This window comes from Pseudophryne corroboree, chromosome 9 (assembly GCF_028390025.1).
Source record: "Pseudophryne corroboree isolate aPseCor3 chromosome 9, aPseCor3.hap2, whole genome shotgun sequence".
Taxonomy (NCBI): domain Eukaryota; kingdom Metazoa; phylum Chordata; class Amphibia; order Anura; family Myobatrachidae; genus Pseudophryne; species Pseudophryne corroboree.
The window spans coordinates 34,209,156-34,281,244 of NC_086452.1; the positions used below are offsets into that span (position 1 = coordinate 34,209,156).

General features: G+C 48.4%; 2 protein-coding genes across 4 annotated transcripts; one reads left to right on the plus strand and one right to left on the minus strand.

Annotated features, from left to right (window-relative positions):
- Window positions 1–981: 981 nt before the first annotated feature.
- Window positions 982–5,244, plus strand: INSL5 (insulin like 5). The gene is made up of 2 exons (XM_063939145.1): window positions 982–1,478; window positions 4,621–5,244. The coding sequence occupies exons 1-2, from the start codon at window positions 1,301–1,303 to the stop codon at window positions 4,857–4,859; spliced, it is 417 nt and encodes a 138-aa protein (XP_063795215.1). The 5' UTR covers window positions 982–1,300; the 3' UTR covers window positions 4,860–5,244.
- Window positions 5,245–5,803: 559 nt separating this feature from the next.
- On the minus strand, window positions 5,804–53,609 carry DYNLT5 (dynein light chain Tctex-type family member 5). 3 transcript variants are annotated; one of them, XM_063939148.1, is made up of 5 exons: window positions 53,472–53,609; window positions 41,367–41,521; window positions 37,236–37,327; window positions 8,864–8,988; window positions 5,804–7,587 (listed from the first exon to the last, which is right to left on the minus strand). In XM_063939148.1, the coding sequence occupies exons 2-5, from the start codon at window positions 41,486–41,488 to the stop codon at window positions 7,384–7,386; spliced, it is 543 nt and encodes a 180-aa protein (XP_063795218.1). In that variant the 5' UTR covers window positions 41,489–41,521; window positions 53,472–53,609; the 3' UTR covers window positions 5,804–7,383. The 3 variants fall into 3 exon arrangements, with proteins under 3 accessions (XP_063795218.1, XP_063795216.1, XP_063795217.1); XM_063939146.1 differs by having other exon boundaries at window positions 41,367–41,535; window positions 53,472–53,554; XM_063939147.1 differs by lacking the exon at window positions 53,472–53,609 and adding an exon at window positions 52,561–52,715 and having other exon boundaries at window positions 41,367–41,535.
- Between the last annotated feature and the right edge of the window lie 18,480 nt (window positions 53,610–72,089).

Genomic DNA, 72,089 nt, shown 5'->3' on the forward strand with positions numbered 1-72,089 from the left:
TAGCGTACATATTGTCATAACGATCTTATAGCAAATGTGTCACAAGGGGAGATGTATCAAGCCTTGGTGAGAGATAAAGTGGAGTAGTTGTCTAAAGCAACTAATGAGCTTCCAACTGTCATTCCAAAGATTGCGCTAGATACAAGTCAGAAGCTGATTGGTTGTATTGGGCAACTCTTCCACTTTCTTCCATCTCCATGGCTTGATACATTGCCCCCACAGAATTAAATCGTTAAGGATCCCACCCTTCATAAACATCACAAGTGCACAGCACAATGGGCCTAATTCAGACCTGATCGATGTTGTGCGAATTTGCACAGCGGCTGATTATCGAATGACTGCACGTGTGTACGGTTCATAATGCGCAGGCTCGACGCCGAACAGTGAAAAAATCTGGCTTTTTTTTTTTATCGCTAGGCGAACACAGGCTGATTGACAGGAAGAGGACATTTGTGGGTGGTAACTGGTCGTTTTCTGGGAGTGTCAGGGAAAACGCAGGTGTTCCCAAGCGTTTTCAGGGCGGGTGTGTGACGTCAGCTCCGGCCCCCAATCAGCCCGTTTGTATCGCACTGTAGGAGTAAGTCCTGGGCTGCGCACACACTGGAAAAGTAATTCGATGGTGAGTTGGGAACAGATTTGCAGATGTCCGCTGTCTGGCGAAGTTTTCGCACGGCGTACGCATGCATTCGCACACTTGCACGGGGCGGGGTTTCACTCTCAATGGGCGGCGGCTATCTGATTGCAGACCTCTGCAAAAACGCACGACAGCCATCAGGTCTGAATCGGGCCCCATATTAGGGATTCGATAGTAAATGTGATTCTGTGCTATTGATGTAGCGTCTTTACTGCCTGACAATACAGCGCTAGAGTTTTGCAAAGAGCCAATAAAACAGGAAAATAAGCTCCGCATCTGCCCAGGTGTACAGACGGTCATTTACTTTACAGGTTTTCCATATAAACAGTGCACATTATGTAAGAGGATGTAAAATGTTCCCATTTCAATGTTTGCACAATTCTGATGATGAGACCTGAAAGTCTCTCAGGCTGGTATAATCCGCTAAGTAGTGGCTTTAATGACCAGCACTACCTCACACATCCTAAATGACCTTCTACATGACGGAGAATTACTACATTCATTCCGCTCTGTTGAGGATTATAGACGTTTGCCGGCAAAGTCTTCTCTAGCCAATAGACTGCTGAGGACTCTACTATAAAGTGTCTGGGAGTCACCACTCACCACATCTTCTTCAGCTTCTCGTAGACTCAGGCAAAGCTGGAAACTCGCTCTTCTCGCTGCAATATGAGGGTCCTGCCTGTCTGCTGTGTTCTGCTCATGGTCCTGGTAGCAGCTGAACAAGTGGAAGGAGATGGACAGTTTGTGAAACTCTGCGGCAGGGAGTTCATCAGAGCTGTGATCTACACCTGCGGCGGGTCCAGGTGGAGGAGGCTTTTGTCTGAAAAACCCCAAGACATGACTGGTAAGTGTATATCAACAGTGGCATGGCTGGGGGTAAGGAAAGGGGGGGGGGGGGGGGGCAGGCACTGCATGTGCCTGGAGTCATAACAGGGTAGGAATATTGGGGGTCATTCCGACCCGATCGCTCGCTGCAGTTTGTCGCATCGCATGCGCCGCAGTGCGCCGGTGCATGGCAGCTGTTGTTGCCTAGCGATCGCCTCTGAGACAGAGGCGGTCGCTGGGCGGGAGGGGGCTGAACTGTGGCGTCAAGCCGCCATTTAGGGGGAGCGGTCCGGCCAACGCAGGCGTGGCCGGACCGTTGGGGGGGGCAATGGTCAACTCGGAATAACCCCCCATTGTTCAAAGGATGCTACATATCATCATCTGGATGCATGGGCTCTATCTCATATAGGGGCAGGTATACTAAGTCTTGGAGAGTGATAAAGTATCAAACAGTTCCTGACATTTTTCAAACACAGCCTGTAACAGGGCAGTCAGTATCTGATTGGTTGTTACTTTATCTCTCTATGTTATCACTTTCCAAGGCTCAGCACATATCTCCCTCAGAGATACAGGGGGCTATTTACTAATACCCCTTTTCCACCTCTAAGCATGGGTCGCAACTGGGAGCCTGACACGTGTGCTACCCGGCTGCGGCCCGTGCTCAGCCCCCTTTCCCACTGCACTCACCAACCCGGCATATTGCCGGGTTGGTGGCACTGCTGGCGACGCGGCAGGGGCGGCGCTGGGAGATCACATGATCTCTCAGCGCCGCTCTTCCATACACTGTGAACGGGAGCCGCCTCGCATTGACACGGCTTCCGTTTACACTGCACAGCTTACCGGGTTGAACTCGTTTTCAACCCGGTAAGCTACCCAGGTAGGATTCCCGGATCACTTGATCCGGGTTTTTTTTCTGAGGGAGCCGTTTCCACTATCAAAAAACACGGGTAACTGTGCGCCCCCGTGATAAAGCACCAGCCAAATCAGCTACTAACTGCCATGTTACAGGCTGTGTTTGAAAAATTACAGGAGCTGGTTGGTTGGTACTTTATCACTGTCCACTTTATCGCTCTACAAGGCTTAGTAAAAAGACCCGTGTATCTCTGGGGGAGATATGTACTGAGCCTTGGGAAGTTATAATAGTGATACGTGCTTAGTACATCTACCCCACAGTCTTTCTGCATCAGCGTAACAGGAGCTTTACATCACTACATTATGCTGCTGGGGACCCTGCTCCCCCCACTATATAACTCTCAGTCTGTGGCTTCCTGCTGCCTCCATTCTCCTCCTCACATCACGTCACTGCCCCTGTCACATGCAGCCCTGTCCTCACTGACACATCACTCATCTCCTGATATACTCTGTGCTGCTGGGGGACCCTGCTCCTTCCACTATATAACTCTCAGTCTGTGGCTTCCTGCTGCCTCCATTCTCCTCCTCACATCATGTCACTGCCCCTGTCACATGCAGCCCTGTCCTCACTGACACATCACTCATCTCCTGATATACTCTGTGCTGCTGGGGACTCTGCTCCTTCCACTATATAACTCTCAGTCTGTGGCTTCCTGCTGCCTCCATTCTCCTCCTCACATCATGTCACTGCCCCTGTCACATGCAGTCCTGTCCTCACTGACACATCACTCATCTCCTGATATACTCTGTGCTGCTGGGGACCCTGCTTCTCCCACTATACAACTCTCAGTCTGTGGCTTCCTGCTGCCTCCATTCCCCTCCTCACATCATGTCACTGCCCCTGTCACATGCAGCCCTGTCCTCACTGACACATCACTCATCTCCTGATATACTCTGTGCTGCTGGGGACCCTGCTCCTCCCACTATATAGCTCTCAGTCTGTGGCTTCCAGCTGCCTCCATTCCCCTCCTCACATCATGTCACTGCCCCTGTCACATGCAGCTTTGTCCTCACTGACACATCACTCATCTCCTGATATACTCTGTGCTGCTGGGGACCCTGCTCCTCCCACTATATAGCTCTCAGTCTGTGGCTTCCTGCTGCCTCCATTCCCCTCCTCACATCATGTCACTGCCCCTGTCACATGCAGCCTTCTCCTCACTGACACATCACTCATCTCCTGATATACTCTGTGCTGCTGATGGACCCTGCTTCAGTTATTAGTGAGGTGTGAGCTCCCACTCATACTGTATCTGTAAACTGCCTGTGAAATGAGGTGACCTGTATAGTCATACATGCTTTAGTAAAATATGAAGATATATATTTTCCAGGGCACTTTTACAGACTTTTCAAACACTTTTGCATTTCATTTTAAGCCAATATTTAGCTGAAAGCAAATTTGAAAATACAAAACATTCAACAACAAAAACAAATTCACCGGCCTTTTATGGTTACGTGACTGAGGCACTGAGGCACTAGTATATGAGTATATGTGACTGTGGTTTATACCTATATTTAACACATTTACTAGTAAGAGCTTTTGCAGCAATCTGCGGACCCTTCCTTGTTCTCTTACGGCAGCCACACGGTGGGACCATTTGCAAGACTCCGTTTGTATACTGTGATGTGTCTACGCAGTGAGTGGCACATGGGGGGTAATTCAGACCTGATCGCTAGGGTGTGGTCGGCGGCAGTACGTACACACTGAGTGATATGACGACCATATCGCTCAGTGACATCACGCCTCGGCCAGGCCGTGCAGGCAGCTCTTGGACGACAGTGCAAATTGAGCTGCATGCACGTCCGACAGCGAGGGTCGTTAACGAACCGAGGGGCCGCGCATTGCTCGTCGTCGGTGGCATACCCACTTGCCAAGAGAGTGAGCGACGGCGCTCAGGAAGGGTGAAAATAAATGAGCGTCATTGTTTACTTTCTCGGCAAGTGTGTATGCACCTTAATTCTGTATTCTACAGCGGCCAGACAGCGGATGTAAGCTTTGGTCAGTCCAGTACCGGTTAATAATAATAATAATGTTATTTATCAGCACTTTTCTGCCAATAGGACTACAAGGGGGAGATTCAAATGTTTGAAAAGTCAGTTGGGAGTCTGTATTTTCCTCTCTAATAGACAGACACTCGACAGACTTTTCACACATTTGAATCTCCACCCAAGTGTCTGAGACTGGTTACTACGTAAGAATGTTGCGTTTTCCAGGACAATGACTAAACAAACATTTGTATTTCCTACAGACAGGGAAAAGCTCTTTTCCGCGCACGCTGGAGACGAGGATCAGACTGGACTGGTGGAATATCAGGTGCAGAAAATCAACTCGCAGGACTACGAGGACTTGCAGCAGACGGGGTCCTTGGAAGAGTTTTGGGGTACAAAGAAAAACTCCGCTCAAGAGCGACGGGACCTGAATGAATTACTAACCACAGCCTGCTGCAAGTCCGGCTGCAAGAAAAAGGACCTGAGCTCACTGTGTTAGGTGCAGCTTGATACTGTAATGGTGCTTATAATCTGTATTCCCAGTCACATGACTATTCCCAATCATGTGACAGTACATCTGTAATTCCCGCTCATGTGACATTTAAATGCAATCCCGGTCACGTGACACTGCATCTGCAAGTACAGGTCATGTGACTTTACATTTGCAATTCCTGGTCACATGACATTACATTTGCAATTCCCCCTATGTGACATAACTATTTTAATCCCTGGCCGTATAACGTAACTGTTATAATGACATAACATTCCTACAGACATTCCTCTCATTATGATCATAAATCAAAGTTTATGAAATTGTTGCAGCCTGATTTGTACATTGTCCCTCCTCAGGTTATAGATAGGTGTGATGGCTAATAAAGATTATATTCGCTGGACACATTATATGACAGACTAATGTATTATTCAGCACAGATGCAATGTAATGACATTAAGGGCACAGGTAGGATTTAATGCAGGGAAACGGGAAGCTCTGGGACTATGGGGGTAATTCAGAGTTGATCGCAGCAGCAAATTTGTTAGCAGTTGGGCAAAACCATGTGCACTGCAGGTGGGGCAGATATAACATGTGCAGAGAGAGTTAGATTTGGGTGGGGTGTGTTCAAACGGAAATCTAAATTGTAGTGTAAAAATGAAGCAGCCAGTATTTACCCTGCACAGAAACAAAATAACCCAACCAAATCTAACTCTCTCTGCACATGTTATATCTTTCTCCCCCCCCCCCCCCCCCTGCAGTGCACATGGTTTTGCCCAACTGCTAACAAATTTGCTGCTGCGATCAACTCTGAATTAGGTCATAAATGCATTGCTCCAAGCGGTCATACATGATTGATCGGTATATAAGTATATAGTTGTGTGTTATGTAATATATATAATTGTAACGGATTCATATTGTGTCGTTTCCAAGCAGGCGTGAGATGCACTAAATTCTGCAGATGACACTTTATTGTGGTTAGGCTGATCTGTACACATAATAAATACATTTGCTGATAAGGCACAGTTCACAAAACTCGCTCTAGTCCATGACACATTGGGGGTGATTCAGAGTTGTTCGCTCGCTAGCAGATTTTAGCAGCATTGCACGCGCTAGGCCGCCACCCTCTGGGATTGTATTTTAGTTTAGCAGAATTGCGAACGAAAGATTAGCAGAATTGCGAATAGAAATTTCTTAGCAGTTTCTGAGTAGCTCGAGACTTACACATAGCGATCAGTTCAGTCAGTTTCGTTCCTGGTTTAACGTCACAAACACTCCCAGCGTTCGGCCAGCCACTCCCGCGTTTTTCCCTGACACGCCTGCGTTTTTCCGCACACTCCCAGAAAACGGCCAGTTTCCGCCCAGAAACACCCACTTCCTGTCAATCACACTCCGATCACTTCAACGATGAAAATTCTTCGTTCGGGCGTGAGTAAATCTACTAAGTTTTGTGTTAAAATACTAACCGCATGCGCACTGCGAACCATGCGTATGCGCATTTTTGCCTTAATCGCTCCGTTGCGAAAATCGTTAACGAGCGAACTCGGAATGACCCCCATTATCTGGTGTTTTAAATGAAACCAAAAATCCCAGCACAAGACCCGTCACTCTCCATACAATGTCATCCTGACAGCCAGAAAACCAGTGGGTGGAGATCCAGCGTCGCACACACTCCAGCAAAGATGAATTCTACCCAGGTGTTGCTTTTCCCCAATAACGCTTGTTCCCCAGCAGAACTCAACGGTCTCATCTCTGGGAATTCCAGGGGAGGGGAGGGGGGGGGATTTGGCTGTCTCCTCCACCAGTATTCATTGAGACCTTCCCTCCTACCCTACTAGGTTCTACTAGAGATTGTTCCATGAACTTTTTCTAGAACGGTGATTATCTATACGACATCATATTACTTTTGAAATAATGGTAGCCTATATTATTTAACGGTAATCACTTGGAAACAATTACAACCTCTCATCGCAGTTATTTCCAATGCAGTTATAACTATGGCTGGATATTTCTCTAGGTGACCTGGAAAACATGACCTGTTGGAGGTCCTTGAGGACCAAGTTTAGGAACCACTGCACTAAACCAATGCTACTCTACAAAGATTATTTCCAAATACATAATTTGTTACCCCTCCTCTAGAACAGGCCTGGCCAACCTGTGGCTCTCCAGCTGTTGTGAAACTACAAGTCCCAGCATACCCTCCCACCGATCAGATTGGTAAAGCATGCTGTGACTTGTAGTTTCACAACAGCTGGAGAGCCGCAGGTTGGCCAGGCCTGCTCTAGAACGTTATATAATAAATATCCTTGCACACAGAGGCAGCATTCAGAAGGTGGTACGTGCCCCGGGCACCATCTCCAGTACCTCTTGTGCTGGTGTCTAGTAGGTGAAGTTGAAACATGATCTAATTTAGAGACAGGCTTCTTGTGAGTCTCCAGCTGCTGTAGAACTACAAGTCTAAGGATGCCCAGCAGGGGATCCAGGGATAGAAATCCACAGCAGCTGGAGAGTCGCAGGTCACGTCCACAATAAGCTACTCGTAATAAACTGCATAGACATTAGCCAGGGCAAAGAGGGAGCTGTTCTTGAACGTGTAGGATGAGAAGGTGTCGTTGGCTGGGTCCCAGATACACCGGCTGCCGACGCGCATTCTCTGGTCATTCAGCTGCCCGATGTAGATGAGCACAATGATCTTATACCTCGGGATCATCAAGTCCTTTACCCTGGCTTTTATAACCTGTAAGATATACACAAATGCAATGACAGGCAGCTTAGTAGTGAAATTAAAATCTGGGATGGGACCTACTGTATGTAGGGAAAGGAGTCAATTTTGGGAGCCGTTACTCTGCCAGCAGGAGGACATGTATAGTATACACCTCGGGCCAAATGTAATAGAGTGAGTTTCAGAAAGTGAGAGATTTGGTAAGGTTTTGCAGATTTTTTTTAAAGTGGCAATCATTTACACAGCAAGATCCACCTGGTTTTGTAGTGTAAACGATTGCCGCTTTAAAAAACAACAACTGAAATTTTCTGAAACTCTCACTCTATTACATTTGGCCCTTAGATTTCTTTAGAATATTTAGCAGTTCTGGTCCACAGAGGCTGCCTCTTGCCTTCATGTCACCGCTAATTGCCTGGAGCAGGCTGCAGACCTCTCCTGCCGAGTGATTGGCGGATGCAAACTCCCCGCTCCCAACCAACCAATCATGCTGCAGGGAGGATGGAACCAAAGGAAACGTCCTCCCACCGCTCTGCTGCTTGCTCCGCTGTCTCTTTCTCAGCCGTGGCCGGCATATACTGCTTGCAGCAGTAAGTGGTTCACTGCAATGGCGCTGGAATTCCAGCAACGGCGCACCAAATCCCCCTGAGATCGCATATTTTTCTTCGCCGCCCACTAGGGGAGTATAGAAAAATAAACAATATCTGGGCTACTGTAAGTGTGGCACATGCATGCATCCTCCACAATCGAATCGGCCCCTTAGAGTCAGCTCCAGCAAAGGTCACGCAAAATGTATACCTTGTATGAAAACCGTGAAGGCCTGAATTCAGGGGACAGCGCAGGCAGGGACAGATACCACCTTGCTCACTCACGTCAGGGACAACTCTTCTCCAAAAGGGGACGTTCCCAAGATTCTCCTCCATACATATTAACATCAGTGACGTTTTAATGTATGAGGTGGGCCATGTGCAAGTTTTTGTGTGGGCCGTCTTTCACCATATCACCTAATATCTGCCAACACACTTATTCCCTGCATAACCAGTAGTTACACTTAAATTATTTACTTGGAATGGACCAATCAGAAGCCTGCTTTAAGCCATACACTTGCTTGTTACTCAAATGTGGAGTCAGACTTGCAGGGAAAGCATTTAAGCCTTCATTGAGTGAGGTGCGCAGTCATTATTGATGCAAATGGACAGGAAAAGCAGACAGCAAAATATTTAAAAAGTTGCAAAAACTATTTCTATGGGGTAAATGTGAGGAACGACATTTGGAAACCAATGTGGCGTGCTACCTCAGAGATCGTCTTCGTCATCTGCCTGCATAGCTCCGCCTCATACTTCTCTTCCTGAAGGTAACTTGTCAGAACGTCCTTTAAAATATTATTGACCGTGGCCACAGGGAAACGTCTGGATGGACCTACACCAGAAGATCATTCTCTGTTACTTATCATATACTACAGAATATAAACAGTGCAAAAATTAAAAAAGAGGTGCAAACTATTAAAAGTCAATCATCTATAGTTATAAATTATGGCGTAAGATGAACATGTTGTAAAATATCTACCAAAACTGACACATCTCTGCTCAAAAATTATATTACCAATTTAAACTAATTACCCTTGATATTGTATTGTATTTGAATAACTATTTATATTTAAAATTGGAATTCTGCCTGAAATCTCCAGTTAATAACTCCAAACTGTTGCTGCAATTTGACAGTATAGCTAACCACCCACAGCAACTGTGAAAGTTAGTTGTGGATTCAATATAAATATTGTTTCCATGGTTACAGACGGAAGATCAGGGATTTAGAACATACCGATCAAGTGGTAGCAACAGTTGTTTTTCCATTATCAAGAGGGGATTTCAGGCAAAAGTCCTATTTTAAGTAACAGAATTTATTCAAGCGAGCTGTAGTCATTAACGATTTGATTATTAACATCAGTTATGGGAGGCATTACAGTTTACATCCAAGCTTTTAAAAAAGCCTACCGCTGCTCCTCACCTCTATGGGGTAGAATTCAAGTGCTGTGCACGCCGGCGGCCACTAGATGGCCCCCCCACGGAATAATTCAAGTGTTTTTATCAATTCGGGCGCACGCAGCCACCAACTCTGACATTACTGTTATATTGTTCCGTCATTTTGACGGGCTGGTAACTAGTATAATAATAAGAATTTACTTACCGATAATTCTATTTCTCGTAGTCCGTAGTGGATGCTGGGAACTCCGTAAGGACCATGGGGAATAGCGGCTCCGCAGGAGACTGGGCACAAAAGTAAAAGCTTTAGGACTACCTGGTGTGCACTGGCTCCTCCCCCTATGACCCTCCTCCAAGCCTCAGTTAGGATACTGTGCCGGGACGAGCGTACACAATAAGGAAGGATTTTGAATCCCGGGTAAGACTCATACCAGCCACACCAATCACACCGTACAACCTGTGATCTGAACCCAGTTAACAGCATGATAACAGAGGAGCCTCTGAAAAGATGGCTCACAACAATAATAACCCGATTTTTGTAACAATAACTATGTACAAGTATTGCAGACAATCCGCACTTGGGATGGGCGCCCAGCATCCCCTACGGACTACGAGAAATAGAATTATCGGTAAGTAAATTCTTATTTTCTCTGACGTCCTAGTGGATGCTGGGAACTCCGTAAGGACCATGGGGATTATACCAAAGCTCCCAAACGGGCGGGAGAGTGCGGATGACTCTGCAGCACCGAATGAGAGAACTCCAGGTCCTCCTCAGCCAGGGTATCAAATTTGTAGAATTTAGCAAACGTGTTTGCCCCTGACCAAGTAGCTGCTCGGCAAAGTTGTAAAGCCGAGACCCCTCGGGCAGCCGCCCAAGATGAGCCCACCTTCCTTGTGGAATGGGCTTTTACAGATTTAGGCTGTGGCAGGCCTGCCACAGAATGTGCAAGCTGAATTGTACTACAAATCCAACGAGCAATAGTCTGCTTAGAAGCAAGAGCACCCAGTTTGTTGGGTGCATACAGGATAAACAGCGAGTCAGATTTTCTGACTCCAGCCGTCCTGGAAACATATATTTTCAGGGCCCTGACTACGTCCAACAACTTGGAGTCCTCCAAGTCACTAGTAGCCGCAGGTACCACAATAGGTTGGTTCAGATGAAACACTGAAACCACCTTAGGGAGAAAATGAGGACGAGTCCTCAATTCCGCCCTGTCTGATTGGAAGATCAGATAAGGGCTTTTACAGGATAAAGCCCGCCAATTCTGACACGTGCCTGGCCGAGGCCAGGGCCAACAACATGACCACTTTCCATGTGAGATATTTTAACTCCACAGATTCAAGTGGTTCAAACCAATGTGAAGAACAGGGGGTGTAATCCTTATTGGCGCTTCTAGTTGGTCGATTGCAGCCTTCTCAGTCCCAACGATGGACTTATCCCAAGCAGTCCAGAAAATAGAACAAAGAGAGTGGTGGTGGTGTGGGTTAGATGGCGCTATCGCTCAAGCAGTGGTGGTAAAAGTGAGAGTGCTAAATAAATACTTAACTTTGCCGATTCCAAATGGAAAGTCAAGGATGTTCTGTGTTCAATATTTGTTGAAAGACTCGCCGTGTTAGACGATAGGGGAAATAAAACAGAGGTAGGCAATGTGTAATATCGTCATAAATAAGGAAGGGTATAATTTTTCAATATAGTCTAGTAGACTTCCCTAATCGATGATCAGGGAACTGACGATTTTTTAGACTTAATTAATGAGAACACACCTGACTTACACAAAAGACAGGTATAGTGAAGCTCATAGGGGTATCTTTTCAAGGTGTGATGTCTACTAGTATGGAAGGGAGGCGTACCTAACACTCACGTGAAAGGTAGTGGGTATCCTCATATAGCGGTTTCTTTCGGAGTTTTCGTCCCGAAGGGGTTTTTACCTGGTGGTTGTGCTTACCCAAATATGAAAGAAATGAAAGGAATACACAATGTGCAGTAACGTCGTATTTCAAAGGGAAGGTGTTGTCTTAAACCACTAAGAGCAGTGTATCTAAAACTTAATAATAAGTATCCTTCTATGAGGGTGATAAAACCATAGGGTTCCTATGGACACACCTGACTTACATGAAGGCAGGTGTCTGGACGTTCATAAAGGTATCTTTCGTAAAATGCTGAATTTTCTATCATTTAAACGAGGATAACCGAAGTTTTTAACAAATGGAAGGCGTACCTAACACTCACGTGGGAAGTGGTTGGTGTCCTCATATAAAGGTTTCTTTTAAAAGACATCGATCCAGAAGTGGTAAAAATAAAAATGAATTTATTAAAAAAAAATATATATATCATAAAAAACACTTATTTATCCAAGCGTCAGAGTCCGGCTCTGATGAAAGTGAGAACCGTCTTGGAACGGTAAGTGGCCAACTTTTTGGGTTCCAAATTAAATATGACAAGGTCCTACCTTCCTTCAGAGTCCAAAGGGCAAATCCGCTGCAGTAGTATCCCCTCTAAGCCGGGACTGCATGCTAAAATTCCAAAAAAATAATAGAAATTCTCATTACAGTGTGAATTGCAAGTGTTCAAATATAGAGCTCAATTGATTGTTGAACACAATGTTGATATAAAGAAGCAATTAAAAGTAAAAATCAACTAGCACTAAGAAATCTGGGATATGTGGTCAATTAATTAATCTAAAACGACTCCGTAACCGGAAGTAGATAGGTTACATGGGAAATGTAGTCATTTGCGGTTAAGCACAAAGTTGACATAAAATTGAAGTTAAAAGCTAATCTATGCAGTCTTCCCTATTTGAAAGGATTCCCCTTTACTGAGGATAACTCGATAGTACAGTGTCAAAAAACTTATTGCTAAAATTGCAGAGACGTCCGTGACCGGAAGTCGCTTTCCCTGCTGGGTAACGTAGTTTTTCTACATGCAGGAAAAAGTGCTTTCGATAGCCGGAGCGGAAGTCCATGTACTTTACTCCCGGAAATGTCAGCCGCGGTGGAAGTGACGTGGTGGTTCTGGGAAATGTAGTTTTCAGGTGGATGTGTTGAATGCGGTGAAAGTGTAAGAGCCGCTCCATTGCTGGAATTATAATTCTAGATCACAGTCTCAGACACAGCAGGGAGAAATGATATACAGTCTCAAACTGAATTATTTTCCTTATGATTGATACTTGTAGCTAAAACGCTGCAGAGATTAAAGAATAAAATGCTGGTTCTTGAAATGTTCTATGAATAAAAAAGAATTATTGGTTACAACATCTAAAGAATAGATGTGACCCAAATGATATTAATCTTTGAGGGGCCGGTGTGGTATAGAAATATATACTGTGCTTTACAAGTGAAAATGAACATACTATGCTCGGCAAATAAAACATGCTGTTGTTTATATTTAAAAGTGAACCTCTACTGGACAGACATAGAAGAAAGACAAAAAGCCATGTTGTGCTCAACAGATGGGGCATGCTGTATATAAAGAAAACGATCTTATATTAGACAGGATGATGATTAGTTGAGAAGATGAAAGATGGATGTATCAGTATTTCTTCACAGTGGGTGTGATGTTTTCTTCAAAGGAACCACTTCAGTTCAAAGTCATGGTTCAACCCGCCTGGAGTTAGAGTATTTAGTAAGAAAATGGTCCTCATTTCTGACATCGCTAGGTTTTTCTCTGTGTTCTTGTCCTTCCATGTGGCTTTGATGTGTTTAATCCCGATGAATCTTGTTATATGTTGAGTGGAACATCCATGCTTGATTTTAAAATGATTAGAAAGGTGATGGGTTTCTATCCCTTTTTTTACATTTCTTAGATGCTCTCCTATTCTAATTTTTAGGGGTCTGGCCGTTCGTCCAATGTAACAGAGCCCGCAGGAACATTCGACTAGATAGATTACATTGGCAGTATGGCACGTTAAGAAGTCTTTGATCTTCAATGTTACATTATTTACCGTTACTTCGCAATATTTATTAGTGGAGTCTTTGATGTTTTTGCACCCAATGCATAAGCCACAGCGGTGGAATCCTTTGGTTCTAATAAGGTTGCGGGATGGCATGGGTAACGTACTTTTTACCAGTTGATTTTTTTAGATTTCTGGATTTCCTATAGATGAAATTGGTTTTTTTTGGAATGATGTCCATGAGAATGGGATCTCTTGTTAACAGATACCAATTTTTATTGATAATTTTTTCTATTTGTTTGTGTTGCCCATCATATTGGGAGATGAAAGCCCACTGGAGTCTATCCGTTTTGTTTTCTTCTTTCTTCTTTTCTGCTTTGATTGCGAGTAGAGATGTACGATCGATCGTTTCTATCTCACTGATAACTTGATCGAGTGCTTCTTCTTTATATCCTTTTTTAAGGAAGTTCTCCTTCATCTGTGAGGACTGTTGTTTGAAGACCTGTTGGTCACTGCAATTTCTCCGCACTCTTAGAAATTGGCTTTTGGGTACCCCTTTTAGCCATAGGAAATGATGTTGGCTATCGGTCGGGATATAAGTATTGACATCTGTAGGTTTTTGATAGGTCATAGTGTTCAAGATGTTATTCTTCTGGTAGATGGTCAAATCCAAGAAATTAATTTGTTCATTGCTGGTTACCAAGGTGAATTTTAAATTAAAGTCATTTTCATTTAGTGATTCAAAAAAAGTAAGAAGATCTTCTAGTGGGGATTTCCAAAAAAGGAGAACATCGTCTATGTAACGAAACCAATGTGTAAGGGGTCCGCCCCAAGCTATGCCACCATGAATTGTTCTATCTTCCCAGAAGCTCATAAAAAGATTAGCATAGCTTGGGGCAAATTTTGTCCCCATTGCAGTCCCATTTTTTTGTAGAAAGAACTCGCCATTGAAGAAAAAATAATTGTTTTTCAATATGAAATCAATTGCTTCCAAAGTGAAGGTTTTTCTCTCTTCTGTTAAGTCCGTCTTATTCAGAAACCAGGTGATGGCTTCCAGTCCTTGTTCGTGTCTGATGCAGGTGTATAGGGATGTCACGTCCGCAGAGGCCATATACATGCCTTCTTCCCACTTGATTTTTTGGAGTTTTGTTATGACATCACCTGTGTCTTTAAGGTAAGATGGAGTGGAAGTAACGAGGGGCTGTAGGATGGAATCAACAAGGGAGGAGAGGTTGGATGTTAGACTCCCAGTCCCAGCAATGATGGGCCTCCCTGGAGGATCAACTAGGCTCTTGTGGACTTTGGGGAGTATGTAAATAGTGGGGGTCACTGGATCCTCCATATTTACAAAGTCATATTCTGTTTGTGACATACCTTTACTTTGCCGATGTTTGTCCAATAGTTTCAAGAATTTTTCTCTGATTATGTTGGATGGATCACTTTTGAGTTTGGTGTATGTTTCGCTGTCTGCCAGCTGTCTATTAACTTCTCTAATATAATCCTCGCGGTTTAGTATAGCAATACCGCCACCTTTGTCACAAGGTTTAAAAATGATCTCTTCATCTTTACTGAGATCCTCGATGATCTTCCTTTCCCGTTTATTAAGATTGAACTTGATTTTTGGTTTTTTGAGATTTTTTACTTCTTCCAAGACCAGTTTGGAGAAAGTCTCAATGAAGTTCCCTTTAACGTGGGTGGGATAGAATTTTGACTTTTTCTTTCTTTTCCCGGAATTATCTTCCTTCGAAGTTGTAGGGATGCTTGATGGTTCTTCTGGGTCTCCTGTTGTGATTCTATTATCCGATTCTTTTAAGGCAAAACATTTTCTTAAGGTGATTTTTCTAATAAATTTCTGGATGTCAATAAATTTCTCAAAGTCATTCATGTATGAGGTGGGGGCATACTTGAGACCTTTATTTAAAATTCTCATTTCCTGATCGGTTAGCTTCTTTTTACTAAGGTTAAAGACCAAATTGTTCTCTAGTGGTTCTTGGTTGGAAGTGATCCTCTTCTTTTTGCTTTTCTTCTTGTTCTTCCCGCCTCTACAGCCTCTCATATTCTTAGGATTTTTCTTTCTTTTCTTTTTCGTCATTGCTATCGGTGTCGGTGTATCGGTTTCTAAAGTGTTGGGATCTGGGTGATTGGAAGCAGGTATGGATGGGTTGACAGCTGGATCAGCTAGATATGGTCCCTTCTGGAGGACCTTTCTCCTAAAAAAGGTTGCCTCCTTGGTGGTGTCTCCCTATTTTTTTGACAAGTAGATCTTTCTCTATCAGTCCTGTCTGATCGTGCCTTATCTCTTTGAGTGGATCTTCTTCTGTCTCTCCCGTCTAATCGTCTACCATCTCTGTAATTGTTGGTTCCTCGATTGTCATTTCCTGTGGTGTATTCTCTCCTTGATGTTGCCTGGTCCTTCCATCTGGATTGTAGTATAGGTGTTCTGACTTGTCCATGGTGGTTTCTCCAATTTGAATACCTCCGGTCTTCATAATAGGGAGAATAATGTCTACCTAGATCTTGATTTCCTTTCCAATTTCTAGGGTTCCTGTCCCATCTCCTTCTTTGATCGTGAAAGTTGTACTCTCTAGTGTTCCTCCAATCTTCTATGTTATACTGTCTCCTTTTACTGAAATGGGGATGGCGATCATATCGTCTATCGGTGGACCTTCTCAGTTGTCTGGATCTGGGGGGGCTAGGCATTCTTGATTCGTATCTTTGATCTTTGATGTTTCCCTCTCTTTTTCTCCTCTGTGTAGGATTCTTGTTTCCTCTAATAATTCCAAATTTGTAGTAGTCGTAGTCCCTCTGCAGCTTTCCCTGTTTCTTTTTTATTAAAAATTCTGTATTTTTGCTGATTTTTTCAGTGATGTCCTTTTCTAGGTCCGCAAATGTGGGTAATTTATTGTAGGGTTGTATTAATGTTTGTAATACCTCTATCCTTTCGTTGGTTTCTTTTAGTTTGACCTTCCTTTCCTTTAATATGATGGACATGAGTGATAGGGAACACTTCTCCAAGATTGTGTTCCATTCATTTTGAAATTCCTCCGACCCATCCTGGAACGTGGGTGGTTTAGTGATTCTTAAACCTTTCGGTATAATCTGTTCGGATAGATATTTTTCGAGGGTGGCAACTTCCCAACATAATCTGTTCTCTTTTAGGAGCCAGTCACATAGACGGTCCATCGCTGTCTCGAGATTGTCATCCGTCATTTCAATCTCGTCGTCTTTGAAGTTCATTTTTAGTGCTTCCTCTATTCTTGCTGATCTTCCCTCTCGGTGCTTGAACATGATGCTGCCTTAAGGATTTGCAAGGGATATAGAGCAAATTGAAGAACAGGGGGTGTAATCCTTATTGGCGCTTCTAGTTGGTCGATTGCAGCCTTCTCAGTCCCAACGATGGACTTATCCCAAGCAGTCCAGAAAATAGAACAAAGAGAGTGGTGGTGGTGTGGGTTAGATGGCGCTATCGCTCAAGCAGTGGTGGTAAAAGTGAGAGTGCTAAATAAATACTTAACTTTGCCGATTCCAAATGGAAAGTCAAGGATGTTCTGTGTTCAATATTTGTTGAAAGACTCGCCGTGTTAGACGATAGGGGAAATAAAACAGAGGTAGGCAATGTGTAATATCGTCATAAATAAGGAAGGGTATAATTTTTCAATATAGTCTAGTAGACTTCCCTAATCGATGATCAGGGAACTGACGATTTTTTAGACTTAATTAATGAGAACACACCTGACTTACACAAAAGACAGGTATAGTGAAGCTCATAGGGGTATCTTTTCAAGGTGTGATGTCTACTAGTATGGAAGGGAGGCGTACCTAACACTCACGTGAAAGGTAGTGGGTATCCTCATATAGCGGTTTCTTTCGGAGTTTTCGTCCCGAAGGGGTTTTTACCTGGTGGTTGTGCTTACCCAAATATGAAAGAAATGAAAGGAATACACAATGTGCAGTAACGTCGTATTTCAAAGGGAAGGTGTTGTCTTAAACCACTAAGAGCAGTGTATCTAAAACTTAATAATAAGTATCCTTCTATGAGGGTGATAAAACCATAGGGTTCCTATGGACACACCTGACTTACATGAAGGCAGGTGTCTGGACGTTCATAAAGGTATCTTTCGTAAAATGCTGAATTTTCTATCATTTAAACGAGGATAACCGAAGTTTTTAACAAATGGAAGGCGTACCTAACACTCACGTGGGAAGTGGTTGGTGTCTTCATATAAAGGTTTCTTTTAAAAGACCTCGATCCAGAAGTGGTAAAAATAAAAATGAATTTATTAAAAAAAAATATATATATCATAAAAAACACTTATTTATCCAAGCGTCAGAGTCCGGCTCTGATGAAAGTGAGAACCGTCTTGGAACGGTAAGTGGCCAACTTTTTGGGTTCCAAATTAAATATGACAAGGTCCTACCTTCCTTCAGAGTCCAAAGGGCAAATCCGCTGCAGTAGTTTCCCCTCTAAACCGACGCGTTTCGAGTCATAAGACTCTTTTTCAAGGCATGAGGGTCTAAACAAACAGGTTGCCCTATTTATGGCAAAAAGTGGTTACATCACTTCCGGTCACATGACCGGGACTGCATGCTAAAATTCCAAAAAAATAATAGAAATTCTCATTACAGTGTGAATTGCAAGTGTTCAAATATAGAGCTCAATTGATTGTTGAACACAATGTTGATATAAAGAAGCAATTAAAAGTAAAAATCAACTAGCACTAAGAATTCTGGGATATGTGGTCAATTAATTAATCTAAAACGACTCCGTAACCGGAAGTAGATAGGTTACATGTGACTTTAGGAACCCCAAAACTACATTGAGATCCCAAGGTGCCACTGGAGGCACAAAAGGAGGCTGTATATGCAGTACCCCTTTTACAAACGTCTGAACTTCAGGTAGTGAAGCTAGTTCTTTCTGGAAGAAAATTGACAGGGCCGAAATTTGAACCTTAATGGACCCCAATTTTAGGCCCATAGACACTCCTGTTCACAGGAAATGCAGGAATCGACAGTTGAAATTCCTCCATCGGGGCCTTACTGGCCTCGCACCACGCAACATATTTTCGCCAAATGCGGTAATAATGCTTTGCGGTTACATCCTTCCTGGCTTGATCAGGGTAGGGATGACTTCATTCGGAATGCCTTTTTCCTTCAGGATCCGGCGTTCAACCACCCTGCCGTCAAACGCAGCCGCGGTAAGTCTTGGAATAGACAGGGTCCTTGCTGGAGCAGGTCCCTTCTTAGAGGTAGAGGCCACGGGTCCTCCGTGAGCATCTCTTGAAGTTCCGGGTACCAAGTCCTTCTTGGCCAATCCGGAGCCACGAGTATAGTTCTTACTCCCCTCCGTCTTATAATTCTCAGTACTTTTGGTATGAGAGGAAGAGGAGGGAACACATACACTGACTGGTACACCCACGGTGTTACCAGAGCGTCCACAGCTATTGCCTGAGGGTCCCTTGACCTGGCGCAATACCTGTCCAATTTTTTGTTTAGGCGGGACGCCATCATGTCCACCTTTGGTTTTTCCCAATGGTTTACAATCATGTGGAAGACTTCTGGGTGAAGTCCCCACTCTCCCGTGCCTGCTGAGGAAGTCTGCTTCCCAGTTGTCCACTCCCGGAATGAACACTGCTGACAATGCTATCACATGATTTTCCGCCCAGCGAAAAATCCTTGCAGCTTCTGCCATTGCCCTCCTGCTTCTTGTGCCGCCCTGTCTGTTTACGTGGGCGACTGCCGTGATGTTGTCCGACTGGATCAGCACCGGCTGACCTTGAAGCAGAGGTCTTGCTTGGCTTAGGGCATTGTAAATGGCCCTTAACTCCAAAAATAAGATTTTACTTACCGATAAATCTATTTCTCGTAGTCCGTAGTGGATGCTGGGGACTCCGTCAGGACCATGGGGAATAGCGGCTCCGCAGGAGACAGGGCACAAAAGTAAAAGCTTTAGGATCAGGTGGTGTGCACTGGCTCCTCCCCCTATGACCCTCCTCCAAGCCTCAGTTAGGATACTGTGCCCGGACGAGCGTACACAATAAGGAAGGATTTTGAATCCCGGGTAAGACTCATACCAGCCACACCAATCACACTGTACAACCTGTGATCTGAACCCAGTTAACAGCATGATAACAGCGGAGCCTCTGAAAAGATGGCTCACAACAATAATAACCCGATTTTTGTAACAATAACTATGTACAAGTATTGCAGACAATCCGCACTTGGGATGGGCGCCCAGCATCCACTACGGACTACGAGAAATAGATTTATCGGTAAGTAAAATCTTATTTTCTCTGACGTCCTAGTGGATGCTGGGGACTCCGTCAGGACCATGGGGATTATACCAAAGCTCCCAAACGGGCGGGAGAGTGCGGATGACTCTGCAGCACCGAATGAGAGAACTCCAGGTCCTCTTTAGCCAGGGTATCAAATTTGTAGAATTTTACAAACGTGTTCTCCCCCGACCACGTAGCTGCTCGGCAGAGTTGTAATGCCGAGACCGCTCGGGCAGCCGCCCAGGATGAGCCCACTTTCCTTGTGGAATGGGCCTTGACAGATTTAGGCTGTGGCGGGCCTGCCACAGAATGTGCAAGTTGAAATGTGCTACAAATCCAACGAGCAATCGTCTGCTTAGAAGCAAGAGCACCCAGTTTGTTGGGTGCATACAGGATAACAGCGAGTCAGTTTTCCTGACTCCAGCCGTCCTGGAAACCTATATTTTCAGGGCCCTGACAACATCTAGCAACTTGGAGTCCTCCAAGTCCCTAGTAGCCGCAGGTACCACAATAAGCTGGTTCAGGTGAAACGCTGACACCACCTTAGGAAGAAACTGGGGACGAGTCCGCAGTTCTGCCCTGTCCGAATGGACAATCAGATATGGCTTTTGTGAGACAAAGCCGCCAATTCTGACACTCGCCCTGGCCGAGGCCAGGGCCAACAGCATGGTCACTTTCCATGTGAGATATTTCAAATCCACAGATTTGAGCGGTTTAAAATGTGATTTGAGGAATCCCAGAACTACGTTGAGATCCCACAGTGCCACTGGAGACACAAAAAGGGGGTTGTATATGCAATACTCCCTTGACAAACTTCTGGACTTCAGGAACTGAAGCCAATTCTTTCTGGAAGAAAATTTACAGGGCCGAAATTTGAACCTTAATGGACCCCAATTTGAGGCCCATAGACACTCCTGTTTACAGGAAATGCAGGAATCGACCGAGTTGAAATTTCTTCGTGGGGCCTTCCTGGCCTCACACCACGCAACATATTTTCGCCACATGTGGTGATAATGTTTTGCGGTCACCTCCTTCCTGGCTTTGACCAGGGTAGGAATGACCTCTTCCGGAATGCCTTTTTCCCTTAGGATCTGGCGTTCCACCGCCATGCCGTCAAACGCAGCCGCGGTAAGTCTTGGAACAGACCTGGTACTTGCTGAAGCAAGTCCCTTCTTAGCGGCAGAGGCCATGAGTCCTCTGTGAGCATTTCTTGAAGTTCCGGGTGCCACGTCCTTCTTGGCCAATCCGGAGCCATGAGTATAGTTCTTACTCCTCTACGTCTTATAATTCTCAGTACCTTGGTTATGAGAAGCAGAGGAGGGAACACATACACCGACTGGTACACCCACAGTGTTACCAGAACGTCCACAGATATTGCTTGAGGGTCTCTTGACCTGGCGCAATACCTGTCCAGTTTTTTGTTCAGGCGGGACGCCATCATGTCCACCTTTGGTCTTTCCCAACGGTTCACAATCATGTGGAATACTTCCCGATGAAGTCCCCACTCTCCCGGGTGGAGGTCGTGCCTGCTGAGGAAGTCTGCTTCCCAGTTGTCCACTCCCGGAATGAACACTGCTGACAGTGCTATCACATGATTTTTCGCCCAGCGAAGAATCCTTGCAGTTTCTGCCATTGCCCTCCTGCTTCTTGTGCCGCCCTGTCTGTTTACGTGGGCGACTGCCGTGATGTTGTCCCACTGGATCAATACCGGCTGACCTTGAAGCAGAGGTCTTGCTAAGCTTAGAACATTGTAAATTGCCCTTAGCTCCAGTATATTTATGTGGAGAGAAGTCTCCAGACTTGATCACACTCCCTGGAAATTTTTTCCCTGTGTGACTGCTCCCCAGCCTCTCAGGCTGGCATCCGTGGTCACCAGGACCCAGTCCTGAATGCAGAGTCTGCGGCCCTTTAGTAGATGAGCACTCTGCAGCCACCGCAGAAGAAACACCCTTGTCCTTGGAGACAGGGTTATCCGCTGATGCATCTGAAGATGCGATCCGGACCATTTTTCCAGCAGATCCCACTGAAAAGTTCTTGCGTGAAATCTACCGAATGGAATCGCTTCGTAAGAAGCCACCATTTTTCCCAGGACCCTTGTGCAATGATGCACTGACACTTTTCCTGGTTTTAGGAGGTTCCTGACTAGCTCGGATAACTCCCTGGCTTTCTTCTCCGGGAGGAACACCTTTTTCTGGACTGTGTCCAGAATCATCCCTAGGAACAGCAGACGTGTCGTCGGAAACAGCTGCGGTTTTGGAATATTTAGAATCCACCCGTGGTGTCGTAGAACTACTTGAGATAGTGCTACTCCGACCTCCAACTGTTCTCTGGACCTTGCCCCTATCAGGAGATCGTCCATTTTCTTTGAAGAAGAATCATCATTTCGGCCATTACCTTGGTAAGGACCCGGGGTGCCGTGGACAATCCAACCGGCAGCGTCTGAAACTGATAGTGACAGTTCTGTACCACGAACCTGAGGTACCCTTGGTGAGAAGGGCAAATTGGGACATGGAGGTAAGCATCCCTGATGTCCCGGGACACCATATAGTCCCCTTCTTCCTGGTTCGCTATCACTGCTCTGAGTGACTCCATCTTGATTTGAACCTTTGTATGTAAGTGTTCAACTATTTCAGATTTAGAATAGGTCTCACCGAGCCGTCTGGCTTCAGTACCACAATATAGTGTGGAATAATACCCCTTTCCTTGTTGTAGGAGGGGTACTTTGATTATCACCTGCTGGGAATACAGCTTGTGAATTGTTTCCACTACTGCCTCCCTGTCGGAGGGAGACGTTGGTAAAGCAGACTTCAGGAACCTGCGAGGGGGAGACGTCTCGAATTTCCAATCTGTACCCCTGGGATACTACTTGTAGGATCCAGGGGTCCACTTGCGAGTGAGCCCACTGCGTGCTGAAACTCTTGAGACGACCCCCCCCCACCGCACCTGAGTCCGCTTGTACGGCCCCAGCGTCATGCTGAGGACTTGGCAGAAGCGGTGGAGGGCTTCTGTTTCTGGGAATGGGCTGCCTGCTGCAGTCTTCTTCCCTTTCCTCTATCCCATGGCAGATATGACTGGCCTTTTGCCCGCTTGCCCTTATGGGGACGAAAGGACTGAGGCTGAAAAGACGTTGTCTTTTTCTCCTTTATACGGCAATACTTCCATGTGCCGTTTGGAATCTGCATCACCTGACCACTGTCGTGTCCATAAACAACTTCTGGCAGATATGGACATCGCACTTACTCTTGATGCCAGAGTGCAAATATCCCTCTGTACATCTCGCATATATAGAAATGCATCCTTTAAATGCTCTATAGTCAATAAAATACTGTCCCTGTCAAGGGTATCAATATTTTCAGTCAGGGAATCCGACCAAGCCACCCCAGCGCTGCACATCCAGGCTGAGGCGATCGCTGGTCACAGTATAACACCAGTATGTGTGTATATACTTTTTAGGATATTTTCCAGCCTCCTATCAGCTGGCTCCTTGAGGGCGGCCCTATCTGGAGACGGTACCGCCACTTGTTTTGATAAGCGTGTGAGCGCCTTATCCACCCTAAGGGGTGTTTCCCAACGCGCCCTAACTTCTGGCGGGAAAGGGTATACCGCCAATAATTTTCTATCGGGGGAAACCCACGCATCATCACACACTTCATTTAATTTATCTGATTCAGGAAAAACTACAGGTAGTTTTTTCACACTCCACATAATACCCTTTTTTGTGGTACTTGTAGTATCAGAAATATGTAACACCTCCTTCATTGCCCTTAACAAGTAACGTGTGGCCCTAAAGGAAAATACGTTTGTTTCTTCACCGTCGACACTGGAGTCAGTGTCCGTGTCTGTGTCGACCGACTGAGGTAAAAGGACGTTTTAACGCCCCTGACGGTGTTTGAGACGCCTGGACAGGTACTAATTGGTTTGCCGGCCGTCGCATGTCGTCAACCGACCTTGCAGCGTGTTGACATTATCACGTAATTCCTTAAATAAGCCATCCATTCCGGTGTCGACTCCCTAGAGAGTGACATCACCATTACAGGCAATTGCTCCGCCTCCTCACCAACATCGTCCTCATACATGTCGACACACACGTACCGACACACAGCACACACACAGGGAATGCTCTGATAGAGGACAGGACCCCACTAGCCCTTTGGGGAGACAGAGGGAGAGTTTGCCAGCACACACCAAAAACGCTATAATTATACAGGGACAACCTTTATATAAGTGTTTTTCCCTTATAGCATTTTAATATATATATAGTCATATCGCCAAATAAGTGCCCCCCCTCTCTGTTTTAACCCTGTTTCTGTAGTGCAGTGCAGGGGAGAGCCTGGGAGCCTTCCCACCAGCATTTCTGTGAGGGAAAATGGCGCTGTGTGCTGAGGAGAATAGGCCCCGCCCCCTTTTCGGCGGGCTTCTTCTCCCGTTTTTCTGAGACCTGGCAGGGGTTAAATACATCCATATAGCCCCCAGGGGCTATATGTGATGTATTTTTAGCCAGAATAAGGTACTATCATTGCTGCCCAGGGCGCCCCCCCCCCAGCGCCCTGCACCCTCAGTGACCGCTGCTATGAAGTGTGCTGACAACAATGGCGCACAGCTGCAGTGCTGTGCGCTACCTTATGAAGACTGAAAAGTCTTCTGCCGCCGGTTTCTGGACCTCTTCACTTTTCGGCATCTGCAAGGGGGTCGGCGGCGCGGCTCCGGGATGAACCCCAGGGTGAGACCTGTGTTCCGACTCCCTCTGGAGCTAATGGTGTCCAGTAGCCTAAGAAGCCAATCCATCCTGCACGCAGGTGAGTTCACTTCTCTCCCCTAAGTCCCTCAATGCAGTGAGCCTGTTGCCAGCAGGACTCACTGAAAATAAAAAACCTAACAAAACTTTTACTCTAAGCAGCTCTTTAGGAGAGCCACCTAGATTGCACCCTTCTCGGCCGGGCACAAAAATCTAACTGAGGCTTGGAGGAGGGTCATAGGGGGAGGAGCCAGTGCACACCACCTGATCCTAAAGCTTTTACTTTTGTGCCCTGTCTCCTGCGGAGCCGCTATTCCCCATGGTCCTGACGGAGTCCCCAGCATCCACTAGGACGTCAGAGAAATATTTATGTGAAGTGATGTCTCCAGGCTTGACCACAAGCCCTGGAAATTTCTTCCCTGTGTGACTGCTGCCCAGCCTCGCAGGCTGGCATCCGTGGTCACCAGGACCCAGTCCTGAATGCCGAATCTGCGGCCCTCTAGAAGATGAGCACTCTGCAACCACCACAGGAGAGACACTCTTGTCTTTGGTGACAGGGTTATCCGCTGATGCATCTGAAGATGCGATCCGGACCATTTGTCCAGCAGGTCCCACTGGAAAGTTCTTGCGTGGAATCTGCCGAATGGAATTGCTTCGTAGGAAGCCACCATTTTTCCCAGGACCCTTGTGCACTGATGCACTGACACTTGGCCTGGTTTTAGGAGGTTTCTGACTAGTTCGGATAACTCCCTGGCTTTCTCCTCCGGGAGAAAACACCTTTTTCTGGACTGTGTCCAGGATCATCCCTAGGAATAGAAGGCGTGTCGTCGGGATCAGCTGCGATTTTGGAATATTGAGAATCCAACCGTGCTGCCGCAGCACTATCTGAGATAGTGCTACCCCGACTTCCAACTGTTCCCTGGATCTTGGCCTTATCAGGAGATCGTCCAAGTAAGGGATAACTAAGACTCCCTTCTTTCGAAGGAGTATCATCATTTCGGCCATTACCTTGGTAAAGACCCGGGGTGCCGTGGACAATCCAAACGGCAGCGTCTGAAACTGATAGTGACAGTTCTGTACCACAAACCTGAGGTACCCTTGGAGAAGGGTAAATTGGGACATGTAGGTAAGCATCTTTGATGTCCAGAGAGACCATATAGTCCCCTTCTTCCAGGTTTGCAATCACTGCTCTGAGTGACTCCATCTTGAATTTGAACCTTTGTATGTAAGTGTTCAAGGATTTCAGATTTAAATTAGGTCTCACCGAGCCGTCCGGCTTCGGTACCACAAACAGCGTGGAATAATACCCCTTTCCCTGTTGTAGGAGGGGTACCTTGATTATCACCTGCTGGGAATACAGCTTGTGAATGGCTTCCCATACCGCCTCCCTGTCGGAGGGAGACGTCGGTAAAACAGACTTTAGGAAAACGGCGAAGGGGAGACGTCTCGAATTCCAATTTGTACCCCTGAGATACCACCTGAAGGATCCAGGGGTCCACCTGTGAGTGAGCCCACTGCACACTGAAATTTTTGAGACGGGCCCCCACCGTGCCTTCTGTTCCTGGGAACTGGCTGTTTGCTGCAGCCTTTTTCCTCTCCCTCTGCCACGGGGCAGAAATGAGGAGCCTTTTGCCCGCTTGCCCTTATGGGGCCCAAAGGACTGCGCCTGATAATACGGCGTCTTCTTATGTTGAGAGGCTACCTGGGGTAAATGGCCACCAGGTCTGTTAGACCTACCCCAAATAACTCCTCCCTTTTATAAGGCGATACTTCCATATGCCTTTTGGAATCAGCATCACCTGACCACTATCTTGTCCATAACCCTCTCCTGGCAGAAATGGACAGCGCACTTACTCTTGATGCCAGTCGGCAAATATCCCTCTGTGCATCACGCATATATAGAAATGCATCATTTAAATGCTCTATAGTCAGTAATATACTGTCCCTATCTAGGGTATCAATATTGTCAGTCAGGGAATCCGACCAAGCCACCCCAGCACTGCACATCCAGGCTGAGGCGATTGCTGGTCGCAGTATCACACCCGTGTGAGTGTATATACATTTTACTGCTTTCTGTCAGCAGGTTCCTTAAGGGCGGCCGTATCCGGGGACGGTAGTGCCACCTGTTTACACAAGCGTGTGAGCGCTTTATTCACCCTAGGGGGTGTTTCCCAACGTGCCCTATCCTCTGGCGGGAAGGGGTATGATGCTAATAACTTTTTAGGAATTAACAATTTTTATCGGGGGAAACCCACGCATCATCACACACTTCATTTAATTCCTCAGATGCAGGAAAAACTACAGGCAGTTTTTTCTCACCCAACATAATACCCTTTTTAGTGGTACTGGTATTATCAGAAATGTGTAAAAACATTTTCCATAGCCTCAATCATGTAACGTGTGGCCCTACTGGAAGTCACATTCGTCTCTTAATCGTCGACACTGGAATCAGTATCCGTGTCGGCGTCTGTATCTGCCATCTGCGGTAACGGGCGTTTTAGAGCCCCTGATGGCTTTTGAGACACCTGGACAGGCACAGGCTGAGTCGCCGGCTGTCTCATGTCATCAATCTTTTGTAAAGAGCTGACACTGTCACATAATTCCTTCCATAAGCTCATCCACTCAGGTGTCGACTCCCTAGGGGGTGACATCTCTGTTATAGGCAATTGCTCCGCCTCCACCTCATTTTCCTCCTCATACATGTCGACACAATGTACCGACACACAGCACACACACAGGGAATGCTCTGATAGAGGACAGGACCCCACTAGCCCTTTGGGGAGACAGAGGGAGAGTATGCCAGCACACACCAGAGCGCTATATATATATATATATACAGGGATAACCTTATATAAGTGTTCCCATAATAGCTGCTGTATTGTTATACTGCGCCTAATTAGTGCCCCCCTCTCTTTTTTAACCCCTTTCTGTAGTGTAGTAACTGCAGGGGAGAGCCTGGGAGCTTCCCTCCAACGGAGCTGTGAGAGAAAATGGCGCCAGTGTGCTGAGGAGATAGGCTCCGCCCCCTTCTCGGCGGCCTTTTCTCCCGTTTTTCTGTGGAATCTGGCAGGGGTTAAAATACACCCATATAGCCCTGGGGGTTACATGTGGTGTATTTATGCCAGCCAAGGTGTTTTACATTGCTGCTCAGGGCGCCCCCCCCTAGCGCCCTGCACCCTCAGTGACCGGAGTGTGAAGTGTGCCTGAGTAACAATGGCGCAAAGCTGCAGTGCTGTGCGCTACCTTGTTGAAGACTGATGTCTTCTGCCGCCGATTTTTCCGGACCTTTTCTTGCTTCTGGCTCTGTAAGGGGGCCGGCGGCGCGGCTCCGGGACCGAGCTCCGAGGCTGGGCCTGTGTTCGGTCCCTCTGGAGCTAATGGTGTCCAGTAGCCTAAGAAGCCCAATCCACTCTGCACGCAGGTGAGTTCGCTTCTTCTCCGCTTAGTCCCTCGATGCAGTGAGCCTGTTGCCAGCAGGTCTCACTGAAAATAAAAAACCTAAAACTAAACTTTTCACTAAGAAGCTCAGGAGAGCCCCTAGTGTGCACCCTTCTCGGCCGGGCACAAAAATCTAACTGAGGCTTGGAGGAGGGTCATAGGGGGAGGAGCCAGTGCACACCAGGTAGTCCTAAAGCTTTTACTTTTGTGCCCAGTCTCCTGTGGAGCCGCTATTCCCCATGGTCCTTACGGAGTTCCCAGCATCCACTAGGACGTCAGAGAAAATAGAAATACTGCACTCACCCCTCAATCCACTTCACATTGACAACCTGGGTGCGATCAACAAACGCTTCTCCCTCACGACTTCCCCTTCCCCTCTAACGTCTCTTTGGAGACATCCCTTATTCCCACCAGAGTCCCCTGATAAATGGGCTGCCCCCTGGCTATCGGCCGGAATCACCCGTTTTTGCACTTTGTTGGGCAGTCCGCTCCATCTACTTTTGCAGATTTCTAAGAACGTTATAACCTCCCCGCCACCCTTCACTACCCCGATCTGAAGATCAACCATTTTGTGCACACTCAATGCCACCCCAGAACCTTTTGCCAACCCTCACCTTTTGAACGTCAATGCCAGTACTCTGTAGGTCGTAAAGAAGTTATGGGAGTCATTCCGAGTTGTTTGCTAGCTGCTTTCGGTCGCAGCGCGGCGATAAGGTGAAAAAGCGGCATTTATGCGCATGCGTATGGGGCGCAGTGCGCACACGCGACGTACTTTCACACAAAACTATGCAGTTTCACACAAGGTCAACGACGCTTTCCAGTCGCAGTGCTGGCCGCAGAGTGATTGACAGGAAGTGGGTGTTTCTGGGGAGTAACTGGCCGTTTTCGGGGAGTGTGTGTAAAAACGCAGGCGTGCACGAAAAAAACGCAGGAGTGGCTGGGGAAACGGGGGAGTGGCTGGCCGAACGCAGGGCGTGTTTGTGACGTCAAACCAGGAACGAAACTGTCTGAAGTGATCGCTAGGTAGGAGTAGGTTTGGATCTGCTCATAAACTGCACAATCTTTTTTGTAGCAGTTCTGCGAACCTTTCGTTCGCACTTCTGCTAAGCTAAGATACACTCCCAGAGGGCGGCGGCCTAGCGTCTGTACTGCTGCTAAAAGCAGCTAGCGAGCGATCAACTCGGAATGAGGGCCTATATCTGTACTATACCATTCTATTTTATCCCCCAAATCCCCCCACAAAGAATCTTTCTAAACAGCCTGGGAACGTGACCTTGGGACACAACTAGACAACGAAGAATGGTCTCGAATCCGACAACGGCTCGCTAAAGCCTCCATTAATGTCAGCATTAGCAAAACTGCCTATAAAGTATACACCCGTTGGTACTTGACCCCCGATAAACTGCATCATATATATATACCCACACTCCTCAGCTCAATGCTGGTGAGGCTGTGGCATTGTGGGCACCTTTCTTCATATCTGGTGGGAATGCCCAGTGATCCAACTGTTCTGGAATATAGCGGTAACCCTTATGGCAAATGTTACCTCCTGTTCTGTGCCTATGTATTCATCAATATTCCTTCTCCACAAGCCGCTTCCTTCTGCGTCAAAATCAGAAAATAAACTGATCTTTCATATATCTAAAGCTTCTAATCGTGGAAATCTCCTCTACCTCCAACAAAGAGTGCCCTAATTAATAGATTGTGGTACGTTTCCCCCATGGAATATATTACCTCCCTCCTCAACAACACTGTATCCACATACCAACAGGTACGGGATTCATGGTATACCTTTCACTCCTCTCCTTTCCCAGGAGTCCCCTCGTGATACTTCTCCTCCTTCTAGTACTACCCCTCCTCCTTTTCACCCCCCCCTTCCCCCACCCCACTCTGCCCCCTCATTTCTCTCACTGGTTTTCTCTTTTTAGTAGAGATGAGCGGGTTCGGATGTAACGCAAGAATTAACGCCAGTTCGGTTTTATCCTGATATTTCTTATTGGCTATCCAAAACACGTGATGTCCGTGAGCCAATAAGATGCCGTTTTGAGAACAGAGTAAAACCGAACCTGCTCATCTCTACTTTTTAGGTATCACTTTGTCTTTTTTATGTTTTTCTTTTCCTCTAAATTTTACCATAAATTTTATTTTTTTTATATTAAATTTTTATTGAGTTTTCATACAAATTACAGTTACATTTAGATAGGTAAGTAAAATCAAGGGGGGACACGTACACAACAGAACTAATAAAGACAAGGGGGGGAAGGTTATGTATCAGGGAAATCTTAATACAACAATGAAATCAGAGTATAATGAAGGGAAGGAGGTCTGCATCACTTAGCAAGTTAAGGTCCAGTGTGGACCGGAGAGCGAAGCACAGAAAGGTCAGGTAAGTCAGTCGGGGCATCAACTATACCCATTTGGCCTGATCTCTCCTTATATAGGGACCATTTAAACCATTTCTTACTAATAGAGGTAGTCCCTGAAGAATAATTGCCCTCTGCTGTTTCGAAGACATAATGTTGATGGACTCTATTTTCTATCATCGATAAATTGGGGATGACCGCCGACTTCCATTTGGAGGCAATGGCGGCCTTAGAGGCTATGAGAATGTGGCCTAAAAGGTATCTATCACAACTAGACATCTCACCATAGTAATAATGAAAGAGTGCCAAGAGGGGGTCAGGTATAAGGACCACTCCTAGTATGTGGGAAATGAAAAGGAACACCTCCTTCCAGAGCGACCGGATTGCCGGACATAGCCAAAAAACATGAAGGATATCTCCCACCATCCCACAATTCCTCCAGCAACTAGAGGAGACATCAGGCCAAATCTTATGCAGACGTTCCGGTGTAAAATATACCCTATGTACCAATTTATAATACATTTCACAATGATTCACACATTTAGAAATTTTAAAGCAAGATTTAAAGATATTTTTCCAGATATCTTCGGTGAAGATCGCAGGGAGGTCTTTTTCCCATTTAGTCTGTGAGGGGAATACTCCATGCCGGGACTCAGTCACAAGATGTTGGTACCATCTGGAGATGCCACCCCTATTACCGCTAGGCACTAGAAGAGACATCAATAATTTAGGGAGACCGGTATGGAGGACTCGGTTGGGAAAGCAGCTTTGAAGCCAATGCCGCATTTGCAGGTATTTATGAAAATCTTGTTTAGGTACCTGAAATTGTTCCTGGAGTAAGGAAAAGGGGACCAAAACACCGTCTTGAAGGACATCCCCTAGAATGGAGAGGCCTACGTCCTGCCAATGGTGTAAGTGCAAATCTGGGATCAATAGGGCTATAGCATGGAGAGACAGTTGGGGGGAGGGCAGAACGTCAGCAGGGAGAGATTTAATTACGGTACTCCATGCAGGCAACGTTGCGTGGACCACGGAACACTCATCAACTCTAGCAGGGATTGAAATGGTGGGCAACCAGAACAAGTCCGGCAGTGTAAAGGGGAATACAGCATTCTGTTCTAAGGATATCCATGGTTTAGCGGTGCCTTGGGTAAACCAATCTCTGGCCTGGGCGAGTAAACAAGCAGTGTGGTATCTCTCTAAATCTGGATACGCGACTCCACCGGCACACTTTGGAGCAATTAAAGTGGATTTCGCTATCCTCAGCTTTGAGCCCCCCCCATACATAGTTGGTTAATAAACGATTAAATCTATTACAAATATCTTTAGGGAAGGTCCTGGGGATGGTACGGAAAAGGTACATCAATTTTGGTAAGAGAACCATCTTCGCAACTGCCACCCGTCCAACCCAGGAAGCCTCCTGCATCATCCAGTCTTTAATAAACAGTTCAAATGCCCGAAAGAGTGGGTCGTAGTTACACCCCATTAAATCCCGCTCCCTAGATATATGTACACCCAAATATTTAAGCGATCTGAGTTGCCACGCGTACTTATAATCATTCTTTAGACGTCTAAGAGCGCTATCAGAAATATTCAGAGGGAGGGCTTCGGTCTTAGTAGTGTTCAGCTTGTAGTAGGAGACCGCTGCATAAGAGTCCAAGAGAGAATGTAAATGTGGTAAAGACGATTCAGGCTCTCTAAGGCATACTAAAATATTGTCAGCAAAAAGACAGATTTTATGGGGCATCCCTCCTATCACCGGACTCACAATTGAGTCTAACACCCTAATTCGCTCCGCCAGAGGCTCAACAGCCAGAACAAAGATGAGGGGTGATAATGGGCAACCCTGACGGGTCCCATTAGTAATATTAAATGTAGAGGAGTTGCAACCATTGATGAAAACTGAAGCCGAGGGCGAGGAGTACAAAGCCAAAATGGAGTAGAGTATCCTACCCGCAAACCTAAAACGGCTCAGGGTAGCCCGTAAATAGTCCCAGTGGAGCCTGTCGAATGCTTTTTCTGCATCCAGAGAAAGGACCAAGAGAGGCTCGCCCCGGACCTGGCAGCGTTCAATCAAATTAATAACCCTACGTGTATTATCTGACGCTTGCCGGCCCAAAACAAAACCCACCTGGTCAGGGTTGATCAAACTAGGTAAGAGAGGGGATATCCTATTCGCAACCAACTTAGCAAACAATTTCAGGTCAGTGTTCAGCAATGCTATTGGGCGGTAATTCTGAACCACTGTAAGAGATTTGCCTGGTTTAGGGATGGTAACTATCCGGGCCTCTAACATCTTATTCGGGAAACATGTGGAGTCAGAGGCTTCATTGAAGACTGACGTTAAAAGTGGGGCAAGGGTTGATTTAAATGTTTTATAAAAGTTAGAGGGGTATCCATCTGGGCCGGGGGCCTTATTTACTGGACAGGAATCTATGGCTGCTTCGACTTCTTCGAGTAACCAGGGAGAGCTAAGGGATTCACGAGTCTGAGAATCAATAGTGGGGAGGGATAACCCATCCAAAACCCCAGCAATATCTGCCAAAGTGGGCTGAGGGGTACCAGGGTCATCTCTGAGGTTATATAGCTGCGAATAATATTCAGCAAATGCATTAGCTATCTCAACCGGATCGGTTACTTTAACTCCAGTAGATGTATGGATAGCATGTATGCGTTCCTTAGCTCTACGCCCCCTCAATTTACGCGCCAGCAAACGTCCCGCTCTATTACCAAGCATATAGTATTTTTGATTAAGCCGCTGCAAATTGCGGTGAACTTCAGTTAAGGCAAATGTATTCACCTTTTCACGGGCAGCAAGGAGTTGCTTAAAGAGGGATTTATTATCGGGGCTAATTTTATGCACAGATTCCAGTCGGGCAGCCTCTCTTTCGGCCGAGGCGTACCTGTCTCTATACTCACGTTTGAGTCTAGCCGCTATTTGGATTGCAGAGCCTCTAACCACGGCTTTCAGAGAACACCAATGAGTGAAAACGGATGTATCCTTGGGGCAATTAGTAGCCAGATATAAATCTAGAGATTGCTGGATGGCCTGATGAGCCTCAGGGGGGGCAAGAAGGTACGGACCCAGTCTCCAGGGGCCATGGGGGACCACCCTCTTACTGGTATCCCAAACTACAACAAGTGGCGAGTGATCTGACCAAGTATGAGCTATGGACGTGGGAATAGAAAGTGTAATCTCGCTCTGCAGGGTGTTAGGCCCTCCATACATCATACAACGCATACTCGGCTAGCAGTTGACCAAATTTGCCTGAGGGATCCTGGGCCGGACTACTACGAAGGGTTCGGGTTGGACGGGAGCGGTCAATAGTGGGATCCAGCACCATATTGAAGTCTCCAAGGATCAAAAGCGCCCCCCTAGTACGTTCCTGGAGAATTCTACAAAAGGTTCTAAGAAATGAGATTTGTTTGGTATTAGGGGCATAGCAAGAGACCAGAGTGGTCTCTAAATTATCTAGCTGACCCACTAAAATTAAATATCTCCCGTCAGGATCTTCATATTTAGAGGACAGAACAAACGGGCAGTGTTGCGCTATAAGAAGAGCCACGCCAGCTTTCTTGGCGGGTCCATTTGCAGTATAGCAATAGGGGTAACGTGAATTAGTGAAAAGGGGGGGATTTTGACTCTGAAAGTGCGTCTCCTGTACCGCTACCACATGCGCCTTAAGCTTATGAAAATAATTCAAGGCCACTCTTCGTTTTTTGGGGAGAATTAAGCCCTTTGGCATTAATAGAGACTATATTCACCATATTCAACTACAAGTAGGGCTGATGACTCCATTGACCAATTTCTGTGCTTACACTGATATACCTGATAGGGGGGGTGGAAACATATCAGAGAACAGGGGGGAAGACAAAACTAAATTGATCTCTCTTGAGATCACAACCAGTCGCCATAATGTGGCGGCTGTGTAGACTAAAGGGGAGGTTAGAGGCATAACTCCCACCCGCCGCCATACTTTTATACTGTAAACTAAAGAACACAAGAACATCTTGATAATACGAGAACAGATGAATACACATGTGTGTAAGCAAAACCTTAAGAGCAGATAAGGCGGAACAGAAACGCTCCAACATGGAAACATAACGCAGAAATCAAACATTAGAACCATTCCAGCGACTCTTACTACTTATTAAGCTACCCCAACAGACCAACATTAATAATAAACTGCTATGTCCGGGGAGGCGCCAGGCACATCGCCCAAAAACAGGGCAATTGGTCAAACAAAATATGCAAGCAGGAGAAACATGGACAAATCGCCCACCATACTCAGCGCCTCCCCAAACACACCACGGCCTTTTCAGACAGGGGCAAAGGTAATATTGACATAGCAAACAACCATATCTGGAGAGTCACTGGAGTCACAACAGTAGAAACATAGCAACTATGTAAGCTGCCCGACCTAGAGCAGTCGTCCTCACTTCACCGAGGACCAGTCCTGCTGAAGTCGACGGGGGGAGGAGTCCGCAGAAGGTCCCGCAATGTTCCATGATTTAAGCAATTTCGCCCCTTCATCTGCAGTAGAGATAGAGACCGTAGAGCCATCTCGGGGAATCAACAGCTTGGTAGGGAAACCCCAACGATAAGGGATATCAGCCTTTCTGAGGGCCGCAGTGAAAGGGTGAAACGATCGTTGTTTGTAGAGGGTGGCTGCAGACAAATCACCGAAGAGTTGAAGACCTTGAAGGGCTGAAGATGTGTCAGACGTCGGTCTAGATGCTTTCAGTAAGGCCTCTTTAACGTGAAAGTAGTGCATCCTCATTAGGACATCTCTAGGGGCATCGCCTGGGGCCGCTCTGGCCTTCGGTAACCGGTGTATTCGGTCAATAAGGAAGTCTGCAGATGGAGACTTAGGTAATAGAGCTTTAAATAGGGCCACGGCGTAATCATGCAAACTGCTGTGCGACACCGACTCGGGGACCCCACGCAATTTAAGATTGCAAACGGCGCAATCTGTCCTCCAGATCTGTGACTTTGTCCCGCAAAAGCTTCACCTCCGCCTCTAATGCATCATGAGAGTCCAGTAGGCCGTTATTGGACCCCACGACTTCCTCCATTTTAGTTTCCAAATGGTCAGTGCGGCCACCCAGGTCATCTATAGATTGTTGACATGCCGTCAATGTGGTACGGAACTCAGCTGCCACCTCTTCCTTAAAGCGAGACAAAAGTAACTTCATGGTGCCCACAGTGAGGGCATCTCCATCTCCGACCTTGTCCAGACTCGTAGCAACTGTAGATGCAGAAGGGGGCACCTCCAGAGAGGGAGGAGTCTGAGGGACTGCGTCTTTTGTAGAGGTCCCAGTGGCTTTAGAACCAGGCATTTTCGGAGATGACTTGAAAAATGAAAGCTGCTGGCCAGGCTTAGATGGTTTGCCGCGTCTAGAAGGCATAATAAGGCACAGAGGAAGATAGCTCAACGGTTCCAGACACAGAGGATGGAAAAATCTGAAGGCTCCACTGTCTCGTGGACTATCAAGACATCACGTAGATAATGGCAGGGGTGGGAGAGAACTCTCGTATTACATTGGCATGAGCAGGGCTGACAGGGCTATGAGGCTAGCCATCCTCTTATGCGCACAAAAGAAACACTGGGGGGGAGCTCCAGCACAGCACCCCAAGTACACTGGGGACTATCAGGCTAGGACGGCAGGCTATGTAAGATAAGGGCCTCTGTATAGGATATTATAACTTGAAGAAGAACTCCCAGCAACTCCAGGTGCAGATAGAGGGGTGCAGCCCATCCACAAGGGAGGATTCCAGACGGAGGAGGGATGTGTCGGTAGGGCTGGGGGCCAGGCCCGTTGCAATCACCCCTACGGCTGTATTATTATGGGCTTCCAACTTCAGCCCCCGGATCTAGCGTAAAATGACTGGAGGCCGCAGGAAGCTGCGCTGACCTCCTGTGCTGCCCAGCGAGCCACCCACAGCCGTGGACGGACTCGCAGAGGGGCAGGGGCACTACGGGACCTCCGGGCGTCCAAGGGTGAGCCGTGGGGGGGGGGGGGGGGGGGGGACTCGTCGCCCGCACGGGGCCGTTCTTACCCCAGGGTGCGGGAAGGCGCTGTTGTAGGGCCCCAGGTATACGGGGGGTACTCACAGAGACAGCCGCTGAACTTCTGACAAGCAGGGGGGGGGCCGCGGCCAGGCCGGTGGTCCGCTCGCAGCAGCGGGGGATGGGCGCCTGTCTAGATCTCGCGGGAGGGAGAAGACGCAGTCACCTCGGTGGAGCCGGGGCAGCAAGCCGCGCACACCCGGGGGCCGCTGGACGTCTCCTCCGGGCCGCCGCCGAGTCTCTCCTCTTCACTCGGCACCCAAGATGGCCGCCGCCCGGGCTCCGGAGTGCGCGGCCCGGCTTCGATCCGATCCCGGAGTGCTCCTGTTGGTCGGTAAGGAGCACTGGGCAGGCTGTAGTGATGTCCAAGCAGGGGACAGGGTCCAGGCAGGCTCCCCAGACGCCCCGGGAGGGCAAACCACGCGGTCGGGGGTATGGGCAGAAATCGAGGCCCTGGCTTCAGGGCAGCGAGTAGGCCGCAATCCGCGGGAGCCAGGAAACCGACTCCGCAGCACTGACTCACTGCCTGCTCCAGTGGAATATAACGCTGACCAGAGCATATAGGGCAGGAAAATAAGCGTGAGGAGGCTTTTTTTTATTCAGAAACTCCCAGGTTTTTTTTATTATAATTTTTTTTAAACGTATTTAATGTTTCTTTAGACTCTCTTTTTATTGCGCTGTATTATCGGAGTATGCTGCATTTTACTGCTTAGTTATATTGTTGGATTGTTCAGAACTGCCAAATATTGACTCGTGTACCTGTTTATACTCAACACCTTGTGAACCGTTGTTATTGTTGACTTTTTATTCATGTCAGACAGTACTCTTTATAAACACAATAAAATAAAACAAATTGTTTCAAATAAATAAATAAATACTGCATTGGATTCTGCAATACCCCATAACGTACAATACCTAATTGGTAAGTGTTATCCATCTGCACCGCCGGGCGGGGTATATCGTCATGGTGTCCTGGCTCATCAATATAGGACACTGTACTCATAGAGCTATCAGGGAAATAAAAAAAAAGTTGTATTATAATAACATCCAATCAGAGTAACAAGGCGGGCTTGACACAGAGCTTCTCAAAAATATGGCAGTGTGAAGTGAACTACTTTCTGAGTTCTACATGGTTCTGCTAGTAACCGGTGATATCACTGATCCTCTTCATAGCCAAGAATATGGGAGACAGCGTTACATAGAGGAATTTAAGGTAATACCAACCTGGTTTAGCATTAATACTAATTGCCGCTTTAAATGTAGAAACTGTCTCACCGAAAACACGTCAGGCACCCGTACACTGCCGACTGCTACATAGTGAGCCGTACTGTGAGAGTACCATGTCTAGGTCGACAGTCATTAGGTCAATCCCATATTGTTGACATGCACTAGGTTGAAGGGTCAAAAGGTAGACAGTGCTTAAGGTCGACGTTGCAATAGTCGACACAAGCTTTTGTGGGGATTTGCCATGTTTTTCCAGCTTTTGAGTTACTATCCACATGGTCTACGATTGGGAATAGTAACCCGTGGCAGACGCTGCTCCTAGTGTGGCAAGCCTACACATTTCCAATGACGCGTTCAGCGTGACCGACGCCAGAATCCCGACATTGCTCAGGAGACCGGCGCAGGGTCACTGACAGCCGACATCCAGAAGGTAAGTGTCGGGGTTCAGGGTTAGGGCCCGGGGGACAGGGTTAGGCACTATGGGGTGGGGGGGGGGGTGGGGTTAGCGCTAGCTTCCACGCCCGAGGGTCATCAGCAGCAGACACCGCCGGAGGGTTAAGCTAGGGGACAGGGGGGGATAGAAATATCCCTCCGATGTCAGGCTCTTCAATGTCGGGATGCCAGAGTCAGTCATGTAACTGCCGACATGCCGACCACTGGGATTTAATGTGTATTCCATGCTATGCTTAAGTATACAAAATGACACCCAAAAAACTTGTTGACTTTTTTGTGTGTCGACCATTGACATGGCAACCTTTCGACCTTACACACTGTCTACTTTTTGCCTGCTGACCTTTTGACCCTGACGACCTAATGACGGTTTATCTAGACAGTAGATCTCTATACCACACCCGTACTGTGACGCATTTATCACGAGCGAAGAAAACTCTGGGTAAATGGAAATATTGTGCAAGCATTGCTTACTGCGTGCCGCATGGCGAATGAGACACCAAATGTAAAGACAATGACGTCACGCTACACCGCTCTGAGCGTCTGCCATGTCAGGCGTCCTGCGCAGTAACACATAGAGACACCAGGTGTATGGGACACATCTGTATGACTGGCAGTGCAGGTAACACACACCTGGATACAGGGATATCGTCAGACAAGAATCGGAACATAGTGTGGCATGTAGCAGGATTCCACATGAAGGTAATGTGGAATGTCTGGATGTCCCTGGTTTAGCAGAGCAAGAAACACAGCAGGATTGAAGGGTTCAAGTGTTGCCTCAATCAGTTGCCAGTTAGAGGCTGACTTAATTAATTAAACACCACCTGTGATCTGCCTTTAAGTATGTGTTCAGGACACAGGGGCTTTGGGCTCTGATGGTGATTAGCACCCAGAGAGGGGATGTGGGGATGTGGGCATGAGGGGAGGAGGGGATGTGGGGATGTGAGGATGAGGGGATGTGGGGATGAGGGGATGTGGGGATGAGGGGATGTGGGAATGAGAGGATGTGGGGATGAGGGGATGTGGGGATGAGGGGATGTGGGGATGAGGGCATGTGGCCATGAGGGGATGTGGGCATGAGGGGATGTGGGGATGTGGCCATGAGGGGATGAGGGGATGTGGGCATGAGGGGATGTGGGGATGAGAGGATGTGGGGATGAGGTGATGTGGGCATGAGGGGATGTGGAGGTGATGTGGGGATGTGGGGATGAGGGGATGTGGGGATGAGGTGATGTGGGGATGTGGGCATGAGAGGATGTGGGGATGTGAGGATGAGGGGATGTGGGGATGAGAGGATGTGTGGATGAGAGGATGTGGGGATGTGGGCATGAGGGGATGAGAGGATGTGGGGATGAGGTGATGTGGGCATGAGGGGATGAGGAGATGTGGGGATGAGGGAATGAGGAGATGTGGGGATGAGGGAATGAGGAGATGTGGGGATGAGGGAATGAGGAGATGTGGGGATGAGGGAATGAGGAGATGTGGGGATGAGGGAATGAGGAGATGTGGGGATGAGGGAATGAGGAGATGTGGGGATGAGGGAATGTGGGGATGTGAGGATGAGGCCATGAGGGGATGTGGGCATGAGGGGATGAGGGGATGTGGGGATGAGGGAATGAGGAGATGTGGGGATGAGGGAATGAGGAGATGTGGGGATGAGGGAATGTGGGGATGTGAGGATGAGGCCATGAGGGGATGAGGGGATGTGGGCATGAGGGGATGTGGGGATGTGGGGATGAGAGGATGTGGGGATGAGGTGATGTGGGCATGAGGGGATGTGGGGATGTGAGGATGAGGGGATGTGGGGATGAGGAGATGTGGGGATGAGGAGATGTGGGGATGAGGGGATGAGGGGATGTGGGGATGAGGTGATGTGGGGATGTGGGCATGAGAGGATGTGGGGATGCGGGATGTGGGGATGTGAGGATGAGGGGATGTGGGGATGAGAGGATGTGGGGATGAGAGGATGTGGGGATGAGAGGATGTGGAGATGAGAGGATGAGGGGATGAGAGGATGTGGGGATGAGAGGATGTGGGGATGTGAGGATGAGGGGATGTGGGCATGAGGGGATGTGGGGATGAGAGGATGTGGGGATGAGGTGATGTGGGCATGAGGGGATGAGGAGATGTGGGGATGAGGGAATGAGGAGATGTGGGGATGAGGGAATGAGGAGATGTGGGGATGAGGGGATGTGAGGATGAGGGGATGTGGGGATGAGGGGATGAGGGAATGTGGGGATGAGGGGATGTGGGGATGAGGAGATGTGGGGATGAGGGGATGTGGGGATGAGGGGATGAGGGGATGTGGGGATGTGAGGATGTGGGGATGAGGGGATGTGGGGATGAGAGGATGTGGAGATGAGGGGATGTGAGGATGAGGGGATGTGGGGATGAGGAGATGTGGGGATGAGGTGATGTGGGGATGTGGGGATGAGGGGATGTGGGAATGAGGTGATGTGGGGATGTGGGCATGAGAGGATGTGGGGATGCGGGGATGTGAGGATGAGGGGATGTGGGGATGAGGGGATGTGGGGATGTGAGCATGAGGGGATGTGGGGATGAGGGGATGTGGGGATGTGAGGATGTGGGGATGAGGGGATGTGGGGATGAGGAGATGTGGGGATGTGGGGATGAGGGGATGTGGGGATGAGGTGATGTGGGGATGTGGGCATGAGAGGATGTGGGGATGTGAGGATGAGGGGATGTGGGGATGAGGGGATGAGGGGATGTGGGGATGAGGGGATGAGAGGATGTGGGCATGAGAGGATGTGGGGATGTGAGGATGAGGGGATGTGGGGATGTGGGCATGAGGGGATGTGGGGATGAGGGAATGTGGGGATGAGGGAATGTGGGGATGAGGGAATGTGGGGATGTGGGGATGAGGGAATGTGGGGATGTGGGGATGTGAGGATGAGGGGATGAGGGAATGTGGGGATGAGGGGATGTGGGGATGAGGGGATGAGGGGATGTGGGGATGTGGGCATGAGGGGATGTGGGGATGAGGGGATGTGGCCATGAGGGGATGTGGGGATGAGAGGATGTGGGGATGAGAGGATGTGGGGATGTGGGCATGAGGGGATGAGGGGATGTGGAGATGTGGAGATGTGGGGATGAGGAGATGTGGGGACGTCAGGGCACTGATCCTGTGATGTGCTGATGTGAACCTACTGCTATACCGATATGCTGTGTCAAAACTGCAAGCCAGGTGTATGAAGCTAACCTGCTGCTGTTACCTGCCTGAGAATAAAGTGGAGCTGTGTGAACTTTGAACCCAGCGTATGTGACCCTCTTATCACAATATGTATAAGATATAATTGACCCCCTAGCAGACCTGCACCCCCATGCCTTTGTATGACAGACAGACAGACGTACTCTTTGGAGTCTCTGGGCCTGCTGAAGCTGCCTCGAGGTTTGATTTCATGGCTACTCAGAGATGAAACGCTCCCTCTCTTCTTCAGCAGGCGAGCGGCCTTATCTTTCGCTGCGTCAGACATTCCTACAAATGTTAAGGTGACGTCGGGAGATATCTGGAAAACATGAGCTGCAGATTGAAAAAAAACACAGTATAGTAAATTGTCAGGTGGCAGAGTAAATGTCTGAGGTCATCAGAAGGTAGGATTCGGGGCTTCATGTCAACGTTGATAAAATGCTGACATGGTCAGAATATCGACAATTCGTTTGTCAGGTAAGTCTACCCCTACACCTAACGTGGATGTGAAGATTTTGCCAATGTCGACATTCCATATGTCAATATTCTGGTCATGTACACATTTTCCATGTATTGACACATGTCAACATCATAACTATCACCATTATGCATGTAGACACTATCAACGTCAACAAACCGACCGCAAACCCCTGCATTACTCGTTCCTATAAATCTGTGTCTGAGTCTGTAACTTTCTACATGTTATTAAACTACAACTCCCAGCATTCACTGCCAGGATTGCCGACATCCATATATTTTTCATGCTATAAAGTTTAAATGGATAAGCCGATTCTGCATTAGGTCTGGTAGTGTGCGTCTGGGTCTGGGTATTACGGTAAGTAAAAAGGAGATTTATGGTAAGAACTTACCTTTGTTAAATCTCTTTCTGCGAGGTACACTGGGTTCCACAGGGATAACATCGGGGTGTAGAGTAGGATCTTGATCCGAGGCACCAACAGGCTAAAAGCTTTGAGTGTTCCCAGGATGCTTAGCGCCGCCACCTCTATAACCCCGCCTCCAGGCACAGGAGCTCAGTTTTGTTAACCAGTCCAATGCAGTAGCAGGTAAGAGAGACGACAACAGTTAGTAGCCACATACACTACATTCTCAAGACAGGAGAAGGTACCAGCGGCTAATATCATACAAACCCAAAGCGGCTAAGTGCGTCAGGGTGGGCGCCCTGTGGAACCCAGTGTACCTCACAGAAAGAGATTTAACAAAGGTAAGTTCTTACCATAAATCTGCTTTTCTGCTGCGGGGTACACTGGGGTTCCACAGGGATAACATCGGGGATGTCCTAAAGCAGTTCCTCATGGGAGGGGACGTACTGTAGCGGGCACGAGAACCCGGCGTCCAAAGGAGGCATCCTGGGAAGCGGAAGAATCAAAGGCATAGAACCTTATGAACGTGTTCACTGAGGACCACGTAGCCGACTTGCACAACTGTTCAAGGGTCGCACCACGGCAGGCCGCCCAAGAAGGTCCAACAGACCGAGTAGAATGGGCTTTGATGGTAGCAGGAGCTGGAAGGCCTGTACATAAGCATGTGCAATCACCATTCTAATCCATCTGGCCACGGTCTGCTTATTAGCAGGCCAGCCACATTTGTGAAAACCAAAAAGGACAAAGAGGGAATCAGATCTCCTAAGAGAAGCTGTTCTCTTCACATAAATACGGAGAGCCCATACCATGTCCAAAGACCGCTCTTTGGAGGACAAACCTGGAGAGGTAAATGCCGGCCAAAAATCTCCTGGTTAAGGTGGAAAGACGACACCACCTTAGGAAAATAACCAGGGCGAGTTCTAAGAACCGCCCGGTCACGGTGCAAAATCACAAAGGGTGACCTACAGGACAAGGCACCCAAGTCTGAAACCCGTCTAGCAGAGGCAATAGTCAGCAAGAACAAGACCTTAAGAGTAAGCCAATAGTGCTCCCAGGTGCACCATACTCTGAGCAGGGACCAGGGAAGATTTCTTCCATTTGATGAGCCACCCGTGGGCTTGCAGGAATTGGACCGTCAGTTCCAGATGACAGAGGAGAACCTCTGGAGAGTTCGCCAGGATCAACAAGGCGTCCAGATACGGCAGGATCCTAATACCCCGACGACGGAGTAGAGCCGTCATGACCGCCATGACCTTGATGAAAATTCTCGGAGCCGTGGTCAGACCAAAAGGTAAGGCCTGGAATTGAAAATGGAGGTTGCCAATAGCAAACCGCAGGTATTGCTGATGCAACACTGCAATAGGTATATGCAGGTAAGCATCCTGTATGTCCAGGGATACCATATAGTCCTTGGGCTTCAAAGACAGAACAATAGAGCGAAGAGTTTCCATACGGAATTTGGAAACTTTCACAAACTTGTTCAAAGACTTGAGGTTTCGGAACTAGGGACAGCGTTAAATAGTACCCCTTGCCTCTCTGAGCCAGAGGCACTGCCAGAGTCGGCCCTAACCAATATGATGCCCTAGGCAAGATCTTGGCTGGTGCCCCCTAGCACTGCCGCTAGTTCTGCAGGAGATGCCTGGCATGAGTAAGCTGGCAGCTCTGCTAACGTCGGGCGCCTTTTGTTTATGAAAATGCATCATATTATTTGCATTACTATGCAGCTAGGATGCACAAACAGCTTCTGCTGATTAAAATGATATGCAGCATGTCTATATTCTGTGTGCGACTGCGGCTACATTACAGTGATTTCAAGGAATACACTGCAACGTATCATTTTGTATGCAGATACAGCCACAGTCACACACAGAATATAGGCATGCCGCATATCATTCTAATCAGCAGAAGCTGCTGGTGCCCCTAAGCATACCAAATGCCCTAGGCATTTGCCTAGTTTGCCTATGTCTAAGGCCGGCTCTGGGCACTGCCACTATCACTCCCGTGTCCAGGAGGGATTGCACCACCAGATGGAGAGTTTTTGCTTTCACCGGATCCGTAGGGACGTTTGTCAAGCGAAACTGATGACGTTTCTTGAAAGAAATGACGTATCCGTGAGCAACGACTTCCCTTACCCAGGCGTCCGAAGTGGTCTGTGACCATACCTGCGCAAACCGTAGAAGTCGGTCTTCCACCCTGGGATCCCCCAGAGGGAGGCCCGCATGTCATGCGGCAGGCTTGTCTGCTTTGGAAGCAGGCTGATGGGCAGCCCAGGCACGTTTAGGTTTGGGCTTAGTGGGTTTGGAAGTGCGAGCCTGTTTCGGGTACGCCTGACCCTTCACTTTACCTGGAGGTCGAAAGGAATGAAAGGAAGTACTCTTAGCCTTCGGGGCCGAAGGTGTAGTACTAGGTAGACATGCAGTCTTAGCCGATGCTAAGTCAGCGACAATCCTATTGAAGTATTCCCCAAAAAGTATGTTTCCCTTAAAAGGGATCACCTCCAAGGTCTTTTTAGAGTCCAGATCTACAGACCAAGACCGCAACCAGAGGATCCGGCGAGCCAGAATGGACGTAGTAGACGCTTTGGCCGCCGGGATACCTGCATTAGATGCCGCCTACTGAATTAATGAGAGCCTGTAATAATGTATGAAAGACACTGTCTGGCATTATCAGGAAAATTAGACGGTAGTTCCGCTTCAACTTCCTGAACCCAGGCCTCTATAGCTTTAGCAGCCCAAGAGGCCGCAATAGTAGGCTTATGCACAGCTCCAGCAAGAGTGTAAACGGACTTCAAGCAACCCTCCACACGTTTATCCATCGGTTCCTTCAGAGAGGTGACGGTAGTGACAGGCAGGGCAGATGACACCACCAGACGTGCGACTTGTGAGTCCACCGGAGGCGGTGTTACCCAAGTTTTACTTAACTCTGCAGCTCGGCGATAACGAGCTATCATCTTTTTAGACAGGGAGAATTTATTACCTGGAGACTCACAGGATTCCTGACGTATGTCAACTAAGTGGTCAGAGTGTGGCAAAACTAATTTATTAACCTTCTGACGCTTGAACTTATCTGGTTTCTGACAGGGCCGGCAACAGAAATTTTGGGGCCCGGTATACTGATATCTCTGCGGGCCCACCCCCCACCCCTCCATCCCCACCCCCAGGAAACAGGACAGGGACCCATATTATCTACAGGAAACAAGTATATTAAAAACAAAATTATAGACTCTCTAACGTCTAGAAAACAAAACTTTAATGGAACAATACAATACCGATATAATGGGATCATCCCTTTCCAAAATTAAGATTCACAGACCCACAATGGTCAGGAATTTTGTAGTCTGTGCTGAGCAGCAAATGAGCCTGAATGACCAGTCACCACCACAGCACAGATATTCTGCTCTGATGAGTCTGATCTCATCTGACACGCACATGCATGCAGATGCATCCATGTGCAGGATGCATATGCATGCATAATGTGCCTGCCTGCCTGCTTCCCACCTCAAACTAATCCTAAACCCAAACCCAAATCCCAATCCCTATACATAAACATGTATTATGATTTATGAAATGCAAAAGCCTTACTCTGCTTGCTGCTGCAGCAACACACTGACACAGCCGCGCTAATTCCCCAGGCTCGCCTCCCCAATTCCCACAGGCCGCAGTACTCTGTCTGTCTTGTCCTGGCAGCTCTTGCTGTGCGCTCCGTGCCTCAGTCCGGCTCCTCACTCACACAGCAGAGAGAGACAGGGAGGAAGCGTGCGGTGAGGACGCTGGAGGGGCGGTCCTGGCTGGCAGGATAACAGGTGACCAGTCCGGCCGACCTTCCTGGCTGGGGACTGGTTGGCAGGATAACACGCACGCAAAAACACATCAATGACAGGGCACTGAGGGGTTGAACAGCACACGGGCAGGGCCGTCTTTTCGTATGGGCTCAATGGGCTCTTGCCCAAGGGCCCCAGGAGTAAAAGGGCCCTAGGCTGATAGCTGAGGGTCCCCTCTTTCCAGGGGTACCAGATTTTTGAAAATCGGCCATGGGGAACCGGAGATATCCGACTTCAAAGCAGTAGTCCCTATCCAAGCCTGTTAATTGTTCTTCCCAGCTAGATATCTAGGGTTCTGTCTGACTTACTTTTTTCTGAGGGTATACTCCAAAAGCTGTGACTCTCCCCTTTCAGTTGACATTAGCAGCTTGTCTCTACTACTGTATGTCCAGAACCAGACATATCAGCCTTCAAGCAGCTGGTCCCTGCTACAGCTCCACACGCTTAATATGCAGTTTTATATTTTTGTTGGTGAATTGCTCTGGCTACTGAAGTCTGATCCCCAAGTCCCCAGCACCTCCTGAAAGGTGGGACTCTCTAGTTTTTTTTATCTTAGTAAAGCTAAGATTTTATTTCCAGGAACTGGAGATATCTGCAGTAAAGCAAGCTGCCCTGACCCACGGAAAATGATGAATATTAAGCCAACTCCACTATCCACCCCTCCCCTGTGTATTAAACACCCCCTACCACCCTGGAAGTCACAGCACAATGTCCCCTTCTACAGTTTAGCATTCTCCAGGTCCTACATGCTGAATGAAAGATAGAATCCCCTACCCCCCGCAGGACATCAATGCTGCCACTGATAGCACCCCCCACCCCTACCGCTGATGCGTGGGTAGGGGCCCCAGTGCATTGCTGTGCCCAGGGGCCTACACAGCTGTTAAGATGGCTCTGCACACGGGACTCGGGGGGGGGGGGGCGCACACAAACAAACACACACACTTAAATCACAGCTCGCGATGCGCGATGCCGGGAGCAAACAGTTTTTTCTGACAGTTGTGATGAACTGCAGCCACTGCTGCCCGCTGCCTGGACCTTGGGGCCCCTAACAATGGCGGGGCCCGGGACGGGTGTCCCCTTTGACCCCCCCTGTCGCCGGGCCTGGTTTCTGAGAGGTAGCTGGGGGTTCTTCGTCATCATCAATTTGAAGAATCAGTCTGATAGCCTCCAAGAGGTCAGGAACATCCACTTGTGTCATAGATTCCTCATCAGAAGCATCTGCATCAGTGTCTGAGGGGTCAGTGTATGTGCCATCCTCATCGGATGAAGTATCTGAAACGTGTGGACTGTGAGGAAGTAATGGCCCGCTTAGATGACCCCTTCGTCTTAGGCGGGCGAGGGTTAGGATTTTGCTTAGCCAAAGACTGATTTAATTGCTGTAACTTAGAGGACAGAGTATCTGCCCATGGCGTATTTACTGCAGGGACAATATGTGGCTGTAATGGCACAGGAGGTCCCACAGGGGGCTCAAGTCTAGTTACTAGCGTGGTCAGTAAATTAGAAAAAGCAGCCCAAGTTGAGTCTTGGTGTGCCACCGGTGCTGCAGACAGACTGAGGGGTATAGAACCCCCAGTACCTAAACCATCAGCTGCAATATTCTCCTCAGAGATGTCCATGGCAGTAGCACTGCATGCTGCAGGATCAGCCATATAATTATCACCCTGTTTAGCTGACATTATATGAAAGCGTAACCGTAGGCCAAAATAGTACAATATAAGCAGACAAAGCACCTGGCAGAAAGCCCCCTGTATAGTGTGACTGAAAACAGAGCACACACGGAGAATTTAAGAGGTATATGGTGACTGTAATACACAGAGAAAAATACCACAAGAGTATATCCTGTGAAACACTATATTATATGAGAACCCTGGTGCACTTAGCCACCCTCAGGGTACAGAATATAGGGATAGCAATATATGTGAGATACACGGAATGGAAATCACACAGCAGCTACTGGCACACACAGTCACATGTACAATGCAGAAGTTATCACAAACAACAGTAAAACTGCACTGGACTAGCAATACTAAGTAACTGTACTACAAAGTAATGCTATATATGTATATAGATATAACAATGCACAGCAAAGACTGGATGTATATCCCAGGGAACTTGTCAGCGGTGTTTCTAGAGAGGAGGGGACCCGTGTGCAGACTCTGTGTGGGGGCCCCCTCCTCTCCTGTAGCCGTCGCGCCGCTGCTAGCGCTCTGAACGCTGTAGACTCTGGCACAGTGCCAGAATCTACAGTGCATGCGCAGGACTCCGAAAAATGGCCGCCGCGCCATTTTTCCGGAGTCCTGCGCATGCGCTGTAGATTCTGGCACTGTGCCAGAGTCTACAGCGTTCAGAGCACTAGCAGCGTTGGTGACGGCTAAGGGAGAGGAGGGGGCCCACACACAGTTGCCGGTGGACGCCGGAAAGGTAAGTATAGAAGAAATGGGGGCAGTGTGTGCTGGGTGGGCCCCCTCTGGACACAGGGGCCAGTGTGCACCGCACTCACCCATTACAGATACACCAGTGGTACTTGTACTAAATAGCCCTGACAGTATGCACTTGCTCTTACCTAGCACTGTCTAAGAGACATGTAGAATCCTTAAATGTCCCGTAAATGCACAGCGCTGATGATGCAAGCGGCTTTACAGAGGAGACAGAGCCCAGCAGTACCAAAGTCAGCGTAGCATGTGTGTAATGGCGCCCAAACGCTGACAGGGAGTGAGGGAGACAGAGAGATGATAGAGATGCAGCTACAGGGAGGGAACATTAGCAGTAAATGGCGCCTGGGGCTGGGGGTGGGGCTACAGGTCAGAGCCTTTTCCCCTCTGCTGGACTTCATCACCGGGTACTGCGGGCCTTAGCAAAATGGATTATGAGGTAATCCAACCTGTGCCCTTACCCTGGTGGTCTAGTGGGGTCCCTGTACGGCCACAGTGTCCACGCCAGCGCGCGCAGTCCATCTCCTAAAGACCGCGCCGGATCGCGATTTCCAGCGGGTCCCGCCTGGGGGACCCTCTTACCTCCTCCCTTGATGCAGCCACGCGATCCTGGAGAGCAGCGGCAAGTGTGTGTGCCCTAGTGGAAACCGGAGCCCTCCGCTGTAAGTACCTGGCAACCAGGGCGCGGGAGTATACAGCGCCGTCGGGGGAGGTGAGGGAGCCGCAGCATGAGATGTCAGTGTGACATATAGCACTGGTAAGTACCTGTGCTGCGACTCTTGAAGTCTTCTGTCTTCTGAAAAGTTCTTTTCATGGCTGCCAGCACAGCCCTCCCTGTTAGCTGCTTGCACTGCAGGCACCAACTTACAAACTGAGCTCCAGTGCCTGGAGGCGGGGATATAGAGGAGGTGTAGCAGTGCATCCTGGGAATAGTCAAAGCTTTTAGCCTGTTGATGCCTCGGATCATGTGCACTGCAGGTGGGGCAGATGTAACATGTGCAGAGAGAGTTAGATTTGGGCGGGTTATATTGTTTCCGTGCAGGGTAAATACTGGCTGCTTTATTTTTACACTGCAATTTAGATTTCAGTTTGAACACACCCCACCCAAATCTAACTCTCTCTGCACATGTTACATCTGCCCCCCCCCCCCCCCCCCCCCCCCTTCCCCTGCAGTGCAACATGGGTTTGTCCAGTTGCTTGTTTTTTTGGTTTGCAAAATGTGCGCTGCTCAAAAAAATAAAGGGAACACTAAAATAACACATCCTAGATCTGAATGAATGAAATATTCTTATTAAATACTTTGTTCTTTACATAGTTGAATGTGCTGACAACAAAATCACACAAAAATGATCAATGGAAATCAAATTTATTAACCCATGGAGGTCTGGATTTGGAGTCCCCCTCAAAATTAAAGTGGAAAAACACACTACAGCAGACTTGCCGACATTCTGGCTGCTCTCTGCGGGAGAGAGCAGCCAGGTCGGCTCAGCAAGGGGGCACGGGAGGGCTCTGACGTGGGGAGGAGGAGGTCCGGAGGTGGGACGGAGGCGGAGCAAGGGTGGGATGGGGGCGGGGTCACAATGACGCCCACTTTAAGCCACGCCCCCACTCTGTAATGTCGCGATCACCGGCATTACACTGCAGGGGGCGTGGCTATGATGATGCAATTCTGCAAGAATCGCGTCATCAACTGCCCGGACCGCCCACTTTACACACTAAGTGGGCGGACGGGCAGGGCTGGGACCCCTGATTCCAGGAGACTTGCTTGCTCTTCCGGGGGCCCGGGAGGGTCACCCGATTTTCGGGAGCCTCCCGGCCATTCCGGGAGAGTAGGCAAGTATGCACTACAGGCTGATCCAACTTTGATGTAATGTCCTTAAAACAAGTCAAAATGAGGCTCAGTAGTGTGTGTGGCCTCCACGTGCCTGTATGACCTCCCTACAACGCCTGGGCATGCTCCTGATGAGGTGGTGGATGGTCTCCTGAGGGATCTCCTCCCAGACCTGGACTAAAGCATCCGCTAGCTCCTGGACAGTCTGTGGTGCAACGTGGCGTTGGTGGGTGGAGCGAGACATGATGTCCCAGATGTGCTCAATTGGATTCAGGTCTGGGGAATGGGCAGGCCAGTTCAGGCTCCATAGTAGTCAGGCTACCTCTGGCGAGCACATGGAGGGCTGTGCGGCCCCCCAAAGAAATGCCACCCCACACCATCACTGACCCACTGCCAAACCGGTCATGCTGGAGGATGTTGCAGGCAGCAGAACGTTCTCCTTGGCGTCTCCAGACTCTGTCACGTCTGTCACATGTGCTCAGTGAGAACCTGCTTTCATCTGTGAAGAGCACAGGGCGCCAGTGGCGAATTTGCCAATCTTAGAGTTCTCTGGCAAATGCCAAACGTCCTGCACGGTGTTGGGCTGTAAGTACAACCCCCACCTGTGGGCGTGGGGGCCCTCATACCACCCTCATGGAGTCTGTTTCTGATCGTTTGAGTAGACACATGCACATTTGTGGCTTGCTGGAGGTCATTTTGCAGGGCTCTGGCAGTGCACCTCCTGTTCCTCCTTTCACAAAGGCAGAGGTAGCGATCCTGCTGCTGGGTTGTTGCCCTCCTACGGCCTCCTCCACGTCTCCTGATGTACTGGCCTGTCTCCTGGTAGCGCCTCCATGCTCTGGACACTACGCTGACAGACACATAAAACCTTCTTGCCACAGCTCGCATTGATGTCCCATCCTGGATGAGCTGCACTACCTGAGTCACTTGTGTGGGTTGTAGGGAGGTCATACAGGCACGTGGACATTACATCAATGTTGGATCAGCCTGTAGTGTGTTTTTCCACTTTAATTTTGAGTGTGACTCCAAATCCAGACCTCCATGGGTTAATAAATTTGATTTCCATTGATATTTTTTGTGTGATTTTGTTGTCAGCACATTCAACTATGTAAAGAACAAAGTATTTAATAAGAATATTTCATTTATTCAGATCTAGGATGTGTTATTTTAGTGTTCCCTTTATTTTTTTTGAGCAGTGTATATAAGCTCAGGATCAGCCCTTGATAAAGGTGATTCTGGTTCACTGAAACACTCGGCGGACAGCACAGACAGAGACGGTTCTATACCTTGTGGTGCCCAGGGCAGCAGTTTCCCTTGTCCCCCACCCGACTGGCAAAATAGGGTTAGTGTGCGGCAAAAGATAGGGGCGTGGCTTCATAGGGAAGGGGCATGGCCACAGAATAGTACCAATTCACATTACACCACACGGTAGTGTCCGTCAGTCACATTACACCACACCCTTAACACACATTGCACCAGGTAGACCCTTATACACATTGCACCAGGTAGACCCTTATACACATTGCACCTGGTAGATCCTTATACACATTGCACCAGGTAGCCCCTTACACACACTGTGACTGGTAGACCCTTATACACATTGCGCTTATTACGTGCCCACTATGCAATGCCCTCATTAGTAGTGCCCTCAGTAGTAATGCCCCCAGTGGTAATGCCTCTGTGTAGTATTGCCCGCGTAGTTATGCCTCCCGTAGATATACCCCCAGTAGATGTGCCCCCTGTAGATTTGCCCCCTAGTAGTGCCGCTTAAACACACATAAAAAAACAACAACAACACATAATACTCACCAGCCCCGCTCCTGCTTCCCTATCGCCGCTGCATCTCTGGCCGCCCACTTCTCAGATCTATGGGAGAGACGCCATAACGTCTCTCCCAAAGTCCTGGAAAGACACTTGAGGTCAATTAGGATCTCTAGCGTCTGATTGGTTCCGGCTGCAACGGGCGCCCACACTGCCCACGCCTGTGGGGTGACTGCGGCCGCGCCGGCAGGCCACAGCGCCCCAGGCACCCGCCCAGCTTGCCCGCGCCTAAAACGGCTCCTGAGCACGGATGGTGTAATGGTTAGCATTACTGCCTCACAGCACTGAGGTCATGGGTTTGATTCCCAACATGGTCCTAACTGTGTGGAGTTTGTATATTCTCCCCGTACTTGTGTGGGTTTCCTCCGGGTACTCCGGTTTCCTCCCACAATCCAAAAATATACTGGTAGGTTAACTAGCTCCCAACAAAAATTAACCCTAGCAAACTCCACTGGGGCAGGGACTGATGTGAATGGCCAAATATTCTCTGTACAGCGCTGCGGAATATGTGTGCGCTATATAGATAACTGGTAATAATTTCATATACTTTATTTCACATACTCAGTTGCTCACCTAATAAATATGGATTTAAAGACTTTTGGCATCTATGCTGGACCGGTGTGTGCTGGCTCCCTGGTGGGCCAGGGGTGACTGATACGTCCCGACAGGCTCACGTCTCTACACCAGACTTCTATAATACCAGCATAAGATCTAAGGATCTGTACTGTCATTGCGCAGTCGTTCCATAATCTGTGATTTCACACAACAGCGATCCGATCTGAAAATGGCCCTAAATGTGCACACAGTTATATTACCCCTTTATATGTGACCACACAGCATAGATACACTGCACACACATCAGACAGGGCTACACACATTACGCACAGGTATATTACACCTCTATATGTAACCACACAGGATAGATACATTGTACACACATTACACACAGGTATATTACATCTCTATATGTAACCACACAGCATAGATACACTGTACACACATCAGACAGGGCTACACACATTACACACAGGTATATTACACCTCTATATGTAACCACACAGCATAGATACACTGTACACACATCACACAGGGCTACACACATTACACACAGGTATATTACACCTCTATATGTAACCACACAGCATAGATACACTGTACACACAACAGACAGGGCTACACACATTACACACAGGTATATTACACCTCTACATGTAACCACACAGCATAGATACATTATACACACATCAGACAAGACTACACACATTACACACAGGTATATTACACCTCTATATGTAACCACACAGCATAGATACATTATACACACATCAGACAGGACTACACACATTACACACAGTTATATTACACCTCTATATGTAACCACACAGCATAGATACATTATACACACATCAGACAGGACTACACACATTACACACAGCAGCTATTGCACAGCAGAGACATTGCAGGGACAGTTTGCAGAACGTTACCTCCAGCAGCTGCAGGATCCAGGTCAGCGTTCTGTTGCCCCGGCAACCCAAGCCGCACAGGAGAGGGGCGGGGCATGGAGTGGAAGTTGGTAAAGTGAAACCAATATGGACCCAGGGGATTATGGGAAAGGTCCTCTCCACGATGGGTAACTAGACGCTACCATAAGGCGGATCAGCATCATGTCCCAGTCCCGGGCTCCCAGCGCTGCTGCCCGGCCCCGCAGGCAGAGGAAGCTCCCGGAGAGGTTCCTGGACGCCGCCGGCACCACTACTAACAGGAGGGGAGCGGAGAGTCCCTGCCCGGCCAGGGCACCCGGGAGCCGGGGAGCTGCACCCACAAGAAGCGCCTCCGCCGCAAAGGACAAGCGGGGAAGAAGTTGGACAAGCAGTAGACGGGAGGCTAAAGTGCTGCCGGGCATCAGGAGCACCCAGAGGCAGGAGGGGGTGAACCAGGGGTGGGAGCAGGGACCCACTCCCTCCCCCCCTCCAGGTAACCCTGCACCACGATGCAGCCACCCCACCCCCACTGTGCATGGGGCCAGCCAGGGAACAGCAGCCCCAGGGCAGGGGCACAGTCTGGCCGTGTATAGCAACTCCCCTGCCCCAACCCAAATTTGCAGCAATGTCCCAGAGATCACACTTACAGGCCAGCAGATGGACTATGGGCAAGGGCATAGTTATTACCCCAGCAGCCATGGACAATGGAGCTCAGACAATTATAGTGGATGCTGGCAATACCTGCCACCCCACCAACGCACAGTGCCGCACAGTCGGGTCACCATACACCAATGCACTGCCATGTCTCAGACGGTATACACCAATCACGGCGGGCATGGTGAGCAGGCCCATACGTTATCACCACGGTCTACAATGCCAACCGCAGCCAACGTGGCTCATACCGGCGCAGATTCTGCAACCATGACCGTCCCAGCCAGTGCCACATCCAGCACGGTTCTGGAAACCCCACCTACCAAGACTGGCACCATAGCCGGCAAAGGGAAACGCAGAGGAAACCATATACAGCAGCCATCCTCGCAGGAGACTGGCAGAACCAGGGCAAGGCAGCGTAACCGTATCGCCAGAGGAAACGTGGAGGAGAGTACTGGTTCTGATAGCTCATCTGGGTCTGATGAGAGTACGGACTCTGATAGCTCGTCCGGTTCTGATGAGAGTACGGACTCTGATAGCTCAAACGATTCTATTGGGAGTACGGACTCTGATAACTCTTATGAGGAGCGTAGAGCGATAAAAAAGATGATGAAAAAGTTGAAGGCCCACAGGAGACGGAAAAGGGGCCAAAGGGGAGATAGTTCTGATGAGGAGTATGAATGTAAAGTGATCACGAAGTTGGTAAAAATGTTGAAGGCCCAAAGGAGCCGGAAAAGGGCCGCAGGCTCAGGGGTGGATAGTTCTGATGAGGGAGAGTCTAACATTAGAGTTTTAAAAAAGAGACTTAAAAAACTGAAGGCCCGAAGGAGGCAGAAAAGGGCCTCAGGCCCAGGGGTAGAGCGTTATGAGGGGCATCTAGGAGAAACTGCCCCACGCCAGACACCATTCATAAATCAAGGGGCACATTCAGGATACAGTCAGCTAACTTTACCTGCAGCTTACCTATCTAAACGTTTAAAGAGAAACATAATAAAAGGCAAATTCATTGACATATACACCCTGCCAACATCATGGTCACCGGCTCGAGAGGCGGTGGACAGTGAGTCAGCGGAGGGGCACAAAACCATAGACGACTGGCTGAGCGGGATGTTGGTGTATAGCAGCTGCTACATTGACGCTTACCCTGACCAAGCTGCGAGCATGCTAACGTACATCAATCTTATTTTCTCTGCATACAGGGACTTTGGTGGTGAATTATGGAGGAAATATGATGAGGCCTTCAGGAAAAGCTGTAAAGGGCAAAGGCCGATTAATTTTGGGGTAAGAGACCTTTTCATGTGGCTGGATTTGAGTAGCGCATGCCATGGTGGAGGTGACGCTGTGGCGAGGAATGGCGTGGGGAATCCTGGCAAAAGAAAGCGTAACAATAAATGTTGGGATTATAATGACGCGCAATGTACGCGGGCCCACTGTAAGTTCAGGCACGCGTGTACGCACTGCAATGGCAGCCACCCGGCTATACACTGCGCCAACAGGGAAAGTGCTGAGGAGTCCTCTGTGGAGTAACAAGGATCTGGTGTGGCAATTAAAACAGAGTTCTAGGTTGGGGTGGGGTAAGTAGTGATGTGCGCACTCACCCCAGGGAGTGGTACACCGGCCTGTTAACAACCTCAACGGTTAATACCCCTTTCACACAGAAACTGAAATTACTGGGTGAAGCAGTTCCACCCGGTAATATCACGAATAACACTGGTCCTTTTTCTGTGTGAGAGGGTCAGCCTGGGTTGAAACTCCAGGGACTTCGACCCAGGAATTTCCAAGGGTTGGAGATGCAGGAATTTCCACCCAGGTTGACCCTTTCACACAGACAAAATACCTGTGTTGATCCGCAAATTACCTGGTAGAAATTCTTGACCCGGTAATTTGCTTCTCTGTGTGAAGGGGGGGTCAGACAGAGCCCAGCAACACGACCCGGCACTGAAATGCTGGGTAATTATCGGGTTTTCTGTTTGAAAAGGGCATAGCCAGCTTCAGGACGGGTGAGATGAGTTTGGTGCAGAGCGCTGGTCTCAGGGCATTCTCTGCGGGCTACAGGGGTAGGCACATGTGCCACAATTTGGGGCGCTCTTAGTGTAAGTAATGTCTGCAGAGGCACCCCCACTTTTCCTGATATGTTAAAGGGCTAAATGTTATTATGTTATGTTTTCTCCATGTTAAACCTACACCTGGGGGTAAATTTACTAAGATGGGAGTTCTATTTAAGATGGGATGTTGCACATAGCAACCAATCAGATTCCAGGTATTATCCTCTAGAAGGTGTTAGAAGAATGAGAAGTAGAATCTGTTTGGTTGCTGTTAGCAACATCCCATTTTAAATTGAACTCCCATTTTAGTAAATTTACCCCCTGGTCTGTTATTCCCATGTTTGGGGCTATCAACTGGTCGCCGTAGGCCCCTTGTTAAGGCTATGCCTAGTTAGTAAAATTAGAAGGGGCAACTGTATTCTGCAGCGTCCCTATTGGCAGACAGTGTCCAGTTTCCACACTGGAAGTTTTACGATTAGTCACAAACATAGCTACCACATGCCGCTAGTCTCCAGGTACTGTCCCAGGTTCCTAAGATTTGTCCCTGTTATCTGACCCCTGTCCCGTACAATTCCTCTTCTCAGCAGAGTTAAGATTTATAAAAAATGTTTACTGGGACCCCACAGATGGTGCGTAATGCAATCTCTTGTTGTGGGGAATATATATGTTTGCCATTACTACTTCCATTTACTACGGATGTTGTTTATTTTTGTTGTTGTTGCATATTACAACTGATACGGACAAAAATTAAAAATTTTTGAAAAGTTAAACTTGGTCAATTTGTGTATTTCTTTTCCCCCTCCCCACCCTTACTATTACTCTGTGTATTTATATATATATATATATATATATATATGGAAAATAAAAGTGAGAATAGGCGCCTCCTAGTGTAATATTAAATGTATGATATGACCATCACCCTTAGTCTCACCCTGTAAAGTGGAACTATACCGTATATGGTGGAATTCCAACCACTTTTGAAATAGCATAGGGTCACAATCTGAGCGACGTCATCAGTGGTGTTCTATTGGTGTTCCTCCTTGTTGTTACTCCCAACATGACCCTCTCTAGGAGGGACAGAATGCTCTGCTCCTGGACTTCTCTCTTAATTTATGAATTCATAAATTAAGAGAGAAGTCCAGGAGCAGAGCATTCTGTCCCTCCTAGAGAGGGTCATGTTGGGAGTAACAACAAGGAGGAACACCAATAGAACACCACTGATGACGTCGCTCAGATTGTGACCCTATGCTATTTCAAAAGTGGTTGGAATTCCACCATATACGGTATAGTTCCACTTTACAGGGTGAGACTAAGGGTGATGGTCATATCATACATTTAATATTACACTAGGAGGCGCCTATTCTCACTTTTATTTTCCAGACCTACAATCGGTTGGCTTGAACAGCTAACCACTGGAGAAAAGGGCTGCCACCCCATGAAATAGAATATTGGGGGAGTGTATTCTAGAACACGGAAATTTACCATTACGGAAAGGATAGGTCGTTATAAGAAGGACTCAGCGCCATTTACCACCACCACTACCAAAAAAAATATATATATATGTTTTCATTATCTGTTACGCTGTGTATTCTAGTATAATAGGTCGACACACAAAATGGTCGACAATGTTTCATGTTTTTTTTTTTTGTGTGTGTCAAATGTTACCTTGCAGCACGTAGAACCCTAATTAGAGTACCACGTCCCCACACAGCTTCGTGCAAAGGTGCCTCGCGGTTACTATTCCCAATCGTAGTCCATGTGAATGGTATGAAAAAGTTTAGACAAATTAAATAAAAAAAAAATCAGTCTACCATATGCTGTGTTGACCTTTTAACCTTGTCGACCGTTTGGTGTCGACCTACAATCCGGATACCCTGTGTTCTTATTTATTAGGCAACATGTGAATGTGGATTTATCAACCAGACACAGCATAAACGCACTCAGAAGCGTTGGGTTTTCTCTTACGTCCTAGAGGATGCTGGGGTTCCATTTAGTACCATGGGGTATAGACTGGACGCTTGGGAGCCACTGGCACGTTAAGAGTTTAAACGTGTGGGCTGGCTCCTCCCTCTATGCCCCTCCTACCAGACTCGGTTTAGAAAATGTGCCCAGAGGAGCCGGTCACAGCTAGGGGAGCTCTTAGGAGTTTTTTTCTAGTTTTATTGTTTTCCGAGTTTGTTAGGTTACAGGGAGGCTGCTGGCAACAGCCTCCCTGCTTCGTGGGACTTAGGGGGGGGGAGTAGGAAACCAACTCTAGAAGTTAATGGTTCTCTATCTCTGCTGACAGGACACTGAGCTCCTGAGGGTGCTGATTGCAAGCCCACGAGGCGACCACTCACTCCCGCAGCACTGCCACCACCCCCTAACAGAGACAGAAGAATGAAGAGTGGGGAGTATGATGCCGGCGGCCCGGGAAGCGGGTCGCCTTCGGGAATGGCGGCACAAGGGTGGGAGCGCAGCTCTGTAAGGCTGCGCTCCATGAAGGCTCAGCAGCACACTGTGTACGGCGCTGTGAGGGGCGTCCTGGGTCAGCACAACATACCCTACACTGGTCACATTTGCTAACAGGGGCTAATCCCACTGTTAGCAGCACAAAACCTCAGGCCAGTATAATCTATAAAGTGCGGGAAGACATGCCATTACAGGGGGCGGGGCTTCTTCTCAGAGCGGATCCAGCACTCACCAGTGCCATTTTCTCCCTGCAGATCACACTGAAGAGACGCTGACAGGGAGCGCTGCCCGCCTCCTAACTCCAGCGGTACCAGGGCGTTCTAGACAGGAAGTGGGGGGTTTTATAACAACTGTTTATCCTATTAAGGTTACTCAGTCAGCGCCGGCCGTTTATTATTATAAACTGCCTACTGGGGCGCTGTGTGGCTGGCTCCTTATACTCTGTGACTCTCTGAAGGTACTCTGGGGGGGGGAACTGTGTCTGACGTTTTCCTGTGCGTGTGTAGCTGTATTTCTCACATTAACATGTCTCGGGACTCTGTGTCCTGTGCTACAGAGTGTGTATCTTCTCCAGAGGAGTCTATTCCATGTACTCAGGACTGTCATATACTGTCTCAGCCTTCTGAGCCCCAACCCCCATGGGTGGATTCTATAAGGGGATGATATGCCAGATTTCATCTAGGATGTTGCATAATGAGAATTAAACAATCTGTAGCAGTTTTGAAGTGTTCAGCTCCCACTACCTCATCTAAGGCCCCTATTTCGTACCCAAAAAAGCGTGCTCTTGCCCAAATAATACAGGCTGACACGGACACCGACTCTGATACAGGAGGGGATATACAGGGGGGAGATGCATCCCTTGCTAAGGAGGTGCAACTAATGATTGAGGCCATTAGGGACATTTTACACATCACTGAAAAAGTACCTGAGCAGGTAGAGGAGGCTTACTTTACAGGCAATAAGAAATCCTCCCTTACCTTCCCCGCTTCTAAGGAGCTGAACTCCTTGTTTGAAAAATCCTGGGAAAACCTGGAGAAAATATTCCAGATTCCAAAAAGGGTTCTCATTGCTTTTTTCTTCCCTGAGGGGGACAGGAAAAAGTGGGAAAACCCACCTATAGTAGACGTTTCCGTATCTAGGTTGTCAAAAAAGGTGGTTTTACCTGTCCCTGGGTCAACCGATTTGAAAGAGCCGGCTGACCGCAAGATTGAAACTACGCTCAAATCAAAATACACAGCTACAGGCGTGGCGTTAAGACCCACTATTGCTTGAGTGTGGATTTCTAAAGCCACAGTAAGGTGGTCAGGCACATTACTAGGGGAATTAGATGCTATGGATAGGAGTGACATTGAAATGTTTTTACGTCACATACAGAATTCTGCAGGTTTCATGGTGGAGGCCATGAAGGACCTTGGCCTACTCAATGCAAGGGCTTCTTCCATGGCTGTTTCGGCTCGCAGAGGACTCTGGCTGCGCCAATGGTCTGCGCATGCGGAATCCAAGAAAAGTGTGGAGAACCTACCCTTCACAGGTCAGGCTCTGTTTGGGGACGCTTTGGATGCGTGGATCTCCATGGCAACTGTGCGGGTAAGTCAACTTTCCTTCCCTCAGCAACACCTCCGACTAGGAAATCTTATCCTACGTCTACGATGCAGTCCTTTCGGACCGCAAAAGTTAAAAGGTCCAAGCCCCCTTCCACTTTCTTTAGATGCAGTATGGGGAAATCCAGAAAACCTGCAACAACAGGTTCCCAGGAACAGAAGCCAGGTTCTGTTTCCTCCAAGTTTTCATCATGACGGTGGACCTCCCAGCCTGGTAATCGGGCAGGTGGGAGCCAGACTTAAAGATTTCAGTCACATCTAGGCGTCTTCTTGCTTAGACCCCTGGTTAAAAGATATTGTTACCCAGGGGTACAGACTGGAATTTCAGGAACTTTCACCTCACAGATTCTTCACGTCCGGCTTACGAGCTTTGCTGACAGAAAGGGCTATCCTACAGGAAGCCATTCAAAATTTGTTCCACACAAGTGTCACTGTCCCAGTTCCACCTCACCTAAACTGCATGGGTTATTACTACAACCTATTTGTGGTGCCGAAACCGGACGGTTCGGTAAGGCCGATTTTAAACCTAAAATCCTGGAACTCCTACTTGAGGGAACTCGTATTCAGGATGGAGTTTCTGAGAGCGGTGATCTCAGGTCTGGAGGAGAAGAAATTCCTAGTATCCCTGTATATCAAGGATGTGTACCTTCACATTCCGTTCTGGCCGCCTCACCAGGCTAATCTAGGATTTGTGCTACTAGACTGTCACTATCAGTTCCAGGCACTGCCATTTGGCCTCTCTACAGCACCAAGGGTGTTCACCAAGGTCATGGTAGAAATGATGCTACTCCTCCGCAAGAGGGGACATTATCCCATACCTGGACGATCTGCTGATAAAGGCGTCTTCCAGGGAGAAGCTGTTATAGAGCATTTCTCTCTCTACTCAACTGCTCCAGGATCATGGGTGGATCCTTAACCTTCCAAAGTCACATTTGGAGTAGACAAGGCGTCTGTCCTTCCTGGGGATGATCCTCGACACGGAAGTGCAGAGGGTATTTCTACCGGTGAAGAAAGCGTTGGTGATACAAACAATGGTCTGGGATGTCCTGAAGCCTGCCCGGGTATCTGTTAATCAGTGCATTCGCCTTCTGGGGAAGATGGTTGCCTCATACAAGGCTCTACAGTACAGAAGATTTCATGCAAGGTCCTTCCAACTGGATCTCCTGGACAAATGGTCGGGATCTCATCTTCACATGCACCAGAGGATACGTCTGTCACCGAAATCCAGAATTTCGCTCCTCTGGTAGCTGCAAACTCCTCACCTTCTCGAGGGCTGAAGGTTCGGGATTCAGAATTGGATCCTTCTAACCACGGAAGCAAGTCTCAGAGGTTGGGGAGCAGTCACCCAAGGGGAAAACTTCCAAGGAAAGTGGTGAAGTCTGGAATCCATCCTTCCAATAAACATTCTGGAACTAAGGGCCGTGTACAACGCCCTTCTACAAGCTCAGGCCATTCAGGTTCAGTCGGACAATGTAACGACGGTGTCCTACATAAACCGACAGGGCGGAACGAAGAGCAGAGCCGCAATGTCAGAGGTAACAAGAATCCTACTCTGGGCAGAAAAGCACGTGGTAGCTCTGTCGGCAATCTTCATTCCGGGAGTGGGAAACTGGGAAGCGGACTTCCTCAGCAGACACGATCTCTATCCAGGAGAATAGGGCCTCCACCTGGAGGTGTTCGCAGTCATTGGGGTGTGCCTCAAATAGACATGATGGCCTCCCTCCTCAACAAGAAGCTTCAGAGGTACTATTCCAGGCCGAGAGACCCACAGGCAGTGGCGGTGGATGCCCTGTTAACTCCGTAGGTGTTCAAGTCAGTGTATGTGTTCCCTCCACTTCCGCTCATCCCAAGGATTCTCAAACTAATCAAAAGAACCAGAGTTCAGGCGATCCTCATTGCTCCGGACTGGCCAAGAAAGGCTTGGTACGCAGATCTTCTGGAGTTACTGCTGGAAGATCCGAGGCCTCTTCCTCTTCGCAAGGACCTTCTGCAACAGGGGCCGTTTACTTATCAGGACTTACCACGGCTACGTTTGACGGCATGGAGGTTGAACACCAGATCTTAGCTCGGAAGGGCATTCTGAACAAAGTCATTCCTACCCTGATGCAGGCTAGAAAGGGAGTAACGTCTAAACATTACCATCGGATTTGGAAAAAGTACATGTCTTGGTGTGAATCCAAGAAGTTTGAAGTGGAGTTTCAACTAGGAGGGTTTCTCCTCTTTCCGCAAGCAGGTGTGGATGTGGGCCTACGCTTTGGCTCCATAAAAGTCCAGATTTCGGCTTTGTCCATTTTCTTCCAGAAACAATTGGCTGCCTTTCTTGAAAGGGTTTCTGCACATCCAACCACCCTTTGTGCCTCCTACCTCACCTTGAGATCTTAATGTGGTGTTGCAGTTCCTGCAATCGGATTGGTTCGAGCCTTTACAGGAGGTTGATGTCAAGTTTCTTACTTGGAAGGCGGTCACATTGTTGGCATTGGCATCTGCTAGACGTGTGTCAGAATTGGGGGCATTGTCCTGCAAGAGCCCCTACTTGATTTTCCATAAAGATAGAGCTGAGCTCAGGACGCGTCAGCAAATTTTTCCGAAGGTTGTGTCGGCTTTTCATATCAACCAACCTATTGTGGTGCCAGTGGCTACTGACTCCTCAATTACCTCAAAGTCCTTGGATGTTGTACGGCTTTGAAGATTTATGTAAAGAGAACTTCTCGTCACAGAAAGTGCTGCTTCTAAGCAGACAGTTTCTTGCTGGATCAGGCTTACTATCCAGCATGCTTACTCCTCGGCAGGATTGCAGTGTCCAAAATCTGTTAAGGCCTACTCTACTCGTAAGGTGGGTTCTTCCTGGGCGGCTGCCCGGGGGTCTCGGCTTTACACCTTTGCCGAGAAAAGCAAAAATGACAATAAAAATAAATGTTAAACAAGCAGAGTTTACCATTTATCTCTAATGCGAACTAGCGGCAGCGTTGAAAATCCACACATTCGCAAATATACCCTGTTGTCTAACCACCCGCTGGGTGATCCTAGTAGCCCAAATATGGGTAAAGACAGCCATTGGTGTCTTCAATGATTATTGCATTAAAACATTTGGGGGTCTATCCAGAAAGCAGAGGAAAGGCCTGTTGCTTTGGGCTATTCACAGAGCGGGTTACTGTGGAGAAGTTCCGGTCTTCTCCAGCGGCACCCCCGCTCTGTGCGATTCATGAAGGAACAGAAAGCTCAGCTTTCCACTTCTCCAGAGAGTGCAGATTCACCACCTCTGGATGGCACAATGTGAACTTCGGTGTGGAAATTGCAAGAAAACTCAATGCTTCCCTGCTCTCTACCGGCGCTAGCTCCACCCCGTGACCTCCCAGCAGCCCTTGCAACCTCCCGGTAGACGGCAGCACAGGCGTAGAGGAACCCGCCGGCTGACTCCAAGCACCGCAGAGGGAACCACAGGCGAAGACCACGCCGTTTGAGAGGCCAGGATACCGCATTGCCGGAAAGGTAAGTATAAACTAATTGCTAGTTACCAAAGCTATATATTGCATCAAATTGATGTGATCTATACTGATATGTAACCATTTTTCGCTTTGTACATTAATAGACCCCTAATTCAACCGCTATTACTGAACCGCAGCCACCTACTAATAGACTTCTAGTATTGGTCGGAAAGGGGTTATTAAATAAGCCGCTACATTATGACTGTGTCTCTTCAGGAGCCACTCTGGTCATATACTGTGTTACATAAGCTGGTCCTGCACGTCCCTTTATCAGTGTCTCAGCAAAACACTCTGCGGGATAACTCACTCCATCGTGGACTCAGTTGCAGCGACTTCTTTATTCTGTGTATGTTTGGTAATATTGGGACTCATGTGAGGATGTTCTGTAGTAATAGAGCTGCTTCTAGGACCCATCTAATGGTTTGTGGTAGTTTCCTTACCCATTAAAATCCAGCGTGGTCATTTTCACTTAAAAATAGCGGAACACTTCCAAGAGAGAGCAAAGAACACCTAAAAATTTGGGGTGGAAAAACAGGCAAAAATGAATAGTTTAAATACTTGTTTACATTTTTAATGTTTTTAGGATACCCAAATGTTTCTCATGCTTTTTATAATATCTATTATAATGTAATTATTTCAGGTGTAAAATACAAATATTCTATTCTGAAATAAAAGTTTGAATGCATTAGATTAACAGAACTGGACAAGTTAGGACAAACCAACTTATAAAACATAAGTGGTATAATACCAGAATGTTGTTTTTTTTGGGATCAACCCTCTGTGCCCCAAATTTATATATTTAGTAAAAGTTTCTTCTATAGCGCAGCAAATTCCGTTGCGCTTTACAATTGGAAACGGTCATAGGTTTATCTGATGCATAAAGGTCCTCAAGATTGCAAAGGTTCTTGGTGGGCTGTATGATATGGTCACAGCAATATTGGCCTGGGGGAAGTTGAAGAAAAGAAAATATGTGACGACTGTACAGAGGGGGAAGTAATTAGATAGGGAAGCATTGAAGGTTATGTGGGCAGTTTCGGAATTTGATAATCTTGCCTGAAGAGGTGAGTTTTTAGGGAACGGTTGAAGGTTTGGAGACTAGAGGAGATTGTGCGTGGGAGGGCATTCCGCAGAGTGGGTGCAACTTGAACAAAGTCCTGCAGTTATGAGGGGGAGCGAGTAATGAGTGTGAATGAGAGACGTAGATCTTATGAAGAGTGGAGAGGTCGGGTTGGGAGATATTTTGAGATGAGTGAAGTGATGTACGTTGGTGCAGTTTGGTTAATGGCCATGTGTGTGAGTAAAAGTATTTTATACTGAATACGGTAGAATACAGGTAACCAATGGAGGGACTGACAGAGTGGATCTGCAGATGATGAACGTCTAGTGAGGAAGATTACCTTCACAGCTGCATTCAGAATGGATTGTAGTGGTGAGAGTCTTTTTCATAAGACCAATTAAGTCTGATGTAATTCACAAAAATTTTAGGTATATTGTTTCCTTATTCTGTGAGTTATTAGTAGCCATTCTGGATCTGTGTATCTTTATACTGATTACTCTTACAGTTACATTGTATCGTCTCAGTTCCTTTGTTGTAAGCCTCTAAAAAAAACAACCCATTGGTGGTAATTTCTGAAGCTCTACTGTGGGTCTGGGGTGCTCCTCGGATTGTGTAAATGTACTGAAATCATTATTGGGAGCAAGCTGACTCCTTTTCCTCACCAAACGGTACTACGTCTGCCTACCCTCTCCTACACTTGCTCCCCTTCCCCTTCAGACCCCAATTTAGGCATCCCACACTCCCTTATAAAGCTTTCTCCCATTTATATCTCCAATCTTCTTTCCCTTCACACTCCCACCTGGCCACTTTGCTCCACAAATGAATGCTGTCTCTGCCAACGGATTGCTTCCTCTCACTTTCAAAATTTTGCCTGTGCTGCTCCTTACCAGTGGAACTCTCAGACTCGCTACATCCAAAGCACAAGTGACAACAGACGATACATCCAAAGCACGAGACAGTTCCACTGTGACACTGCACCGACCGGTCTGTCCCGCTGCCCCAGGACAGTGTGACACCGGAGAAGCCTGTCTCTTAGCTACCCAACAGCGAGACATGCCGCACTCTCTGCATTTAACCCTCTCACTCCGGTACGAGGCCTAGTATAGAAAATTATAATCCTGTCTTTACAAACCTATGTATCATGGGGATCATTCCGACCAGATCGCTCGCTGCAGTTGGTCGCAGCGCAGCGATCAGGTTGGAACTGCGCCGGCGCATGGCAGTCGTCGTTGCCTAGCGATCGCCTCTGAGACAGAGGCGGTCGCTGGGCGGGAGGGGGCTGGATGGCGGCGTCAAGCTGCCGTTTAGGGGGAGCAGTCCGGCCAACGCGGCGGCTGCGTGATGTCTCACGCAGCTTTTGTGGCCAGTGGCAGCGACGAACAACTCCCGGCAAGCCGAAGGAGCTGCGCTGGCCGGGAGTTACTCCAGAAATACAAAAGCATGGTCGCTGTGCGATGCTTTTGTATTTGTGTGGGGGGACGGGACCGGACTGACATGCGGGGCGGACTAGCCCTGTGCTGGGCGTCCCCCTGCATCTCAGGGAAGATGATCGTAGCTGTGCTAAATTTAGCACAGCTACGATCAACTCGGAATGACCCTCCATGACTGTATATTTAACCATACTGTATATCAGTATTATGTACTAGGCCTTAGTCACATGATCTTTACCACATTAATGGTAATGTACTCTGTGTACAGAACTGCAAATTAAACTTGTAAACTAAAAACATTACATTAATTTGCAAAATGGAGTTAAATATAATCCGTTAGTAAAATGTATATAAACTCAGGAATTCTGTGTCACTAAGATCAGTGCTGTATCTAGCCAATTCGGCTCCCAAAAAATGCGCCTCCCCCCCCCCCCCCCCCCTCGTCAAAGTCATGGTGGGGCACTGTGTGCACGCCCAAGAGGGGGCGTGGTCTTGTCAAAGTGGGCATGTTCTTGCTAACATGAGCGTAGTCTTGCAGGAAAATACTACCTTAACCATATTATGCACCAAAGAGTAATGCCCCTAGCACCATATTATGCCCCACCTTACTCACACACAGGCTACAGTGCCCCAATCCCTCCACATTACTCACACACACAGGCTACAGTGCCCCAATCCCTCCACCTTACTCACACACACAGGGTACAGTGCTCCAATACCCCTACCTTATACACACGGGCTACAGTGCCGCAATTCCCCCACCTTATACATCCAGGCTACAGTGCCGCAATTCCCCCACCTTATACATCCAGGCTACAGTGCCGCAATTCCCCCACCTTATACATCCAGGCTACAGTGCCGCAATTCCCCCACCTTATACATCCAGGCTACAGTGCCGCAATTCCCCCACCTTATACATCCAGGCTACAGTGCCGCAATTCCCCCACCTTATACATCCAGGCTAAAGTGCCGCAATTCCCCCACATTATACATCCAGACTACAATGCCGCAATTCCCCCACCTTATACACCCAGGCTATAGCTCCCCAATCCCCACACACCCAGACTACAGTGCCGCAATTCCCCCACCTTATACTCCCAGGCTACAGTGCCGCAATTCCCCCACCTTATACACCCAGGCTACAGTGTCCCAATCCCCCCCACCTTACACACCCAGGCTACAGTGCCCCAATCCCCCCCCCCCCCCACACACCTCATACACCCAGGCTACAGTGCCCCAATACCCCCCACCTCATACACCCAGGGTACAGCGCCCCAATCTCCCCACCTTATACACCCAGGCTACAGCGTCCCAATCCCCCCACTTTATACACCCAGGCTACAGTGTCCCAATCCCCACACCTTATACACCCAGGCTTCAGTGTCCCAATCCCTCCACCTTACTCACACACACAGGCTACAGTGCCCCAAGCCCTCCACCTTACTCACACACACAGGGTACAGTGCTCCAATACCCCTACCTTATACACACAGGCTACAGTGCCGCAATTCCCCCACCTTATACATCCAGGCTACAGTGCCGCAATTCCCCCACCTTATACATCCAGGCTACAGTGCCGCAATTCCCCCACCTTATACATCCAGGCTACAGTGCCGCAATTCCCCCACCTTATACATCCAGGCTACAATGCCGCAATTCCCCCACCTTATACACCCAGGCTATAGCTCCCCAATCCCCACACATCCAGACTACAGTGCCGCAATTCCCCCACCTTATACACCCAGACTACAGTGCCGCAATTCCCCCACCTTATACTCCCAGGCTACAGTGCCGCAATTCCCCCACCTTATACACCCAGGCTACAGTGCCCCAATCCCCCCACCTTATACACCCAGGCTACAGTGTCCCAATCCCCCCCACCTTACACACCCAGGCTACAGTGCCCCAATCCCCCCCCCCACCTCATACACCCAGGCTACAGTGCCCCAATCCCCCCCACCTCATACACCCAGGGTACAGCGCCCCAATCTCCCCACCTTATACACCCAGGCTACAGTGCCCCAATCCCCCAACCTTATACACCCAGGCTACAGTGTCCCAATCACCACACCTTATACACCCTGGCTACAGTGCCGCACTTCCCCCACCTTTTACACCCAGGCTACAGTGCCGCACTTCCCCCACCTTTTACACCCAGGCTACAGTGCCCCAATCCCCCCACCTTATACACCCAGGCTACAGTGCCCCATTCCCCCCACCTTATACACCCAGGCTACAGTGTCCCAATCCCTCCACCTTACTCACACACACAGGCTACAGTGTCCCAATCCCTCCACCTTACTCACACACACAGGGTACAGTGCTCCAATACCCCTACCTTATACACACAGGCTACAGTGCCGCAATTCCCCCATTTTATACATCCAGGCTACAGTGCCGCAATTCCCCCACCTTATACATCCAGGCTACAGTGCCGCAATTCCCCCACCTTATACATCCAGGCTATAGCTCCCCAATCCCCACACACCCAGACTACAGTGCCGCAATTCCCCCACCTTATACACCCAGGCTACAGTGCCGCAATTCCCCCACCTTATACACCCAGGCTACAGTGTCCCAATACCCCCAACTTACACACCCAGGCTACAGTGCCCCAATCCCCCCCCCCCACCTCATACACCCAGGCTACAGTGCCCCAATCCCCCCCACCTCATACACCCAGGGTACAGCACTCCAATCTCCCCACCTTATACACCCAGGCTACAGTGCCCCAATCCCCCCACCTTATACACCCAGGCTACAGTGTCCCAATCCCCACACCTTATACACCCAGGCTACAGTGCCGCACTTCCCCCACCTTTTACACCCAGGCTACAGTTCCGCACTTCCCCCACCTTTTACACCCAGGCTACAGTGTCCCAATCCCCCCACCTTATACACCCAGGCTACAGTGTCCCAATCCCTCCACTTTACTCACACACACAGGCTACAGTGTCCCAATCCCTCCACCTTACTCACACACACAGGGTACAGTGCTCCAATACCCCTACCTTATACACCCAGGCTACAGTGCCGCAATTCCCCCACCTTATACACCCAGGCTACAGTGCCGCAATTCCCCCACCTTATACACCCAGGCTACAGTGCCGCAATTCCCCCACCTTATACCCCCAGGCTACAGTGTCCCAATCCCCCCCACCTTACACACCCAGGCTACAGTGCCCCAATCCCCCCCCCACCTCATACACCCAGGCTACAGTGCCCCAATCCCCCCCACCTCATACACCCAGGGTACAGCGCCCCAATCTCCCCACCTTATACACCCAGGCTACAGTGCCCCAATCCCCCCACCTTATACACCCAGGCTACAGTGCCCCAATCTCCCCACCTTATACACCCAGGTTACAGTGCCCCAATCCCCACACTTTATACACTCAGGCTACAGTGTCCCAATCCCCACACCTGGGGGGTAATTCCAAGTTGATCGCAGCAGGATTTTTGATAGCAATTGGGCAAAACCATGTGCACTGCAGGGGAGGCAGATATAACATGTGCAGAGAGTTAGATTTGGGTGGGGTGTGTTCAATCTGCAATCTAATTTGCAGTGTAAAAATAAAGCAGCCAGTATTTACCCTGCACAGAAACGAAATAACCCACCCAAATCTAACTCTCTCTGCACATGTTATATCTGCCTCCCCTGCAGTGCACATGGTTTTGCCCAATTGCTATCAAAAATCCTGCTGCGATCAACTTGGAATGACCACCCTTATACACCCAGGCTACAGTGCCGCAATTCCCCCACCTTTTACACCCAGGCTACAGTGCCGCAATTCCCCCACCTTATACACCCAGGCTATAGTGTCCCAATCCCCCCACCTTATACACCCAGGCTACAGTGTCCCAATCCCCCCACCTTATACACCCAGGCTAGTGTCCCAATCCCCCCACCTTATACACTCAGGCTACAGTGCCCCAATCTCCCCACCTTATACACCCAGGCTACAGTGCCCCAATCCCCACACCTTATACACTCAGGCTACAGTGCCCCAATCCCCACACCTTATACACTCAGGCTACAGTGTCCCAATCCCCACACCTTATACACCCAGGCTACAGTGCCCCAATCCCCCCACATTATACACCCAGGCTACAGTGTCCCAATCCCCACACCTTATACACCCAGGCTACAGTGCCCCAATCCCCCCCACCTCATACACCCAGGCTACAGTGCCCCAATCTCCCCACCTTATACACCCAGGCTACAGTGCCCCAATCTCCCCACCTTATACACCCAGGCTACAGTGCCCCAATCCCCACACCTTATACACCCAGGCTACAGTGCCCCAATCCCCACACCTTATACACTCAGGCTACAGTGTCCCAATCCCCACACCTTATACACCCAGGCTACAGTGCCGCAATTCCCCCACCTTTTACACCCAGGCTACAGTGCCGCAATTCCCCCACCTTATACACCCAGGCTATAGTGTCCCAATCCCCCCACCTTATACACCCAGGCTACAGTGTCCCAATCCCCCCACCTTATACACCCAGGCTAGTGTCCCAATCCCCCCACCTTATACACTCAGGCTACAGTGCCCCAATCCCCCCCACCTCATACACCCAGGCTACAGTGCCCCAATCTCCCCACCTTATACACCCAGGCTACAGTGCCCCAATCCCCCCACCTTATACACCCAGGCTACAGTGTCCCAATCCCCACACGTTATACACCCAGGCTACAGTGCCCCAATCCCCCCACATTATACACCCAGGCTACAGTGTCCCAATCCCCACACCTTATACACCCAGGCTACAGTGCCCCAATCCCCCCCACCTCATACACCCAGGCTACAGTGCCCCAATCTCCCCACCTTATACACCCAGGCTACAGTGTCCCAATCCCCCCACCTTATACACCCAGGCTACAGTGTCCCAATCCCTCCACCTTACTCACACACACAGGCTACAGTGTCCCAATCCCTCCACCTTACTCACACACACAGGGTACAGTGCTCCAATACCCCTACCTTATACACACAGGCTACAGTACCGCAATTCCCCCACCTTATACATCCAGGCTACAGTGCCGCAATATCCCCACCTTATACACCCAGGCTATAGCTCCCCAATCCACACACACCCAGACTACAGTGCCGCAATTCCCCCACCTTATACACCCAGGCTACAGTGCCGCAATTCCTCCACCTTATATACCCAGGCTACAGTGCCGTAATTCCCCCACCTTATACACCCAGGCTACAGTGCCCCAATCCCCCTACCTTATACACCCAGGCTACAGTGCCGCAATTACCCCACCTTATACACCCAGGCTACAGTGTCCCAATCCCCCCACCTTACACACCCAGGCTACAGTGCCCCAATCCCCCCCACCTTACACACCCAGGCTACAGTGCCCCAATCCCCCCCCACCTTACACACCCAGGCTACAGCGTCCCAATCCCCACACTTTACACACCCAGGCTACAGCTTCCCAATCCCCCCCACCTTATACACCCAGGCTACAGCGTCCCAATCCCACATTTTATACACCCAGGCTACAGCGTCCCAATCCCACATTTTATACACTCAGGCTACAGCGTCCCAATCCCCACACCTTCTACACCCAGGCTACAGTGCCCCAATCCCCCCACCTTATACACCCAGGGTACAGCTCCCCAATCTCCCCACCTTATTCACCCAGGCTACAGTGCCCCAATCCCCCCACCTTATACACCCAGGCTACAGTGTCCCTATCCCCACACCTTATACACCCAGGCTACAGTGCCGCACTTCCCCCACCTTTTACACCCAGGCTACAGTGCCGCAATTCCCCCACCTTATACACACAGGCTACAGTGTCCCAATCCCTCCACCTTACTCACACACACAGGGTACAGTGCTCCAATACCCCTACCTTATACACACAGGCTACAGTAC

Excerpts from the sequence above, each read along its gene's own strand:
- INSL5 (XM_063939145.1), top strand. The coding sequence starts at position 1,301 with ATGAGGGTCCTGCCTGTCTGCTGTGTTCTGCTCATGGTCCTGGTAGCA. Across the intron at positions 1,479-4,620 it reads AAAACCCCAAGACATGACTG|ACAGGGAAAAGCTCTTTTCC; the intron begins GTAAGTGTATAT and ends TATTTCCTACAG.
- DYNLT5 (XM_063939146.1), bottom strand. The coding sequence starts at position 53,547 with ATGCCCCGCCCCTCTCCTGTGCGGCTTGGGTTGCCGGGGCAACAGAAC. Across the intron at positions 41,536-53,471 it reads GGATCCTGCAGCTGCTGGAG|CTCATGTTTTCCAGATATCT; the intron begins GTAACGTTCTGC and ends TTCAATCTGCAG. Across the intron at positions 37,328-41,366 it reads AGGCCCAGAGACTCCAAAGA|CTCTATGAGTACAGTGTCCT; the intron begins GTACGTCTGTCT and ends TTTCCCTGATAG.